Here is a 72,089-nt window from a genome sequence, read left to right as displayed (position 1 = left end):
TTCAGAATTAGTGCATTATTTTATAATTAAAAGATATGTGTTATATTTTCACTTTGTAAAAATGACAGAGTTGACATTAATGGTAAACAATCTGGATTAATTTGGTTTATAAATCAAAACCATAAGTCAAACCTGCTTTCCTTTTCAGGACTTCTGCCTCACGTCCGGACCACTGTATGTTGAATATAAATGACTCTTCCTTACAGCAGTGGGCAGGGCGCACAAAGACAGAAGCGATGACTTGTTGGTTGTGTTGGATTTGTGATCGTCTTTGATTCTAATCTAATCGTGGCAGTGCTTAAAGTCAAAACCGGCATGTCAGTAGCTGAAAGTGTACCGGAGACAATACTGAAGGTTAGTGGTTAGCTTCCACTAAAGTTTTTAGTCGTTTATCGGTTTGGAGTTATAAAAGTTAACTTTTCAGTTAGCAGATTAGTGGTTATTAAAGCTAACTTTTTGGTTAGCTGTGCCCACCACTGGCTATTTGTGCTCCTCGCACAATAGTAGACAGCAGGTGATCACATTCAAGCTGTCTGTGAAAGTGTCTAAGTGCCACACGAAAGTGGCATAACCTAGCAACACATATGTGGCATGCTAGAGTGTTGGCTCCTCCCTCAACACATGTGAAATGGACGGCATTTATATAGTGCTTTTCCATCTGCATCAGACGCACAAAGCACTTTACAATTATGCCTCACATTCACCCCGATGTCAGGGTGCTGCCATACAAGGCGCTCACTACACACCGGGAGCAATAGGCCCAAGGACCTTGCCCAAGGGCCCTTAGTGATTTTCCAGTCAGGCGGGGATTTGAACCCAGGATCTTCTGGTCTCAAGCCCAACACCTTAACCACTAGACTCCTGTTATAACTCAGCCCTTTATAACAGGAGTTAAGTATTATAAATTGTGGTGTTTTATTCATTTTTTTGTTCCACTACTGTATGCTTGACTTCCCACATGCTTACACTGTGTTCGTGCACTGGAGCACAAGCGTGCAGGAAACCGTCCTGTGGTATCATGCAAACCTGCATCCCTCCCAACAGCAGGTGGAATGTTTCGTGGTTCCCCATTTCATTTTTGTTTTGCGGATTTTCTTCCGGTTTTTGCGTCTTTTGTGTTATGTGTGAAGGGGCCCTTAATGATGTAAAGTATGCAGGGTCTCAAAATTCGTCTAGTTTTCTATAAAGGCTGTTGCTATTAATACTTACGCAAACCGTGAATTGCTATTAGCACAGAACTGCACCCATTGTTATTTGAACGACCCAACATCACAGTCCATGTGCAACCCGAACCTTAACCCTAACCCTAACCCAACTTTGAACCTTGAGTTATTCAGTTATTCAGAGTTATGTCCAATATTGTCAAACATCTTGTGCAAATGTCTTCCAGTCATTTTGCATACTCAACAAACAAAACAACAACAACAACAACAACAACAACAACAACACAATGTTCACCATTTACTGTTTCTGTACTCTGGCAAAATAATTTCCTCCAGGACAAATAAAGCTGATCTTTGTCTTTTATCTTTATTAGCAGCCACTTTGTTTCTATAATAGGTTGTACCATTAAATATAGTAGCATGAATATTTTAGAGATGGTCCCTGACGAAGAACTTGATTTGTAGAGATACAAAATTTTGCTCCAGATGCCTTGGCTTAATTCTTTAGATTATTTTCCTGCTCTTAAATGTAGGAAGGTGCTGGTTCATGATGGCGTCATCAAAAGTGATTTAATCTATTAGTTCTTGATACCATCACTAAATGGAGTAGATTTTTGTGATGGTATCATGAAAAATTTTGTGATAGTAATTTGGGGGTGGAGGGTTATGGTTAGGTTCAAAATAAGTGAGAAAAAAAACATGTGGTTCTACAGGTTGGTCGTTAAATACAGTCTAATGCTTCACAATTACTCCTTAATGAATAATTTCGAAGCTTTTACAAAAAAAGTAAGCCTTTTCTTAGGATCACCACAGCAGATACAATATGGACCTGTATGTTCATTTGGCACTTTTTCAACCCAATCTCACACCATTTTGTGATGGCATCACGGAAAGTAAATGCGGGGTGATGGGGGGGCTCTGGGGTTATAGTTGGGGTTAGGCTTAGGGAAGAGGTAGGGTTCAAAATAGTACAATAAAAATAACGTGCAACATATGCAAACATATGCGTACCTTTTAAAATAACTTTATATAGAATTAAAGTAGACATCCTAACTGTCATACTGTTTCATAAAATGAAATTTGTGAATTGAATTGAGTTTGAAAGTTTTTAGCCATGGTGTGTGTTAAGTTTTGTCCATAACTGTCAGTGTAGAATAATAAATAGAATTTGTGTATTTTGATCACTCCTGTCAGCAGAAGGACACTCTGGGCTTTGGACCACCATGCCAAGAATAGTAAAGATTGCATCCCTCAGCACTGTTTGGAACGTGGCCATCCAAACACATGGAATTGTAATCATCTAGGATTTCATGCTGACTAGTTTTTTTGAAGAAGACATGATGAGGATACATATGTGCAGTGTCAGTGACAACTGTCAGAGCTCTCACAGGGTTTCATTGGGATGTTAGACACCCAAGAAAGGATTCTTTCCGTTTACTTTAATCCAAGTCCTGGCTTTGTCCCCGTCTTCCCAGCGCCGGCTGTCGAGCATTTCAGTCATACTGTCATGATGACGCCGCTGCTCCCGCCGCCCAATAATTGCTTCTATTTAGAAACCTGAAATATCCTGTTACATCTTCAGATGTGGCTTTGCTTGTAGTTGTATTATACACTATCATTAATTTAGCTGTTGAGACATCAAGCTGCTCGCGCCTGGAGCAGGGGATCACTAAATATGGGCATTGCAGTTCGGGAGGTTTGCGTTGGTGCAGAGTTGGAGTAACAGTTGCTATAGATGGATTTCTCTAATTGCTGCAGCAACAGTTCTTATAGTGGGTTTGAGTAATGGACCTGGCTCCCCGTGGAAATCAGTCCAGTAGTCATCAGTCTGCCACTCTACGCATCTGTAGATATCCTCCTCTTTCTGCTGCCCACCACAAAACAAGACCCCGGCTGGGGTTCAGTATCAGCTGCACTCTGCAGTTCTATATTTGCTGCTTTGAAAAATGCTTGACATGTAACTCCACCCACCATCTTCATAACAGCAATTTATCATGAAAATTAAAAATATTTTTCACCGTTTCTTCAAGGTCGTGTCTCCAAACACTTTGACACTGAGGTTGTACTTTCCAAAATAACCCATTTTCAGGTCTCATAAAATGGTTGTTTATGCACCTGTTGCTTTAAATGAAGGAGCTTTTTCAAAAATATACAAAACCAAACCCCTAAAAACAGAACAATGAAAAAAAAACAAAAACAAACAAAAGCACACACACTCAGGGAAAGAAAGAACCAGCGCCTCTTGCAACCACGCAAGTGGCAAGTTGACAGATGGCAGCGCATGACCAAGAGTGAGATTATCTCATTTTCATTTCATTCAGTGATGATAGAACCTACTGGAAGAGCCTCTGAGTCTGTACTTAATTTTTCTATTTTCAAAAGAAACAAGACATCATGCAACCAGGCCTTAACTGAAGGTGGCAAAGGGAGACTTCCACAAAAGCAAAATTCTCCGGGGAGAGAACAAAAAGGCACAGGCAATTACTCTCCGTTGAACCACTGACACTTTAATATGTGGTATAGGTATTTTTGGCTATGTGAGAGGAAGGACAAATTTTCAAATCCAAAATCTTTGAAATTATATAAAAAAGGCATGGCAGTACTTTGACAGTTTTGGACACAACCAAAACATATGGGTCAAGTCACAGGGAGTCTTAGAACATGTAAAACATCCCTGATCTAGTTTGCCCAGATAAAATTGAGCAGGTCTGGCCTTACTATAGTGAATTCTGTATCATACTTTGAATTGTATTAAGCTGAGTCTGGTACAGCTGGGGGAGGAATTGACAGCATGCAGGGCCTTTTTCCAAAAGTCACCCCACAGGGTAATATGCAATTCATTCTCCCAGTTGACCCTTATTTTATTAATGATTGAGACATATCATGAAAAAAACTATTATAAAAGAATGAAATGGGTCTTTTAGGTAAAGGCTCAGCTTTCAGGATTAAATCTGGACCATATGATGTGAGTCCTCACAAGTTCATGTAGTTAAGAATATCTATAGAAACCTGAAAGGAAAGGAGCTTCTGTAGCCACACACCCCTTTTCTGGGGAGAGGGGGGCATCTCCTTTCTCTCAGATGCGCTGAGTGCAAGCAGGAGATCAGATATGGATGTTCGTGACATATGTCACGGGAGTCGCAAACAAGTTGGCTCAGGGGAACTTTTTGCATACAGCAGAAGACTTTCTCCAAATGCAGCTATAGAACTGTGAGGCTTTTGAAAAGGTTAACATGAACCCTAACTAATGTAACTCTGAAGAAAGGTTTTGCACAATAATGCCCCATTAATAAAGAATCACACAGCATTTACCAGAACTATGTTCCTACACTTAAACTGGGAATCAAGAGAAAACATATAATAAATAATTTCTTTTTGCAAACAGTGTGAAATTTACAAAGTTCTTCAGAGGTGCTGATTGGGCTGTCTAAATAACACCATTAAACTTGTAAGTCATATCTCACCTCTTTGCATTTATCTTCTGCTGACTTCTTGTCTGCCTCAGCTTGTTCTGCCCTATCCAGGGCGTTCTCCTTATCCAGCTTCAGCATCTGCATCTTCTTCTTGATGGCCTCCATGGCGACGGTTGTCTTTCTGTGTCTTGCAAGCTTCAAAAAGAGGAGTTTATAGTTTCTTTTTTTCTTTGTGAGAGCGCGTGTGTGCGCAAAAGCTGTTGCAGATGTTTAGAAGAAGTTCTTGCACCAGAGCCTGAGGCTGACAGGGAGAGAAACCAGCAGATGCAGAGAGGAGTGAGAGGGAAGGAGAGGAGGATGCAAAGTGAGCGTCAGCAGACCACGATGTGATTTAAAGTTAAGTGGAGGTTTGGAGACAGCCCCAGTCCTTAGTGACAGCCCTTTCCCACCGTTTACCCCTTCTGCCACTCCCCACTTTGGCTACCAGCACTTATTGTGGCCCCCTCCCTCATCTAAACTTCAGCTCTCAAATGCTCTAGCAGGAACAGCGTGGGGTAGATGTACCCGGAATATTCACCCTGCCTGTCTCCTTATTTGGATCATGCCTTAAAAAAAATGTTGTTTTGTTTGAATGCACCAAATCTCAGACATCAAAAGGATTTTGTTCATAATAAAAGAGAAGTAATTCAAGCTCCAGAGGATTTGGTTTTATTTTCCTCTGGGCTGCATATCTATATGCCTATGTTCTTACTTAGGAATGTTCAAATTGATGTTAATACCAGAGTTGGTTAGAAAGGACATAGTTTTCATTCTACCGCGGAATGAAAAAGCGCTGCATGGAAAATGATTCAGCCAAAGAAAATTTAGGGACAGGACTGAGTGAATGTGATCTCCACCAGGCTGCAGCCTGCACAGTGGAGCTGCAGAGAAATAAACCAAAGCTCCTCTGCAATTACTGGAAGATCCTCTTAATTATGACTACTGCTTTGACGGGCTTTTATTTTGATCTGTTTTCTGTCATTTGGGCATGCAATATGTATCACACACACACACACACACACACACACACACACACACACACACACACACACACACACACACACACACACACACACACACACAGAGTTATGTTATATTATACATGTTAGGGAGAAATCATAAACCAGGAGACAAAATTTATATATATATATATATATATATATATATATATATATATATATATATATATATATATATATATATATATATATATATATATATATATATATATATATATAAATTAATTAATTAATTAAAAATGTTCACATTAATGTTGTCACTGGTTTATTCATGTCCTGATGCATGTGAGAAAAATGTGTACCCCATTACACCCGGCTGTGACTGATTAGATACAACATAAAGATATAAATAAATATAAAAATATAATGCAATGCTAAAATACTCTCAGCCATATGAACAATCTTCTTTATAATATGAAGTTGTTTAATTATCAGTATATATATATATATATATATATATATATATACATGAATTATTAAGATGCTATTGTCTTATGTACAATTTCTACATGTTCAATAAAGCCCCTCTATCTATCAATCAATTATAAACAATATTTACATTATGGTGCGGGGAGGTGTGGTGGTCAAGTGGTTGGTGCACTTGGTTTCAGTGCTGAAGGTTCTCGGTTCAAATCCCACCCGTGCCACATTTCTCCATGTAATGTGGAGTTGCGTCAGGAAGGACATCCAGCGTAAAACCTGTGCCAAATCAACATGCAGATCCACGTCGGATTTGCTATGGCGACCCCGAGTGCAAACACGGGAGAAGCCGAAGGGACTTTTTACATTTTTACAGCGTCTACAGGAGGGCAAGCATGTGCGCATACATTAGCTTTTGACAAGAGCGGAAGTTAGCTTTGAGTAAGCAGAAGTTAGCATGCACGCTGATGTTCGCAAATATAGATAGCATTTATATAGCGCTTTTGCGCTATATAAATTTAAATATAGCGCTTTTATATAGTGCATCTGCATCAGATGCTCAAAGCGCTTTACAATAATGCCTCACATTCACCCTGATATGAGGGTGCTGCCATACAAGGTACTCACTACACACTGGGAGCAGCTTGGGGATTAAGAACCTTGCCCAAGGGCCCTGAGTGATTTGGGATTTGAACTTGATTCTGTGGTCTCAAGCCCAACACTTTAACCACTCCACCATCACCTCCCCATAGAATATGCAGAATCTTACATGAGTTACGAGGTATAATGTGTGACCAAAGGAGGAGCAAATGAGAAGAAAGTAGGGTGTGGTTCTCCATCTTTTGCATTCTGAGAAACCAACATTTCTCAAGAATGTGTGAGGTTGTGACTCACTGGGTACAATGTTGAGAAATGTTGTTTTTTCAGAATGCAAAAGATGGAGAGCCACACGCTACATTTTCTGGTTCAGGGTCAAAATGTCTCAGTCTCCCCTCTTAAGTTACACGAATGTACGTGTGCGTATTTGTGCAGGAAAGAGATGAGTCTATGTGCACAGTGTGGTAAGTGCTATGAGGTGTGTGATATTATGAATCACAAATGACTATGAGGAGTTACATCCGTGCCAGATAGCCCCCAAACTGCAGGTGTAGCCCCTGTGCAAGTAGGTGGGCTGAGAGCCACAGTAACCCTGCAGGGCACAGAGAACATGCAAAGGGATAAAACAGTATCCCGTGCTACCAGGGGTTGATAAATGACTACAGGGACTACAGAGCAGCAGCCCAGTGGAAGGGTGCACCACCCAGCCATCCTACAGATGGGTGTGAAGCAGCCCCACAAGCATGTAGAACATAGACCCCTAAACCCAAAACTAGACAGGGCACAAAAACCCACAAAGACCACTGCCACTGCTCTGACCAGGACCACCCAGCACCCCTAAACAATGCCGTGCACCCTGGGGCCAAGGTCCCCACTGCAGGCCAACAGTAGAACCACCAAATGACACCCCATCGATGGTCCATGCCTGCATCATGAACTACTACCCACAGGGTTGGACTGGGGGAGTACCTGGGTGCCACGGAGACCCCTGGACACATACCTATGATTTTCCAGCAAACCCACATGTACTCCCCCACCCCCTGGATATAGGTGGGCGTAGGACCCACTGACCAGGCCCCTTGTGTTGGCAGCTTCCCTCAGTTGACTCCTTCTTGCACGATCATACATCATTCATCAATGTTCATATATCATCCCGACTTGTCTAAAGAAAACTCGCAATGACAGTAATGTTTTGTTATAAATTCCTCAAAGTTTCCTGACAGTATTTGTCATGAATAGATTTTAGTCTTTTTTTATTTCACCACATGGAACCATTTATCGTTGAGGTTGCTGCTGTTGTTCAGCAACACTGAACTATTAAATATTCTTACTGTAAAAAAAAGTTTGTTTTCATTTATTTGTGAGTTTTAAAATCTAGCCGGTGCCAATAATTCTGACCAGGACTATACTATACAAGGACCAAGGATACTATACAAGGACTATACAAGAAAACAGATTGTGGGGCTTGTTTTTATTCCAGTGTTTGATCTCAATGCTGCTTTATTAGAAGAAAATCATGCTCATATATGTCTGTGTATAACGGTATTAATATGAAGACTTTTTAATGAGTCTCTTCTATTTTGCTCTGTGTGCCTACTTTTCTTGTCATGTGGTTCCTGGTTTATCCCACTAAAATGCAGAATAACATCATTGTCCTGAAAACCATAAAACAAGCTACCTAGGACAGTCGGGAATGATGATTAAAAAGCATCATGTGTGCATATCTTTACAAATAACAGAAAACAGATCCAAAGAAAGATGTACTGAGAATACCATACTGTTTCCACATTCAACAAAAAATATAAATGCAACACTATTTGTTTTTGTTCCCATTTTTTATACATAGAAATAAAAGATCTTCTATGCACACAAAAGGCTGATTTCTCCTCACAAATTTGTTAAAATCTGTGTTAAGCCCCATGTTCATATATCATCTTTTCTGTGCCCCAGTACCTTTGTTTTTTTCAATTGCTCTAAATGAGAACGGTGCATATGTGGATTCATGCAGCCGCCATCCAGTGTCTTTTTTTTTTCAAACCAGACTCCTTTTTTTTGTGTGTAGCCGGTCTGAGCATTTTTAAGTTGAAAATGGCTAACTTTTCATAAAGATGCTGCAATGCCTTTTCAGTAAAATGGGAGGTGTGGTCTTTTTTGCTGATTTGTCTTTCAAAATTTATCGCAATAGAGACAAAAAACTAATCTGTGAGGGCAGATTGGACAGAGACTTGGTTCATTGCTGAGGGTGAGTACTTTTTACCACCATATATTGTAACACAGTCATTAGCTGTTTATTGTTGTCATAGATACAAATCCCATTAAGAGGTTTTTAACCCCCACTGAAAATGCTGAAAGAGCTGCGATGAAACCTCAGGCCCTGTGTCCATATAGCATTTCCTTTTTCTTTTTTTTTTCCTGGCAGAAAAGCACTGAGAGGACACCCACACGTTTCATCCCAGCAGTTAGTGTTTTTAGTTTGGAAAAAAAGCCTGCACATGGGATTTGTTTCTATGACAATAAAAAACAGCTAACAACTAGCTTATAATGTACAGCGTTAAAAAGCACTCACCCATAGCAAGAACCAAGAGTCTTCATTGGTGGGGTTAAGACGCACTTATTTTCCCTTTCATATGGCTAGCATACTGGTACAGTTTTGTTTTATGCTTCTTACTCTTTTAATTCATTTATTAGTAATTGGAGCGGGCCGCAGCCTCAACTTTACCTAAATTCTGGGTCTTTTAGTGAAGTTTAGGGCTAGTGGCCAGCGATCACCTTAGCACTTCTCTGTTTTTCTTGTTTAATGCTGGCAAATTATACAGTATTTTTTTGTCTTTCTGATGCCTGATTCTGTTTTTTCTCTCTGTTTAAGGTGCAGCTCCATCCAGAGATGGGAGTTGTGTTCGTGTTGGTGACCCTCCTGTCCTGTGCGCCAATAGCATTTCTTGTATATTCGTCCGTGAATTGTTCTGTGAATTGTTCTGTAACTTATGTTTGTAGCATGGCCCAAGAAGAGGGTCACCCCTTTGAGTCTGGTCTGCTTGAGGTTTCTTCCTCAGAGGGAGTTTTTCCTTACCACTGTTGCTCTGGGGGTTGGTAAGGTTAGACCTTACCTGTGTGAAGCTCCTTGAGGCAACTCTGTTGTGATTTGGCGCAATATAAAGGAAAATAAATTGAAATTAAAAATAAATTGTTGGGGGGGGGGGGGGGGGGTTCTTGTGGGATTTGGTTCTGTGACAGCTACAAAAAATTTTTTTAACATCAACTGCACATTTTAGATTGTTTTTTTTATTGTACAATGTCCAGGGCTCTGTGCAATAATCAAGCAGTTTAATCAGTATCTTGAACCTGCCACACCAGTCAGGTGAATGGATGATCTTGGCAATGGCGAAATGCTCATTAACACAGATTTGAACAAATATGTGAACAAAATTTGAGGGACAACAACCCATTTATATACATGGAAAATATATATATATATATATATATATATATATATATATATATATATATATATATATATATATATATATATATATATATATATATATATTTTTTTTACTTTAAGTTATGAAAAATTGGACTGAAAACAAAAATGTTACAATTATATTTTTGTTGAGTATATTTCTTTGTGATTGATTTAAATGTCGTCCAAGACATAATCAGTTACTGGGAAATGTTCAAGTATTCACTGCCTGACTCACTCAAAGAAAACTGCCTGTAAAAGTGATGATTTAATGTAAATTCATCAAAATGTGTCCATAACTGTAACCTGTACATGTCTGTATTTATTTGACTATATCAAATAGTTTTGTTTTGTTGCCTAATAACTTTGCATGTTTTGTTATATATTCTGTGAATACAAAATTGCTTCATTTGTATTCATTGATGAACATATTTTAAACCCTGTACTGTGTTAATTATCCTGGTTAGATTATGTTTTCATCTTGAGGAACTAATGCAGAATAAAATAAATGATGCAGGATATTCCACAACTTTAGCACACAGTGCCACTTTTAAGAAACAAATACAAATGTACCAAAGATAACAGGATTACAGTGTAACCTAATGATGCAGTTTGTTTGCTTGCCATATTTTTCAGTTCAGTTTTCCAACAAATTGTTATACTTTTACTGTACATTGTTAGATACTGTAGTTTCATCCATACAGTTTGTATTTTGCACCAATGCATTTTTATTTTTGGTTCAATATTATCGCATTATGATCTTTCAGACGTGATGTGTTATTAAGTGGACTATATATTCTTTTTTTTTCTTGTGTTACACTGGAAGTTTAGCACTTGCAATAGCAGAAGCTCACAGGTTCATAATAAAGTAAACTGTGTCAAATTAAACATGACAAGGGACAAATCTGCCTCACAGCCATGAACATGTAAAAACTAGATACTTGAATTTCTTAATAACCTGCCAATAAGCACACTAGAATTAAAAAAAAAGTGTGAATGCGTGCATGTGTACAGTGCATTCAGAAAGTATTCACAGTGCTTCACTTTATCCACATTTTGTTATGTTACAGCCTTATTCCAAAATGGAGTAAATTCTTTTTTTCCACTCAAAATTCTATGCACAATACCCCATAATGACATTGTGAAAAACTTATACATATATATATATATATATATATATATATATATATATATATATATATATATATATATATATATATATATATATATATATATATATATATATATATATATATATATATATATATATATATTTAGATTTTTGCAAATTTATTAATAATAAATAAATAAAAAAATCCCCTAAGAAATCACATGTACAGAAATATTCACAGCCTTTGCCATGAAGTTCAAAATTGAGCTCAGGTGCATCCTGTTTTCACTGATCATCCTTGAGATGTTTCTACAGCTTAATTGTGGTCCACCTGGGGTAAATTCAGTTGATTGGACATGATTTAGAAAGACACACCTGTCTACATGTAAGGTTTCACAGTTGTCAGTGCATGTCACAGCACAAACCAAGCATGAAGTCAAAGGAATTGTCTGTAGACCTCTCAGACAGGATTGTCTCGAGGCACAAATAGGGGACAGAAACATTTCTGCTGCTTTGAAGGTCCCAATGAGCACAGTGGCCTCCATCATCCATCAATGGAAGAAGTTCAGATCCACCAGGACTCTTCCTAGAGCTGGCCGCCCATCTAAACTGAGTGATTCCTCTGTAGAGAGAGGAGAACCTTCCAGAAGGACAGCCATCTCTGCAGCAATTCACCAATCAGGCCTGTATGGTAGAGTGGCCAGACGGAAGCCATTCCTTAGTAAAAGGCACATGGCTGCTCACCTGGAGTTTGCAAAAAGGCACCTGAAGGACTCTCAGACAATGAAAGATAACGTTCTCTGGTCTGATGAGACAAACATTGAACTCTTTGGCATGAATGCCAGGTATCATGTTTGGAGGAAACCAGGCACCATCCCTACAGTGAAGCATGGTGGTGGCATCATCATGCTGTGGGGATGTTTTTCAGCAGCAGGAAGTGGGAGACTAGTTAGGATTGAGGGAAAGATGAATGCAGCAATGTGAGACATCCTGGATGAAAACCTGCTCCAGAGCGCTCTTGACCTCAGACTGGGGTGACGGTTCATCTTTTAGCAGGACAATGACCCTAAACACACAGCCAAGATATCAAAGGAGTGGCTTTTCTGTGAACTCTTTGAATGTCCTTGAGTGGCCCAGCCAGAGCCCAGACCTGAATCCGATTGAACATCTCTGGAGAGATCTGAAAATGGCTGTGCACTGATGCTCCCCATCCATCCTGATGGAGCTTGAGAGGTGCTGCAAAGAGCAACGGGCAAAACTGCCCAAAGATAGGTGCACCAAGCTTGTGGTATCATATTCAAGAAGACTTGAGGCTGTAACTGCTGCCAAATTTGTATCAAAAAAGTATTGAAAAAAGGGTGTGAATACTTATGTACATGTGATTTCTATAAGGGTGGCATGGTGGATTAGTGGTTAGGACTGATGCCTCACAGCAAGAAGGTCGTGGGATCATCTCTCTGCCACCGAACAAGCAGCACCTCTACATCTGGAGTTGGTCCCCAGGTGCTGCACTGTGGCTGCCCACTGCTCCGAGTGGATGGATTGTGTCTAACTGTAATTTGGATGGGTTAAACGCAGAGGACAAATTTTGTTGCATGTATGTACAATGGCAATAATGTCTCCATTCTATTCTATTTCTTAGTTTTTTTATTTTTAATAAATTTGCAACAACAAAAAACAAACAAAAAACTTTTTTCATGTTGTTATTATGGGGTATTGTGAATAGAATTGTGAGGGGAAAAAATTAATTTACTCCATTTTGGAATAAGGCTGTAACATAACAAAATGTGGTAGAAGTGAAGCACTGTGAATACTTTCCAGATGCAGCATGCATGCAAGAGAAAGAGAGAGTCTTTGTTTCGCATACTGATTTCGAGGTTTTATGGCTGCTGGTGTCCTTCCTGACTCAACTCTCGAGATACGAGGACATTAGCACACAGGTGGGTGGGAGGCGTTACTAACTAACACTGAAGAGCACATTAAACATATCATGTCTGCATCACCACACTATACATATAGTACATTATTATATGGCATTATATATGAGTATGACTTTGGAGACGATGCTGTGATCTTTGAAAAATCAGTGCATAACCCGAGTGATGAGTGTTTGGGTTTGCAGTTGAACCTAGATCAAGACTGACGTCCAGGCTTTCAACAATGTCCTGAACGCATTCACCAGAAGTGTATCTTTGTGCTGTGAAAGTGTTGAATTTGTAGGGCTTTAGCTACCTCGGCACTTATGTTCTTTGGGGTTATAGAACTTATGGAGCGATGAGGTCACAGCACAGGGGTGTGTGGTGATAGCTAGACTATTGCAGGAGAACAAAGCTCTATGTCTTTAGGGGCTTCATGCTTCATGTCTTACTGTATGGTTGTGATACCTGGAGGTGAACTTGTGATCTAAGGTGACGACAGGATGTTTGAGGTAATCATTCTCTTCTGAGGATCCTTGTGTGGAGATGGAATGACTTAGGGAGGCTCAGGAGTATCACTTCCATTGGGAATGTTGGCTACAACATTTTGGCCATGTGGCAGGTTTTTGTGGGCATGATCCACCACGTATAGGTTCCTCAGTGCTGAGGACCCCTGCAACTAGAGAAGGCCAAGTGGCTGCCCATAAATCAGCTGGCTGCAACAGTTAGCTGGCTACTTTGAGGATATGGAGACGGACTGGTTGGCTTGCCTGGGTGCTCCCCATGCTCCCAGACTTGACCTGACTTGAATATGAAATCTCTTATCAAGTATTTTTGAGTTATTTCTGTTGAAATGATGATATAGTCTATATAGGGCTAATTTGTAATCTAATTAGTCTATATAGGGCGGCACAGTGGCTTAGTGGTTAGGACTGTTGCCTCACAGGAAGAAGGTCGTGGGATCGCTTCCCACCCTTTCAGTGTGGAGTTTGCATGTTCTCCCTGTGTCTTCGTGGGTTTCCTCCGGGCACTCCAGTTTCCTCCCACAATCAAAACATGCTTATATAGGCTCTGCTCCTTTCTCTGCCCCTGACCAAGGCTGAGTCTCTACATCTGTAGTTGGTCCCCGGGTGCCAGACTGTGGCTGCCCTCTGCTCCTAGTGTGGATTGTGTCTAACTGTAATTAGGATGGGTTAAATGCAGAGGACAAGTTTGTTATATATATGTATATATGTATCATGACAATAAAGGCTCTATTCTATTCTATTAGTGTCTTCAGAATACCCACACAATCTGAATATAAATCATCTGTCAGAAAGCATGATCAAAAATCAAATAGTTATGCACGGCAGATCGGCCATATATATATATATATATATATATATATATATATATATATATATATATATATATATATATATATATATATATATATATATATATATATACACTCAACAAAAATATAAAATATTGTTCACAAACCAGTCTAAATCTGTGATAGTGAGCACTTCTCCTTTGCTGAGATAATCCATCCCACCTCACAGGTGTGCCATATCAAGATGCTGATTAGACACCATGATTAGTGCACAGGTGTGCCTTAGACTGCCCACAATAAAAGGCCACTCTGAAAGGTGCAGTTTTATCACACAGCACAATGCCACAGATGTCGCAAGATTTGGGGGAGCGTACAGTTGGCATGCTGACAGCAGGAATGTCAACCAGAGCTGTTGCTCGTGTATTGAATGTTCATTTCTCTACCATAAGCCATCTCCAAAGGTGTTTCAGAGAATTTGGCAGTACATCCAACCAGCCTCACAACCGCAGACCACGTGTAACCACACCAGCCCAGGACCTCCACATCCAGCATGTTCACCTCCAAGATCGTCTGAGACCAGCCACTCGAACAGCTGCTGAAACAATCGGTTTGCATAACCAAAGAATTTCTGCACAAACTGTCAGAAACCGTCTCAGGGAACCTCATCTGCATGCTCGTCGTCCTCATCGGGGTCTCGACCTGACTCCAGTTCGTCGTCGTAACCGACTTGAGTGGGCAAATGCTCACATTCGCTGGCGTTTGGCACGTTGGAGAGGTGTTCTCAACACAGATGAATCCCGGTTCACACTGTTCAGGGCAGATGGCAGACAGCGTGTGTGGCATCGTGTGGGTGAGCGGTTTTCTGATGTCAATGTTGTGGATCGAGTGGCCCATGGTGGCGGTGGGGTTATGGTATGGGCAGGTGTCTGTTATGGACGAAGAACACAGGTGCATTTTATTGATGGCATTTTGAATGTACAGAGATACCGTGACGAGATCCTGAGGCCCATTGTTGTGCCATAAATCCAAGAACATCACCTCATGTTGCACCAGGATCATGCACGGCCCCATGTTGCAAGGATCTGTACACAATTCTTGGAAGCTGAAAATGTCCCAGTTCTTGCATGGCCGGCATACTCACCGGACATGTCACCCATTGAGCATGTTTGGGATGCTCTGGACCGGCGTATACGACAGCATGTACCAGTTCCTGCCAATATCCAGCAACTTCGCACAGCCATTGAAGAGGAGTGGACCAACATTCCACCGGCCACAATTGACAACCTGATCAACTCTATGCGAAGGAGATGTGTTGCACTGCATGAGGCAAATGGTGGTCACACCAGATACTGACTGGTATCCCCCCCCCAATAAAACAAAACTGCACCTTTCAGAGTGGCCTTTTATTGTGGGCAGTCTAAGGCACACCTGTGCACTAATCATGGTGTCTAATCAGCATCTTGATATGGCACACCTGTGAGGTGGGATGGATTATCTCAGCAAAGGAGAAGTGCTCACTATCACAGATTTAGACTGGTTTGTGAACAATATTTGAGGGAAATGGTGATATTGCGTATGTGGAAAAAGTTTTAGATCTTTGAGTTCATCTCATACAAAATGGGAACAAAACCAAAAGTGTTGCATTTATATTTTTGTTGAGTATATATAGATATATATATATATATATATATAGTATATATATATATATATATAGTATTATATATATAGATATATATATATATATATATATATATATATATATGTGTGTGTGTGTGTGTGTGTGTGTGTGTGTGTGTGTGTGTAATTCCAACTGCTATGTGTTAAAAAAGTTCAACTTTGATTTCTGACTTGAAACAAAGGTATTCTTCAAGTTGAGTCACTTGCAATTTCATGACTTGATAATATGCAAATATACCCCTAGGGCCTAGGGGGTATCTATGGTGTAAATATCAAGTGCATACTTGCCCACACACAGAGATACCCATTAGCATGATGGAATAAAATGCCAGTTAGAACAAGAAAACTGTTTAATTTCATACACTCATTAAGAATATTACACTGCTCAACTTTAAAAAAGGAAAATAACAATTTGCGTGGATCTTTTTAAAAGTAATTCCAACTCAGCCATTGCTGACTAAATGCCATGAAAGTTTTATAGTTTTATAGTCAGACTAACTCAAGTTTTGCAAAGCAATTCGTTAAGTGGTTTAGTGAACTTGATTTGCTTTGCCCATTATAAAGTTAAGTTGAACCAACATAATTAAAAGGTTTTCATGTTATTAGGTAGTCAATTTATTTAATTTAAGTTATTCTAACATCGTTATTTTACCACCATTCTTCTCAGAAAGGTCCATGCAAATTGTTATTCGAATTCTGTAGGTTTTTATTACATCTGCCAAAGACGTAATAAAATCATCAGCCTTTATTTGTTTGTTTGTCTGTCTATTTTGACAGACTGTTTTGACAGTTTTGACGTAATCCTGCTAGGATTACGTCAAAACTACTGCACAGATTTAAATGAAATCTTCATCACAGATACATATTAGGACATTTTGGAGGTCATCCAGGTCTGGATTCTGGATCAAGATTTCAATTTGGACATTTCACTTTGTCTGATTTTGAGGATTACATCAAACTCCTTAACGGATTTTCACCACACACTGGTGTTGGGCCTTGGAAGGCTGCATTAAATTTTGAAGGTGATCTGGACCAGATCCGGACTCTGGATCAAGATTTCACTTTGTAGACTTTTAAGGATTACATCAAACTACTTCATGGATACAACATCGTGATGTAAAACCAAGATCAGGCAGACACTATTTTGTTTCAGCTCGTGAATTAAATATCAGATTGCAACATCTTGATCAGTCGGACCATTCTGGATCAGTATGCAGTTATTACATTGTGTTGTGGAATCCAGATCGAGGTAAAGTCTGGGTCACGGTGTGAATCACATATCTTATTTTGAGTCCTCGAAAACTCTTGGCAGATGTCAGAAATCTTAGATTGCTCTTGTTTCACTTATTTCACTTAAGACAAAATAAATTATGTGCTGCAATTCTAGTATTACAATCAAACTTTATTTTAAAACAAATGTCAATATGTATCCAACTTTTTTTAACCAAATAATCTTGTAGGTTATCAACATGAACATGCAAAATCCTTGTTTTTTCAGGCTGAAAATACTCAATAATTTAAGTTGTACAAACTGACACTATGAAACATTTTTAGAGTGTCTAACCTAAATGGACTGCATTTATAGCGCTTTTCCATCTGAATCAGAAGCTCAAAGAGCTTTACAATTATGCCTCACATTCACCCTGATGTCAGGGTGCTGCCATACAAGGCGCTCACTACACACCGGGAGCAATAGGGGATTAAAGGCCTTGCCCAAGGACCCTTAGTGATTTTCCAGTCAGGACTCAAGCCCAACACCTTAACCACTAGACCATCACCTCCCACCTAACCTGTGTTGTAAATCTTGTGTTTAGTTGCTTCAGAGATATGAGGTCTTGCAGACTCCCTGTATATGTAGAACCATAGACTGTGTCCACATGAGAACATATCAGACCACTCACATGGCAATAAAACTTTAACAAATGTGGGTACAGATATTTGTTAGTTTTAAATCCTGTGGTAAACACAAGGACATGCAATAATAAGGCCAACTCCACACCTTATTTGGTGTGTCAGCACACAGGCTCCGTGCACTGTTATGGCAACAGATTGCTCAGATACCATTCAGACAATCGAATGCAACAAATGTTTATTTTGTGTGTATATAGTTTGTTTTTTAATTTAAAAGGCATGAATATATTGTTTGGCTTCATCTTACATGTAGAGTGGGCAGAAACTGATCTGAGGAATAAGTAAGGCAAGAGAACGGGGAGAGAGAGGGGGGAGATGTGGTAAAGGAGAGAAATAGAGACAGAGTGAATCAGATGGTGAGTGAGAGAAATCAGAACCCTCCCACAGGAAACCGAGCTGAACTCTTCTCCTTGTATGGTAAAAATTCCCCAAAAGCACCAGGATCGCCCAGGGAGTAGAGTCAAAGTCCTGCTAAGTATAAATCATAAAACCATGGGAATGGTGCAACAGAATAAATGCTGCCATGTGGAATACAAACATTTTCAGTCATACATGAAAATTCAGTATATCTTCTATTATACATTCCAAATCTAAGGTGGAACTCTACTAGTGCAAAAAACCAAAAACAAACATGTTTGTCACGGTGTACCAGTCAGCAAAACCTGCTGGAACAGTGAGGCAATAGGGAGGTTCTGGCAACATCTGCATATCTGACAAATCAGGTGTGGAACGCTTGCATAACGGTGTTATTATGCAGAGACAAGCCTGTCCATGGCCTGAACAAGTCGGTCCTGTTCAACTCTGAGACCTCTGTGCAAACATGTTTGTCAGTGCAAACTACCGGGGAAGTGGCACTCTGTTATATTTGTCCTTGTAGCTCAGTCCACTTGCATTTATGACTTTTAACGATGTCTAAACTCTGTCTTGCCAGCCAAGAGATCCGAGGCGAGATCTGGCATTTTGTTAAAGTCACCCACAAACTCCGGTGCTGAAGGGTTTCTCACAAGTAGTCTGGGTTGTCCAAGAGAAGATATCAACTTGGATACCAAAACATATTAGGAGTGTTATTGCTTATCTGTTATTAACTTTAGTGACATATTGATTGTGCAGCAATTTAGAACTTTGGTCCTGTGTTCATGTAGCAGTTTCAGTGGTTTCAATGCTGGGGGGGTACTCAGTTCAGGTCATTGGGCCTGTGCATGGGATTTCTTTCTTTGACAACAATAAACAACTAACGGCTAGCTCATAGTGTACAACGATAACAAGTACTCACCCTCAGCATGAACATAGCATCTGTTCAATCTGCTATCACAGTTGAGGTTTTTTGTCACGATTGTGACAGATTTTGAGTGACAAATCAGCTGACTGTAGACAGAAACAGCAAAAGTAAACCTCTCCTCACGGTTATCTGAAAAGGTGCTGCAGTGATGTTACGGAGTCTTTCAGAAAAGTTTATGTATTTTGAATATAAAAGCACTTGGAGCAGCCGCACAAATAAAATGGAGCACCCTGAGGTAGTGGCATGAGAATGCATAAGCTATGTTTTAAATTAAGAGTGCCCAGAAAAAACAACAACAACAACAAAAAAAAAAACCTCTAACTCTAACACAGTGTGATTTAGAAGTGGGTAACACATACATTGATAAACAGTGAAAATTGTGAAACTGTTTGCCTTTACTTAATTTAATGCTACAAGTGTGTTTGTGAAATGTAAGATCATATTGCTTATCACAAGAGAAAACAAGCGATGAAGAATCTTTGCCTCCAAAGAAGCAAAAATTTGAAGGGAAACAAAAACTTAACCCTTGAGAGCACAATGCAACCTGCAACCTTGCCACTAGATGACACTAAAACTTAAATGCTGTAGCTTTAAGCACAATAATAACTTCAACTATGGTTGGATCCACTTATAGTGATATGCCAAGCTTTACCAACTTGAAAATTTTCATTCTCAAGTTCAGTGGAACATCAGTATTTTTCAACCAGGGCTCTTTTTTATGTTTTTCTCCTCAGCATTTTACTCGGGACAATATAACAACAATAAAATAATTGATGGAAAGGTTCCCCATGCATGTTTACCTCACAAAATGTAAAGAAACTTTTTAAAGCTACAGTGTGGCATTCCTGTTCCCTTGCCTTCTCTTGTGAAAACCAATATGTTTTAGCCTACGTGTCATAAAAGGGTTCTCAAACTTGTAGCCTGCACTAGCAATCAGTAGACAGTACAGGAGAGCAACCAATGATTCCTGTTCTTTGCTCCTCTGTCTTCTGGCTATGCTTCAAACTGCAAAATGCACAGTAATTTTGTCCTTTTTGGGTTACTGTATTAACATGTTGGTACAACATGGCCACCTCAATGAGGAGGCCTGCTCCAATGTAGATATGAAGAGCTCATTATTTCTATGACTAATGAAAACACATTGACTTGTTGTTGTAGGATTATATACTATTGAGCAGATGGTTATAAATGTTATATTCAATTTCTGCTAATAAACATCCCTAAATTCTACACACTGCTGCTTTAAAACAGCTGTGACAGTTAGCTGCTTATCTTAGCCTCCCAGTTGATTTGGCAGCACTGCTCTCTGCTGACTCACAACTAGAGGTGGGTGATACTGGGAATTTTGGTATTGATTAAGTCCCTTCAGTTGCTCCCTTGTTTGCACTCGGAGTCGCCACAGCAAATCCAAGGTGGATCTGCATGTTGAATTGGCACAGGTTTTATGCCGGGTGCCCTTCCTGACACAACTCCACATTATATGGAGAAATGTTGCAGGGGTGGGATTTGAACCCGGAGCCTTAGCGCATTAACCACTTGGCCACCACCCCTGCACTAGGGAATTTTAGTATTGATCTGATACCAAGTAAATACAGGCTCAGTATCGCAGATATCGATACCGATACAGATACTTTTTCATATTTAAGCTTCATAAATCCAAAGGATCCAAAAGACCAAGGATAGAATTTCGCCAGACATTGTACGTGACAACAAAATACTTTATTATCACAATCAACATTTTTATTTAAAAAAATATCACTCAACACAACTTAAAACAAAATCTCCTGAGGTAGAGGGCTGACAAACCACAGCACAGCGCTGCTCTTACAGACAGAGAGTAGACTTTGATGAATCTGCATGCGCAGCAGTCAGTGCATGCGGGAGAGAAAAAAAGCTTGAGTATCAATCTTTTTACACGAGGATCGTTCAGCATCAATACCAGCGTTGGTATCGGTATTATCGATATTAGGATCGATCTGCCCACTTCTACTCACAACAAGTCGGAGGCTGATGGTTATAGCCTGTTTGTAATTCAGAGAGGTTCAGTGCCTTGCTCAAGGACACTTTGACATAAGTACTTGGGGTTTGATCCATCATCCTATTTGGTTTGTCATTGATTAAAGCTAACATTTACAGTCAAACTAACCATGGTTTGCATATACGAGGTCTGTCAATAAAGTAACGGTCCTTTTTATTTTTTTCAAAATCTATATGGATTTCATTCATATGTTTTTACGTCAGACAAGCTTGAACCCTTGTGCGCATGCGTGAGTTTTTCCACGCCTGTCGGTTACGTCATTCGCCTGTGAGCACGCCTTGGGAAGGAGTGGTCCCGCCCCCTTGTCGGATTTTCATTGTCTGGAAATGGCGGAATGAAAAGGACTTGTTTTTCCATCAGAATTTTTTCAGAAGCTGTTAGAGACTGGCACCTGGAAACCATTCAAAAATTTATCTGGCTTTCGGTGAAATTTTACGGGCTTCACAGAGAATAAGGACTGTTACTACAGCTTTAAGGACGGCTTTTAAGGACGCTCGGCTCGCCACGCTCCGAGCTGCGACGACGCAGCACAAGCCACCGGACCATTTCTAAACGGATGGCTCTGTGGATACGAGACCGTCATGTGCTCTTTCTCTGGTTATCACAAGAGCTGGACATCAGCCATTTTCTGGCAGATTTCACTTTTAACAAGAGATTTTGTCATGGAAAGCCGCGCGGAGGCTTCGCGCGTAAAGACCGATTCGCTTTGGAAGCGAGACAACGGAACACCTCCGTTTCGGCGTGTTAGAGGACAAGTTGGGACATGTCCAGCTCTCCACAATTTCTCTGATACTTACTGGACTGGTAAGCATTGAAATCCGAGATAGACATGTCCAAACTTGTCCCTCTAACACGCCGAAACGGAGGTGGTTCCTTTGTCTCGCTTCCAAAGCGAATCGGTCTTTACGCACGAAGCCTCCACGCGGCTTTCCATGACAAAATCCTCTTGTTAAAAGTGAAATCTGCCGGAAAATGGCTGATGTCCAGCTCTTGTGATAACCAGAGAAAGAGCACACGACGGTCTCGTATCCACAGAGCCATCCGTTTAGAAATGGTCCGGTGGCTTGTCCCGCGTCATCGCAGCTCGGAGCGCGGGGCGCCGAGCGTCCTTAAAGGGGTCCTTAAAGCTGTAGTAACAGACCTTATTCTCTGTGAAGCCCGTAAAATTTTCACAGAAAGCCAGATAAATTTTTCAAATGGTTTCCAGGTGCCAGTTTCTAACAGCTTCTGAAAAAATTCTGATGGAAAAAAAAGTCCTTTTCATTCCGCCATTTCCAGACAATGAAAATCCGACGAGGGGGCGGGACCACTCCTTCCCAAGGCGTGCTCACAGGCGAATGACGTCACCGACAGGCGTGAAAAAACTCACGCATGCGCACGAGGGTTCAAGCTTGTCTGACGTAAAAACATATGAATGAAATCCATATAGTTTTTGAAAAAAATAAAAAGGACCGTTACTTTATTGATAGACCTCGTATGTGTTTAGTGCATCTGCAGATGTGCTTACTGTGACCATATACTTGTGCTAATGGTCATGCTAACCACAGTCAGCATGGCTAGCATAAGCATGGTTAGAATTGTTAGCATGACTGCAGGCTTAGCCTGCAGTCATGCAGGCTTAGCACATGTTGCCTTAATGAAAACGCTACCACACTTAGCATTTTCATTAAGGCAGCCCATGTTGGATGTAATAACGCAAAAACAGTTCACCCAAACCCAAAAATTCACTCATTACCAGGTTTCTGGACAACAAATTCTGTCTCTGGAGCTATCAAATTGCTCCCATTCCTAACCAGATAACAACCAGCAAACACTGGTGCATCTGCACAGGTCTGAATTTAAAACTACCCTTTGTGGGGATGAAACTAGCTGCTAAGAGGGGATATAAAGGATAAAACATATCAAAAGCAAGGCGTCACATGTTTTTGTTCCACGAAGTGTATCAAACCACAGGTTTTTGTGCTCCTGGCAATCCAGATCTTGATGAAATATGCTTTTCTCCACCAGGTGTGAGATCACATTAGTTTGGTAAATATGATAATAAAGACAGTTTGTGTACATCTCAAGTATCCAATACATTCCCATCTTCTGCTGCTCTTCTCCAAAATGACACATATGTGGATGTGTGACATCAGCTGACAAAAATCCAGAGGTTCAGACTTTTTTTTAAAAGGCCTAATGAATTTGAAAACCAGAGTTATCATATTGATCGAGTGCAGGAAGGATTGGTTTATAACACACAAAAGAAAAAATAGCATGAAATAACCCAGCTCAATCGTTCTGTTCAAAACAACCAGTTGAAGATTAAAAACTAAAGCTAGAAACAAATGTGCTGAGTGACACAATGAATGAAAGGCGAGGATGTTCAGTTGTCTTTAATCTATAAGTCTGATACTTGGTGTGTGAAATGCATTGAAGTTTCTTTTTTTCTTGCGCCCTCTGGTGTCGACTTAACGTGACACAAGCAACAAGAAACAACCCACCCAGATCCTCGTTGAAGCCGTGACGTCCTCCGTTTCGCCAGGGGGCGCTCGTTCGAAGGGTGCCTGCTGCGACAATAGGGGAAGGGTTTCTTCTTCCCAGTTGCAGTATTATGAATGAAAGTCTTTTTTGGAATTTAGCCTCATAAGTAGTTATTATATAACAATATCAATAACGTATTGGAAAGTAGTCCATCTGAAGTAGTTTAGTTCAAGATGTCAGCGAGTGCTGTTTATGTGTTGGATTTAAAAGGAAAGGTAAGCTGACGGAACCGCTAAGTTATCGTTAGCCTAGTTGGCTAGCATGATGTTGCCCAGAGAGAGCAGCTTTACGTCTGTTACTTTTACGTTTCAGGATTTTATTTGTAATATAACGGCGGAATTTTGCTGTTAGCAGCCATGGCAATTTTTACCCATAATAGTTCTCGTGAATAAATATTAATTCCAGGAAAGACAAGATATCAGCAGCCATGCTAACTAACTTACAGGTGTTTTTTTTTTTAATTGAAAAATTACATTAACAAAGATGTAAGTTAAAAAATCATCACAATTATAAATCATATTTCACATTTACTGAACTTTTTATGTCTTTGGAAATAAAAGGTTTTTAATGCTGTTAATATACTTTTGTTGAGTAAATTTGCTGACATCAGTGTTGTTTTTGAGGCCCAAACTTCCAAGACCAAGTGATCCATTGACAAATTCAGGAAAAAAATGCACTTTAAGGGCAAGCATCATGGAACCGCAACACTGCCTTACATGTTTGTTTGTTTTTTTTTTTTTTAAGAAAATGAGCATGTTTATATAATCAACAAGCAAAGTATGTGTGAGGGCATGTACATACCCTACACTGACTTTAGTCTTTTAATGTTAAATTCTTAATTTGATATGGACACACATTCCTGAGCTCTTCAGCATTTGCCAGTGATGGAAATGTTAAGTATCAGCACAGCGTGCAGAGGTTTCAGGAGCTGCAGTTGGCCCTCACCAGTTTTGGGTGACTTTTAGAACTTAACTTTTAGTGGCATGCATATGAGTTGCGTATTAATCCCTGTTTTACATAATAGTGGGAAATACATTTTCTTGCCATTGTGAATTATTTTTGAAGTAACAGTTATAAATCTCAATGCAATATTAAAGCAATTGTGAGTGGAGAAAAAGGAGCTGCACCTTCACATTGATGGTGCAGACAGTCTCTGCAGCTTTGTGCTTCACTTAAAGAAGCCTGGGACTCAGTCTGGTTCTAAGCATGGAAATATTTACTCTGAAATATCAGTGTTGACAAGGGAATGTGTGCACTGATATCATTCAGACTAGTGTGTGCTCCATGTCTTCTTCATGCCGTCTGTCTACAGGCTGGGAAGTGGCTGGAAGCCCACTAAGCTCCATTTAAAAAAAAATGGCTGATACAACTTGATGATTACACAGCAATCACTAATGTATCCTGAAGGTGGTATATAAATAAGTTATTATTCAGTCTTCCCGCAGCACCTCTGTAGAAACACACATAAAGAGGAAACTATCTGACATCAGAATGATTTCAAGTCAAAGTGCAGCTTTAAAATTAGTATCAACAATAATAAACTAGATTCAAATTCACCAAACTTACATGTTAAGCACTTTAAAACAACCACAGTGGACCAAAGTGCTGTACAGTTTCACTCAGTCTATATGCTGATGTTCATGTCACTGGGCAGATTTAAGGATGACTGTGACGTGGCTCACACTTTGGTCACCATAGTCCCTCTTTGGGAAAGTGGTGGCTGTTCCCTCTGGGTCAGGGGAGACTTATTGCCCCAAGTAGAGAAGTTCAAGTATCTTAGGGCCTTGATCGGTAGAGGGGGTAAGATGGAGTGTTAGATGGACGGATGGATTGGGGCTGCATCTGAGATTCTGCAAATGCTGTACAGGACCGTTGTGGTGAAGAAAGGGCTGAGTTGGAAGGTGAGACTCTCGATGTACCAGTCCAGTTACACTCTTATCTTCACTTAAATACATCCTTACTTTTCAGCTATAGTAGAAGCATTCCACCTTACATGACTGGCTTGTGCGAGGCAATAGGTGAGTCCAGTGCTCTAGCTGCCACCTTATCGTGGTGGGGGAGTTTGCGTACCCGGATGATTCTAGGAGCTATGTTGTCGGGGACTTTGTGCTCCCTGTAGGGTTTCGCAAGGCAAACAGGTCCTAGGTGACGGGTCAGACTAAGGGCAGCTCAGAACCTCCATGACCAGTAAAAGATCAAGGACCGAGACGTCGCCCGGTGTGGCGGAGCCGGGGTCCCACCCTGGAGCCAGGCCCGGGGTTGGGGCTCGCGCGCGAGTGCCTGGTGGTCGGGCCTTAGCCCATGGGGCCCGGCCGGGCTCAGCCCGAAGGAGCAGCATGGGCCCGCCCTCCTATGGGTACACCACCTGCAGAGGGGGCCATGGGGGTCGGGTGCAGAGAGGATTGGGTGGCGGTCGAGGGCGGGTGGCCCTGCGGCCCGGTCCATGCTCACAGCCCCTGGCTGTTGGGACGTGGAATGTCACCTCGCTGGGGAGCAAGGAGCCTGAGCTTGTGCGGGAGGTTGAGAGATACCGACTAGAGATAGTCGGGCTCACCTCCACGCACAGCATGGGCTCTGGTACCCAACTGCTGGAGAGGGGCTGGACGCTTCATTTTCTGGCGTTGCACACGGGGAGAGGCGGAGAGCTGGGGTTGCATTGCTGATTGCTCCCCAGCTCAGTCGCCATGTGTTGGAGTTCACTCCGGTGAACGAGAGGGTCGCGTCCGTACGCCTTCGGGTCGGGGACAGGTCTCTCACCATTGTCTCGGCCTACGGGCCGAACGGCAGTGCAGAGTACCCGACCTTCCTGGAGTCCCTGGGAGGGGTACTAGATAGCGCTCCGACTGGGGACTCCATTGTTCTCCTGGGGGATTTCAACGCCCACCGTGGGCGGCGACAGTGAGACCTGGAGGGGGGTGATCGGAAGCACGCCTCCCCGATCTGAACCCAAGTGGTGTTCAGTTGTTGGACTTCTGTGCTATTCACAGTTTGTCCATCACGAACACCATGTTCGAGCACAAGGGTGTCCATAAGTGCACGTGGCACCAGGACACCCTGAGCCGGTGGTCGATGATCGACTTTGTAGTCGTATCATCTGACCTTCGGCCACGTGTCTCGGACACTCGAGTAAAGAGAGGGGCAGAGCTGTCGACCGATCACCACCTGGTGGTGAGTTGGATCCGCTGGGAGGGGAGGAAGCCGGTCAGACCTGGCAGGCCCAAACGTATCGTTGGGTCTGCTGGGAACGACTGGCGGAACCCTCTGTCAGGGAGGTCTTCAACTCCCACCTCCGGGAGAGCTTCTCCCAGATCCCGGGGGAGGTTTGAGACATGGAGTCTGAGTGGACCATGTTCTCCACCTCCATTGTTGATGCGGCCGCTCGTAGCTGTGGTCGCAAGGTCTCTGGTGCCTGTTGCGGCGGCAATCCCCGAACCCGGTGGTAGACACCGGAAGTAAGGGATGCCGTCAAGCTGAAGAAGGAGTCCTACTTATCTTTTGTTGGTAGGTGGGACCCCAGAGGCAGCTGACAGGTACGGGCAGGCCAAGCGTGCCGCAGCCCATGCGGTCGCAGAGGCAAAAATTCGGGTCTGGGAGGAGTTCGGGGAGGCTATGGAGGAGGACTATCGGTCGGCCTCGAAGAGATTCTGGCAAACCGCCCGACGCCTCAGGAGGCGGAAGCAGCTCTCCACCGGCACTGTTTACGGTGCGGGTGGGGAGCTGTTGACCCTGACTGGGGATGTTGTTGGGCGGTGGAAGGAGTACTTCGAGGATCTCCTCAATCCCATCGTCACGTCTTCCGAAGAGGAAGCAGAGACTGGGGACCCAGAGGCGGACTCATCCATTACCCAGGCAGAAGTCACCGAGGTGGTTAGAAAGCTCCTCGGTGGCAAGGCTCCTGGGGTGGCTGAAATCCGTCCTGAGTACCTTAAGTCTCTGGATGTTGTGGGACTGTCTTGGCTGACACGCCTCTGCAACATCGCGTGGTGATCGGGGAGAAGTCCCTCTGGATTGGCAGATCGGGGTGGTGGTCCCTCTGTTTAAGAAGGGGACCGGAGGGTGTGTTCCAACTATAGGGGGATCACACTCCTCAGCCTCCCCGGTAAGGTCTATTCCAGAGTACTGGAGAGGGAGAGTTCGACCGATGGTCGAACCTCGGATTCAGGAGGAGCAGTGGTGGTTTTCGTCCTGGTCGCAGCACACTGGACCAGCTCTACACGCTCCATCGGGTGCTCGAGGGTTCATGGGAGTTCGCCCAACCAGTCCACATGTGTTTTGTGTATCTGGAGAAGGTGTTCGACCGTGTCCCTCGGGGCACCCTGTGGGGAGTGCTCCGGGAGTACGGGGTCCGGGGTCCTTTGCTAAGGGCTATCCTGTCCCTGTACGACCGCAGCAGGAGCTTGGTTCGCATTGCCGGTAGTAAGTCAAACCTGTTTCCAGTGCACGTTGGCCTCTGCCAGGGCTGCCCTTTGTCACCGGTTCTGTTCATTATTTTTATAGACAGAATTTCTAGGCGCAGCCAGGGTGTAGAGGGGGTCTGGTTTGGGAACCACAGAATCTCGTCTCTGCTGTTTGCGGACGATGTGGTTCTGTTGGCTTCGTCAAATCAGGACCTTCAGCGTGCACTGGGGCAGTTTGCAGCCGAGTGTGAGGCGTCCGGGGTGAAAATCGGCACCTCCAAATCCGAGGCCATGGTTCTCGACCGGAAAAAGGTGCTTTGCCCTCTTCAGGTCGGTGGAGTGTCCTTGCCTTAAGTGGAGGAGTTTAAGTATCTCGGGGTCTTGTTCACGAGTGAGGGACAGATGGAGCGTGAGATTGATAGACGGATCAGTGCAGCGTCTGCAGTGATGCGGTCGCTGTATCGGACCGTCGTGGTAAAGAGAGAGCTGAGTAGGGGGGCAAAGCTCTCGATTTACCGATCGATCTACGTTCCGATCCTCACCTATGGTCATGAGATTTGGCTCATGACCGAAAGAACGAGATTGCAGGTACAAGCGGCCGAGATGAGTTTCCTCCACAGGGTGGCTGGGCGCTCCCTTAGAGATAGGGTGAGGAGCTCGGTCACTCGGGAGGAGCTCGGAGTCGAGCCGCTGCTCCTCCACGTCGAAAGGAGTCAGTTGAGGTGGCTCTGGCATCTTTTCCGGATGCCCCCTGGATACCTCGCTGGAGAGGTGTTCCCGGCATGTCCCATTGGGAGGAGGCCCCGGGGAAGACCCAGGACACGCTGGAAGGATTACATCTCTCGGCTGGCTTGGGAACGCCTTGGGGTTCCCCCGGAGGAGCTGGGGGAGGTGTGTGTGGATCGGGAGGTCTGGGCGACTTTGCTTGAGCTGCTGCCCCGCGACCCGACTCCGGATAAAGCGGAAGAAAATGGATGGATGGATGGGATAAGTCTTAAAATGTTTATCTGAATGATTTTTCAAGGCGCTGACATTGTCTGCTGTCACAGCTTCTTCATTCCACCAGGCTGTGACTCGCTGAGTGAAGAAATAGTGGCATGCAGCATCTGTCAGAAACAGTGCATGTAAAGACTGGGCCTGTTCAGTCATCTTCACATCTGTCTGAGAATCGATCAAGAGACAGTCATCTTCACTGATGAGAGATTGCCGTGACTGTGTCCATATAAACATCTTTACTTTCCTGCTCTGGCCTCTGGTCCTATTGTTTTCATGCTTATGGAAAGAGGCTGGTGCTGATGTTGATAATGCCACTCACATATTGGAAAGCATCAATTGGGTCACCCCATAGCCTTTATATACAAATGTTAGGAAGTTAAAAAAAATTTTTTTTCATACTTACAAGTGATGGTATTCTTTTTGTAGCCCGTCTTCGCACCTTTCCAATTCATCTGCAAGGTTCCATGTGTGAGGGGGCCAAATTGGGGCTGGATGTTCCAAGTGAGATCTCACCATTGCTTTATAAAGCGATGGAAACTTTTCATCAACATAGTGTGTTCACCAAGCTAGGCATCAAAAGTCTTCAAAACATGTGGAACATGTATTTGTTTTTAAGTATGGACCACTAGGGTCTTGAGAATGTTGTTTTTTTTTTTTTTAACAATCTTTATTCTCTGAATAAAATCCTGGTTGCTCTTTTGCATGAAAAGGCCCCAAAACTGGAATATTTTGCCGAAATAATGATCCCTGCCTCACAAAAGTGTCTTTATTCACAGATTATCAAAAGACATTTCCAAATAGATATGGAACTATGCTAACTTCCTGCACAGTTTCATTGATGCCAGTTGTTGCACCATGCAGCAGTGTGGGAAACAACGTGTTTGATTTTTTTAACAGGTCCATTATTTCACTTGCTATAAAAACAAACCCAGAAGAAAGAAGAAAACTAACTGTGTTTGAAACATGCCTTCTGTAGTGCCCAAGCCTCATGCAAGAGATTTTGCTGGAAGGGGTATAGTTTTATGTTGAGAATGTGTTGGAATATCTGTGATGGACGGACAATGGGGGACAATGTGCGTGTGATGGACAGACACTGTGGGATATACAGACCATCAAAATGATCAGTGAAATTATAGACCACAATAATTCATAATAAAATCCATAATTCAGAATGCGCATGTCACTGAAACAGGGTTGGAAAACATACATGTACTTGTAATACATTTGTGAGGCATTTCTGAGTTACTGGGCAGAAAAAGAAATCAAGATGTCTGCTGTAATCAAAACTGCTTAAAGACCAAATAAATGGCACTTTCTGGAGTGGCTTATGTGACCTTAACAGAAACATTACCTAACAAGGATTTACATATGTTTTCTATGCATTAGAGCACTGAAATGCAAACCATATTAAAGCTGTTGTCCATTTGAATTAAGCATGCCACAATTAATTTCCTTTTTTGTTTACTTTTCGAAGACAACACTTGCATTTTGTAAGGTGGTCTGCCGATATTGCGAATCCTATTTAGCCAAGCTGCCGATACAACATCAAATTAAAGAGCAAGGTTTTGTAGGGGTAATTTACTAAAAGTAATCAAAAGCCTGATTTTACACAGAATGGACCATGGCTTTAAGGATTTACATGCACTTGAAAAGGCCGTATTAAAGAGACACTCCACTTGTATTAAAATAGCAGTTTCTAAAAGATAAAGATCATATTAACCTTGAAATACAGTTTCTGATAATTATTGGAATTTATTTTTTTTTTTGAGAATTTTTAAAATGACGTTTCCTCTAGTTTGCCTGTGCTATGAAATCACAAGTTCTCTTAACACACTGTTGAATGTAAACACATGTATAGAGATATCAGTAAAACTCCTTACAAAATCTCAAAAATAGGCTAATGTTTTGACTAATATTCATAAATAAGAGCAAGAAATATAATTTGCTACTTTCTGATGTCACATTATAATTTAAATGTAAGATTTTCAGGTGTTTTACTGCAGTATCTATACATGTATGTACACCAGGCTGTGAAAAATCAGCACTTGTGACTACATACATGTAGCACATGGAAGGCTGGTCAGTTTTTAAAAAAAATCATAAAAATTAAGGGAATCTATTGCAAATCTTGTTTTTATTTAAGATTTCACTATTTCAATATATAATATCTTATTTTAGGGGTTAACGTTGATGAGTAAAGTGTCCCTTTAAGCACCCAAACATACCTTGAAATGAAAACAAATTGACAAGATATTAACGAGTTATATAGTGGAAACCAAAATCAAGATGGCTGCCATGGGGGCATCTTTATTATTGGAGCATGTTACAAATCTACATGAAACATCCTTACCACCCTAACATACTTTTAGTACCCTGAGAAAATGAAAACAAGAGGACCAGGCATTTTTAAGATCATAAGGCAGAAAATAAATCAATATGGCCGCCATGCATGTAGTAGCTGTCTTAATTTATCAGAGTGGGATATGAATTTAAAGGGAATGATAGCAGGATGTGCAATAAAAAGGAATCATCCTAAAAACCACCTCAGCACACCCTAGAATAATTGACACATGCATTTTTTTACTTATCATTTTTACTTATTACTTTTTTACTTTTCTGCTCTGGGTGTGAAATGTTTAGTTATTCCTCGGCCTCCTTTAGCAGTAACGGTACTTGTAATAAGTGTAGCTTATTCATAGCTTTGGAGGCCAGGCTGGGCGAATTGGAGACTCGTCTCCGCACCGTAGAAATGCTACAGCTAGACAGGCCCTGTAGTCGGTGCGGACCAAGGTAGCCTTAGCCGCCGTTTAGTTCCCCTCTGGCAGATCCCGAGCAGCCGGGAAAGCAGGCCGACTGGGTGACTGTGAGGAGGAAGCGTAGTTCTAAACAGAAGCCCGTGTACACCGCCAACCCGTTCACATTTCTAACCGTTTTTCCCCACTCGATGACACACCCGCCGAGGATCAACTCTGGTTATTGGCAACTCTGTTTTGAGAAATGTGAAGTTAGTGACACAGCAACCATAGTCAATTGTCTTCCGGGGGCCAGAGCAGGCGCATTGAAGGAAATTTGAAACTGCTGGCTAAGGCTAAGCGTAATTTGGTAAGATTGTAATTCACGTTGGCAGTAATGACACCCGGTTACGCCAATCGGAGGTCACTAAAATTAACATTGAATCGTGTGTAACTTTGCAAAAAACAATGTCGGACTCTGTAGTTTTCTTCTGGCCCCTCCCCAATCGGACCGGGAGTGACATGTTTAGCCGCATGTTCTCCTGAATTGCTGGCTGTCTGAGTGGTGTCCCAAAAAAATGAGGTGGGCTTCATAGATAATTGGCAAAGCTTCTGGGGAAAACCTGGTCTTGTTAGGAGAGACGGCATCCATCCCACTTTGGATGGAGCAGCTCTCATTTCTAGAAATCTGGCCAATTTTCTTAAATCCTCCAAACCGTGACTATCCAGGGTTGGGACCAGGAAGCAGAGTTGTAGTCTTACACACCTCTCTGCAGCTTCTCTCCCCCTGCCATCCCCTCATTACCCCATCCCCGTAGAGAAGTGTCTGCTCCCAGACCACCAATAACCAGCAAAAATCTATTTAAGCATAAAAATTCAAAAAGAAAAAATAATATAGCACCTTCAACTGCACCACAGACTAAAACAGTTAAATGTGGTCTATTAAACATTAGGTCTCTCTCTTCTAAGTCCCTGTTGGTAAATGATATAATAATTGATCAACATATTGATTTATTCTGCCTTACAGAAACCTGGTTACAGCAGGATGAATATGTTAGTTTAAATGAGTCAACACCCCCGACTCACACTAACTGTCAGAATGCTTGTAGCACAGGCCGGGGCGGAGGATTAGCAGCAATCTTCCATTCCAGCTTATTAATTAATCAAAAACCCAGACAGAGCTTTAATTAATTTGAAAGCTTGACTCTTAGTCTTGTCCATCCAAATTGGAAGTCCCAAAAACCAGTTTTATTTATTATTATCTATCGTCCACCTGGTCGTTACTGTGAGTTTCTCTGTGAATTTTCAGACCTTTTGTCTGACTTGGTGCTTAGCTCAGATAAGATAATTATAGTGGGCGATTTTAACATCCACACAGATGCTGAGAATGACAGCCTCAACACTGCATTTAATTTATTATTAGACTCTATTGGCTTTGCTCAAAATGTAAATGAGTCCATCCACCACTTTAGTCATATCTTAGATCTTGTTCTGACTTATGGTATGGAAATAGAAGACTTAACAGTATTCCCTGAAAACTCCCTTCTGTCTGATCATTTCTTAATAACATTTACATTTACTCTGATGGTGAAGTGAGATAGAGTATCTCGTCAATAGTTTTACATCCTCATTGAAGACAACTTTGGATGCTGTAGCTCCTCTAAAAAAGAGAGCTTTAAATCAGAAGTGCCTGACTCCGTGGTATAACTCACAAACTCGTAGCTTAAAGCAGATAACCCGTAAGTTGGAGAGGAAATGGCGTCTCACTAATTTAGAAGATCTTCACTTAGCCTGGAAAAAGAGTCTGTTGCTCCTATAAAAAAGCCCTCCGTAAAGCTAGGACATCTTTCTACTCATCACTAATTGAAGAAAATAAGAACAACCCCAGGTTTCTTTTCAGCACTGTAGCCAGGCTGACAAAGAGTCAGAGCTCTATTGAGCTGAGTATTCCATTAACTTCATGACTTTCTTTGCTAACAAAATTTTAACTATTAGAGAAAAAATTACTCATAACCATCCCAAAGACGTATCGTTATCTTTGGCTGCTTTCAGTGATGCCGGTATTTGGTTAGACTTTTTCTCTCCGATTGTTCTGTCTGAGTTATTTTCATTAGTTACTTCATCCAAAGCATCAACATGTTTATTAGACCCCATTCCTACCAGGCTGCTCAAGGAAGCCCTACCATTATTTAATGCTTCGATCTTAAATATGATCAATCTATCTTTGTTAGTTGGCTGTGTACCACAGGCTTTTAAGGTGGCAGTAATTAAACCATTACTTAAAAAGCCATCACTTGACCCAGCTATCTTAGCTAATTATAGGCCAATCTCCAACCTTCCTTTTCTCTCAAAAATTCTTGAAAGGGTAGTTGTAAACAGCTAACTGATCATCTGCAGAGGAATGGTCTATTTGAAGAGTTTCAGTCAGGTTTTAGAATTCATCATAGTACAGAAACAGCATTAGTGAAGGTTACAAATGATCTTCTTATGGCCTCGGACAGTGGACTCATCTCTGTGCTTGTTCTGTTAGACCTCAGTGCTGCTTTTGATACTGTTGACCATAAAATTTTATTACAGAGATTAGAGCATGCCATAGGTATTAAAGGCAGTGCGCTGCGGTGGTTTGAATCATATTTGTCTAATAGATTACAATTTGTTCATGTAAATGGGGAATCTTCTTCACAGACTAAAGTTAATTATGGAGTTCCACAAGGTTCTGTGCTAGGACCAATTTTATTTACTTTATACATGCTTCCCTTAGGCAGTATTATAGACGGTATTGCTTAAATTTTCATTGTTACGCAGATGATACCCAGCTTATCTATCCATGAAGCCAGAGGACACACACCAATTAGCTAAACTGCAGGATTGTCTTACACACATAAAGACCAGGATGACCTCTAATTTCCTGCTTTTAAACTCAGATAAAACTGAAGTTATTGTACTTGGCCCCACAAATCTTAGAAACATGGTGTCTAACCAGATCCTTACTCTGGATGGCATTACCCTGACCTCTAGTAATACTGTGAGAAATTTGGAGTCATTTTTGATCAGGATATGTCATTCAAAGCGCATATTAAACAAATATGTAGGACTGCTTTTTTGCATTTACGCAATATCTCTAAAATTAGAAAGGTCTTGTCTCAGAGTGATGCTGAAAAACTAATTCATGCATTTATTTCCTCTAGGCTGGACTATTGTAATTCATTATTATCAGGTTGTCCTAAAAGTTCCCTGAAAAGCCTTCAGTTAATTCAAAATGCTGCAGCTAGAGTACTAACGGGGACTAGAAGGAGAGAGCATATCTCACCCATATTGGCCTCTCTTCATTGGCTTCTTGTTAATTCTAGAATAGAATTTAAAATTCTTCTTCTTACTTATAAGGTTTTGAATAATCAGGTCCCATCTTATCTTAGGGACCTCGTAGTACATATCACCCCAATAGAGCGCTTTGCTCTCAGACTGCAGGCTTACTTGTAGTTCCTAGGGTTTGTAAGAGTAGAATGGGAGGCAGAGCCTTCAGCTTTCAGGCTCCTCTCCTGTGGAACCAGCTCCCAATTCAGATCAGGGAGACAGACACCCTCTCTACTTCTAAGATTAGGCTTAAAACTTTCCTTTTTGCTAAAGCTTATAGTTAGGGCTGGATCAGGTGACCCTGAACCATCCCTTAGTTATGCTGCTATAGACGTAGACTGCTGGGGGGTTCCCATGATGCACTGTTTCTTTCTCTTTTTGCTCTGTATGCACCACTCTGCATTTAATCATTAGTGATCGATCTCTGCTCCCCTCCACAGCATGTCTTTTTCCTGGTTCTCTCCCTCAGCCCCAACCAGTCCCAGCAGAAGACTGCCCCTCCCTGAGCCTGGTTGTGCTGGAGGTTTTCTTCCTGTTAAAAGGAGTTTTTCCTTCCCACTGTAGCCAAGTGCTTGCTCACAGGGGGTCGTTTTGACCGTTGGGGTTTTACATAATTATTGTATGGCCTTGCCTTACAATATAAAGCGCCTTGGGGCAACTGTTTGTTGTGATTTGGCGCTATATAAAAAAAAAATTGATTGATTGATTGATCAAAAATCGAATTTGACAAACAGCTTTTGAAAGAATGTGAATTGACAGAAAATCAGGAAACTCATGGTGACTCACCTTCAGAAAGTTTTATAGAGTAGGGCTATATCTGTACTGTTCAAGATTTCGTTTTATAGAGTAGGGCTATATCTGTACTGTTCAAGATTTCCAGTCCAAATGAGGATTCTGAAGCCACCAATCAAAATAAACATGTTGTTTACAACTTGCACCCTGTGACACTGATTGCACTTAGCATGCACTCATTGAACTGCACTTGGTGCTTCTGCACTTGCATTGCTGCTTCATTCTAAAGTGATATACAACCCCTGGCAAAAATTATGGAATCACCGGCCTCGGAGGGTGTTCATTCAGTTGTTTAATTTTGTAGAAAAAAAGCAGATCACAGACATGACACAAAACTACGAGGTCTATTAGAAAAGTATCCGACCTTATTTTTTTTCAAAAACCATATGGATTTGACTCACGTGTGATTACATCAGACATGCTTGAACCCTCGTGGGCATGCGAGAGTTTTTTCACGCCTGTGGGTTACGTCATTCTTTCATTACAAAATGACCTTTAACAGTGGAATGTCCGCATAAACTCCTCATGCCGGCCTCTTCTGAATCTTATCTGTTCTCTGACGACGTCCTGGGCCAACAGAGCCTTAAATTAGGATGTTTTCAGGTTGAAACAGCCAGACGACGTCGCCTGGGAGCGCTGCGCGACGTCCCGCTCTGTGTGAAGTCCTTAAAGTGACAGAAACACCCCATAATCTCTCATCAGCTGTTAAACTTTTCACAGAAAACCAGCTGAATTTCTCGAATAGTGTCCACTCGGATATCCCCCACAGGTCCTGAAAAAAGTTTGATAAAGCAACGCGCGCCGTCTCGAGCAGCGTCTCAGACAAAGGAATTCAGCCGAGAGGGCTGGACCAGTGCTCACTCAAAGCCTGCCCACAGGGAAATGACATCACCGACACGCGTGAAAAAACTCACGCATGATTGGTGTAATTGCATGTCATTCAAATCCATATAGTTTTTTTTTTTTTTTTTTATAAAACTGCCAGTTAGTTTTATAAGATACCTCGTACAGTCATTTCAAATGGCAACTTTCTGGCTTTAAGAAACACTATAAGAAATCAAGAAAAATAATTGTGGCAGTCAGTAACAGTTACTTTTTTAGACCAAGCAGAGGGAAAAAATATGGACTCACTCAATTCTGAGGAATAAATTATGTACCCTGTAAATTTTCATCCCCAAAACTAACACCTGCATCAAATCAGATCTGCTCGTTAGTCTGCATCTAAAAAGGAGTGATCACACCTTGGAGAGCTGTTGCACCAAGTGGACTGACATGAATCATGGCTCCAACACGAGAGATGTCAATTGAAACAAAGGAGAGGATTATCAAACTCTTAAAAGAGGGTAAATCATCACGCAATGTTGCAAAAGATGTTGGTTGTTCACAGTCAGCTGTGTCTAAACTCTGGACCAAATACAAACAACATGGGAAGGTTGTTAAAGGCAAACATACTGGTAGACCAAGGAAGACATCAAAGCGTCAAGACAGAAAACTTAAAGCAGTATGTCTCAAAAATCGAAAATGCACAACTAAACAAATGAGGAACGAATGGGAAGAAACTGGAGTCAACGTCTGTGACCGAACTGTAAGAAACGAAATGGGAGCTACATACAGAAAAGCTAAACGAAAGCTATCATTAACACCTATACAGAAAAAAACAAGGTTACAATGGGCTAAGGAAAAGCAATCGTGGACTGTGGATGACTGGATGAAAGTCATATTCAGTGATGAATCTCAAATCTGCATTGGGCAAGGTGATGATGCTGGAACTTTTGTTTGGTGCCGTTCCAATGAGATTTATAAAGATGACTGCCTGAAGAGAACATGTAAATTTCCACAGTCATTGATGATATGGGGCTGTATGTCTGGTAAAGGCACTGGGGAGATGGCTGTCATTACATCATCAATAAATGCACAAGTTTACATTGATATTTTGGACACTTTTCTTATTCCATCAATTGAAAGGATGTTTGGGGATGATGAAATCATTTTTCAAGATGATAATGCATCTTGCCATAGAGCAAAAACTGTGAAAACATTCCTTGCAAAAAGACACATAGGGTCAATGTCATGGCCTGCTAATAGTCCGGATCTTAATCCAGTTGAAATCTTTGGTGGAAGCTGAAGAAAATGGTCCATGACAAGGCTCCAACCTGCAAAGCTGATCTGGCAACAGCAATCAGAGAAAGTTGGAGCCAGATTGATGAAGAGTACTGTTTGTCACTCATTAAGTCCATGCCTCAGAGACTGCAAGCTGTTATGAAAGCCATAGGTGGTGCAACAAAATACTAGTGATGTGTTGGAGCGTTCTTTTGTTTTTCATGATTCCATAATTTTTTCCACAGAATTGAGTGATTCCATATTTTTTTCCCTCTGCTTGGTCTAAAAATGTAACCGTTACTGACTGCCACAATTTTTTTTTCCTGATTTCTTATAGTGTTTCTTAAAGCCAGAAAGTTGCCATTTGAAATTACTTTAGTTTTGTGTCATGTCTGTGATCTGCTTTTTTTTTTTTTTTTTTTTTTTTTTTTTTTTTTTTTACAAAATTAAACAACTGAATGAACATCCTCCGAGGCCAGTGATTCCATAATTTTTGCCAGGGGTTGTATTGCAAGTAATTAATCTGAGGGGCCCTAAATTCAGTGAAGCATAAACATGTAATCAGTACTTGACCAATTTCATCTTTAAAAGACAGGTTACTTATAATGACTAATAATATTAGACTGAGCTCCCGACTGTACATGTGACCGATGGACACTGTGTGACCAAAATGATGATTTCCATCTCTGAAACCTTCAATATCCCAAAGTTAAATATGTGTGAATAATAAATCTTTGCAAATTCTGATTTGAGTAAAAAATGTCACCTTCATCTCTGTAAATTGGCAATGAATGAATATCATAAAAAGAACAAAATCAATGAGCCTTAAGAGATCTGTCATCATGCAAAAGTAAATGCAATTTGTGAAAAATGCACAAATATCTGTTGTAAACACTGTGACTATGCAAAAATTATACATACAAATAATACCTTTTCCATACAAATAATGTACTGGTTTTTGCTTTCAGGTCCTTGTGTGTCGAAATTACAGAGGAGATGTGGACATGTCAGAAATTGAGCACTTCATGACCCTTCTGATGGACAAGGAGGAAGAGGGGACGCTCTCTCCAATCCTGGCCCATGGGGGAGTCCGCTTCATGTGGATCAAGCACAATAACCTCTACTGTATCCTTATTGTTTCTCAATGATACATGTACCAGAAAAATATTTTAAAACTTACAGTTATAGTAGTTCTGTGCTTCATGGATTTTCAACTTTTGTTCCCAAAATGCTTAACACACTTCACCTCAGTGGTTGCAACATCCAAGAAAAATGCCAGTGTCTCCCTGGTTTTCTCTTTCTTGTACAAAATTGTGCAGGTACCTGCTTTATCGGCAGTCTTACATAAGTCAGCATTAACAAAGCTATACATACTGACTCTTGTGTCCTTCAGGTGTTTTCTGAATACTTCAAGGAATTGGAAGAAGAGAGTATTCGAGACAACTTTGTCATCATATATGAGCTGATGGATGAGCTGATGGACTTTGGTTACCCTCAGACCACCGACAGCAAAATTCTACAAGAGTGAGTATAAATCTTTGGCAGCAAACCTATGGGAATCCACCAAAAGTGCATGTTCCCAGACTGACTTGATCTGCAAAAATCACTTTCTGTAAAATATAATAATAATCAGGGGTTAAAGTGAACTGATACTTTCCCTAACTTTTTGCGCAATTGCCACTAAACTCCAAGTGAAAAGTAATGATTAATTTCCAAAAGCCTTTCGCAAACACCCCATTGTGCATTTCAGACCAAAGGAAATGTCAAATTTCTTGAAGCACCTAAAAGATAGATCCTTTTTTTTTTTTTTTTGCTGCTGTTTGTTTTTTGAAGACGAGTAAGTTTCATTTTGTGTTAACACTGTGTTATACTGTTAGCTGTGGAGGCTAAGACAATCTAACCACAGCTTATATTAATGCTCTGACCACTTGTGTCCCATAATCAAATTATAATTTCACTTTAAATAAGTTTGTCCAGTTTGCAGTTGCACATGAAAGTTGAACACATCTGGCAGCCCAACATCGACCTGAAACGTTTGAATCTTGCATTTGCTGAGTCCAGCTGTGTCATGATGAACCTGTGCATAATCGCACCTCACTAGGACATACAATGACAATGGATTCAGAGACAGCTAGCTGCGATGCAGCATTATTGATGGTCCACAAAGAAGTTCATTGGTGCTCTCTGTACAAATCAATGTCGGAGCTATTTTGATGTTTGTCAGTTTTTCCCAACTGCATTGCCACACTGAATTTTAGTGTTCCCCCACTTGCAAAATCCCACTTGAACTCCTAAAAATAAAACAATTCATTAGCACCCACTGGAACTTATCGCATGAGGTGGAGGATTGGGGTATCGATATGTCAGTTAAACCAAAGTTTTAAAAATGGTGTGACTTTGCCATTATCAAGTTAATATTTTAAAGCTGTTCTAAGTAGTTGGCAAGCTATTAGTTGACGACCCCCTATATGTTTTGAGCTGTAATACGGACAAGACCCCTTGTCTAAATATGAAGTAGGAGTCTTATAGAGGCCCGTTGGTCCTGGTGCTTCTCTCCATATTCCGTAATGTCAAACTGATGGCAGTCTGCAACTCCCCCTGGATGGGACACCAGTCTGATGCAGGTTATGGCTGGTACCCATTTACAGCTTGGTGGAGAGGGACAATGTTGATTAAGTGTCTTGGACAAGGACACAGATGGGTAGCATGAGAGGGATTTGAACCCACGTCTACATATTGGCAGGCCGATCCTGTCTAAATATGAGCCTTACTTTTTTGATTTACCATATTTTCCAGAGTCCAAGTCATATCCGAGTATGTCAAAAATGCCTCTTAGAGGTAAAGACTTGTATAAGTAGCACTGGAGTATAAGTCCCATTTTACTTCTGTATGTGGAAATCAGTTACTTAATTTAAGGACTTTTAAATTACAAAAAATTAGCAAGCTCTTAAATAAAAGTGTTAGACAAATTATTGTATGTTATTGTACAAAAAAGATAAATTGTCAGATGCACACAGATTGCTGGTCAGCAGCAACATGGAGAAAAAAATAGTGGCTTTATGCACAATCAGTGGCTTTGTGTTGCGTACCATAAGGACTGTTAAATTCCCGAAATATGCAAGATGGACAAACAAATATGCGATGGACAGTTTGGACAAAAGAAATGATCAGATGAACAGGGATTAGTGGCTTAAAGCCTTAGAAACAGTACAATAAAATATATATATATATATATATATACTCAACAAAAATATAAACGCAACACTTTTGGTTTTGCTCCCATTTTGTATGAGATGAACTCAAACATCTAAAACTTTTTCCACATACATAATATCACCATTTCCCTCAAATATTGTTCACAAACCAGTCTAAATCTGTGATAGTGAGCACTTCTCCTTTGCTGAGATAATCCATCCCACCTCACAGGTGTGCCATATCAAGATGCTGATTAGACACCATGATTAGTGCACAGGTGTGCCTTAGACTGCCCACAATAAAAGGCCACTCTGAAAGGTGCAGTTTTGTTTTATTGGGGGGGGGGGGGGATACCAGTCAGTATCTGGTGTGACCACCATTTGCCTCATGCAGTGCAACACATCTCCTTTGCATAGAGTTGATCAGGTTGTCAGTTGTGGCCTGTGGAATGTTGGTCCACTCCTCTTCAATGGCTGTGCGAAGTTGCTGGATATTGGCAGGAACTGGTACACGCTGTTGTATACGCTGGTCCAGAGCATCCCAGAAATGCTCAATGGGTGACATGTCCGGTGAGTATGCAAGAACTGGGACATTTTCAGTTTCCAAGAATTGTGTACAGATCCTTGCAACATGGGGCCGTGCATTATCCTGCTGCAACATGAGGTGATGTTCTTGGATGTATGGCACAACAATGGGCCTCAGGATCTTGTCACGGTATCGCTGTGCATTCAAATTGCCATCAATAAAATGCACCTGTTCTTTGTCCATAACAGATGCCTGCCCATACCATAAGCCCACCGCCACCATGGGCCACTCGATCCACAACATTGACATCAGAAAACCGCTCACCCACACGACGCCACACACGCTGTCTGCCATCTGCCCTGAACAGTGTGAACCGGGATTCATCCATGAAGAGAACACCTCTCCAACGTGCCAAACGCCAGCAAATGTGAGCATTTGCCCACTCAAGTCGGTTACGACGACGAACTGGAGCCAGGTCGAGACCCCGATGAGGACGACGAGCATGCAGATGAGCTTGCCTGAGACGGTTTCTGACAGTTTGTGCAGAAATTCTTTGGTTATGCAAACCGATTGTTTCAGCAGCTGTCTGAGTGGCTGGTCTCAGACAATCTTGGAGCTGAACATGCTGGATGTGGAGGTCCTGGTCTGGTGTGGTTACACGTGGTCTGCGGTTGTGAGGCTGGTTGGATGTACTGCCAAATTCTCTGAAACACCTTTGGATACGGCTTATGGTAGAGAAATGAACATTCAATACACGAGCAACAGCTCTGGTTGACATTCCTGCTGTCAGCATGCCAATTGCACGCTCCCTCAAATCTTGCGACATCTGTGGCATTGTGCTGTGTGATAAAACTGCACCTTTCAGAGTGGCCTTTTATTGTGGGCAGTCTAAGGCACACCTGTGCACTAATCATGGTGTCTAATCAGCATCTTGATATGGCACAGCTGTGAGGTGGGATGGATTATCTCAGCAAAGGAGAAGTGCTCACTATCACAGATTTAGACTGGTTTGTGAACAATATTTGAGGGAAATGGTGATATTGTGTATGTGGAAAAAGTTTTAGATCTTTGAGTTCATCTCATACAAAATGGGAGCAAAACCAAAGGTGTTGCGTTTATATTTTTGTTGAGTGTATATATATATATACACGTGTGTGTGTGTGTATATATATATATATATATATATATATATATATATATATATATATATATATACGTGTGTATATATATATATATATATATAATCTCAATCTGCTCTTTAATTTGCGGGTTTTGTGCATGATTGTAGTGTACTGTAATATTACTTTTTAATTATCAGAATTTGTTTATTGCTGTGATTCCTAGGAAAGCCCTATATAAATAGTTATGATAATCATTAACAATAACAAGGAATGCAAGATTTTTTTTTTTTTTTTTTTTTGGTATAGAAGTTGCGCTGGAGTGCAAGTTGCAGGATCTCCCAAACCAGTAAAACAAAAAAAAAAAAACCCCTTTGTGACTTGCGCTCCGGAAAATACAATTGCAGTCGGTTCATTTAAGTTAGTCTGTTTTGCCTTCATGCATCATGGCTGTTCATATTTGCTTTTGTCAGATACATAACCCAGGAGGGACACAAGCTGGATACTGGTGCCCCCCGGCCCCCTGCCACTGTCACCAACGCTGTCTCCTGGAGATCAGAGGGCATTAAGTATAGGAAAAACGAGGTCTTCTTGGATGTCATTGAGTCAGTTAACCTCCTGGTAAGAATGTGAGGGCCTGTGTTCAGTCTTAGGGTTCATTTGTTCATAAACATCCAGCCTGTGTGTGTCACAAAAGGCTAAGAGTATTTATTTTTGCTTTGTTTAGAAATAATTTAATTAAAAGACAGATACTGTAGGGTTAAGCCTGGGTCCCACCGAATAATGAAAGATGAAGGAGCCACGCAACATGTTTTCTTTGCTATGAGAGGGTTTCTTCAACTATCGTGGGAGTTTCATGGCTCTGAATGGCTCTTAGACACATTATCTTCAGTTAACGAGGCTCCTCTTTGAGCGTGGCGCTAATTTCAAGAAGTTCAAAATTTAGCAACAACAGCGTGGCGCAGTTTGTGTTCGAGTTACTGCGATGGCTTAGAGGCATTTGCGTGGTGCTTACGAGTCTGCTAAAAGTCCATTATCCGTGCGCCTGGCACCTTCGCAGGACCTGAGAGGCTATTTTTGGAGCGGCTCTCCTCTTGAGCACACAATTCCACCTGCTCTGTGCGCTGGACTTTATATAAAATAATTATTTTGTAGCAGATGAATCATTTTCTCTCAAACCTTGGATGCTGAAAACACCTCTAATCACTTCTGGAATCACAGAGGACTGTTTCATCTGGATGCTTTTTTCCCTCTCTTTCCTGCTCCATGTGGAATGTATTTTGAACAGCTTAAGGTAATTATTTTTAATGTTTTTTTTTATAGCTTGATAAAACAGTTCCTAGCTGTAAAAGTATGTCTGTATGTTGATGTCTGTTGTATGTAAAAGTATGTTGATTTAATATGTTGTTAATGGATCACATGATCTCCGCTGTGTGCGCGCACTGAGGCAGGACCTGAGAGGCTATTTTTGGAGCGGCTCTCCTCTTGCGCACATAATTCCACCTGCTCTGTGCGCTGGACTCTATATAAAATAGTTATTTTGTAACGGATTAATCATTTTCTGTCAAACCTTGGATGCTGAAAACACCTCTAATCACTTCTGGAATTAATGGATCACATGAGCTCCGCTGTGTGTGCGCACTGAGGCAGTGACTCATCATCACGCTTCAAATGAGCATTTAGGCAGAACGTCAGCTCACAAAAGAGCGATTTTTCAGTCAATATTGGATGAACACAAAGTTAAAATTTGGGTGACTGCTTGAAAGTGGATGTGTGTTTAAAGCCATGGAAGATAACTCCAGTGGAGCAGCTAAGAGCAGAAGCTGTGCGGCAACACAGATGGAGAGCGCACAAAAGACCGATTTTGAAGACATAACACAAAGTTAAAAGTTGTATCATGGTGACTTGTAAGCTGCGGAAGAAATATATATATATATATGCCGAGGCCCTCAACAGAGCAAGGAAAACAAACGCCTAAGGGAGATTGCGAAGCTCAGAGGTGATCTGAGAAGACTTAAGAAGGCCTTCCTGCAAGCTCGTGAGGAGGAGAAAGCGTCACTTACAGAAATGCGAGGCATCCTGAGGGAGCGCATTAAGACCTTGCGCAGAGCAGAGTGCCAGCGGAGGGTTAGGAGGCGTGAGAAGGAGAGGGTGAAATTTACAACAAACCCCTTCAAGTACCTGTCGAAGCTCCTTGGAGTAAAAAGGTCAAGAGTGCTTAAGGCTTTTAGGGAGGAGGTTGAAGAATACCTCCGTAAGGTGCACAGTGACCCGAGGCGTGAGGAGGAGCTAAACCTGGAAGGAAAGCTTAGCTGTCCCGGAGAGCCAGCCATTTCGTTTGATGTCGGGGAGCTCAGATGGCAGGAGGTTAACGACTTCATCCGGAAGGCTAGGGGAGCATCAGCACCGGGCCCAAACGGGATTCCGTACAGGGTATATAAGAACTGCGAGCGGCTGAGAAGGCGACTGTAGAGATTACTTAAGGTGGTGTGGAGGAAGAACCAGCTGCCGGACAGTTTTCTCTTAGCCGAAGGATGCTTCATTCCCAAACAGGAGGACTCGGCCAGCCTGAAAGATTTCCGCACAATATCACTGTTGAACGTGGAGGGCAAAGTGTTTTTTGGAGTAGTGGCAAAGAGGCTAACACAGTTTCTGATAAGCAACAGGTACATTGATACATCAGTACAAAAAGGTGGAGTCCCAGGAGTACCGGGTTGTCTCGAGCACAACAGCATTATATCCAGGATTATTGAGGATGCTAAGAAGAACAATGGGGATCTAGCAGTCCTGTGGCTTGATCTAACAAACGCCTATGGTACAGTGCCCCATAAGTTGGTCCATTATACACTCAAAGCCTACCATGTCCCTGATAAAGTCCAGCTACTCCTCCAGGACTACTTTGGGAAATTTAAGATGCGCTTCTCTTCGGGTGACTTCACGACCAACTGGCAGAGGCTGGAGGTTGGAATCGCAACTGGGTGTACCTTCTCAGTGATACTTTTTGCTGCAGCGATGAAGTGTAACTGAACTTACACACTTACACACGTTTAAAAAAAAAAAAAAAAAAAAAGGGACATCTTTAAATGCTGCTGTGAATCTGTGAATTGCAAAGCCACACTTTAAAGGGACCAGGTGTGGGAGGGCTGGAGGTTTGGACCAAACGCATGCCTAAACGTGCGCCAACATGGCGTTATCATGGCGCTGTCATGGCACTACGTGGCTTAGTGTGGCTGATGCGAGCCATTTGAGGCTGTAATGACAGGTCGGTCGTGGCTCACTAGAGGCTGCTACATGGCACATGCGGGGCACAGAGAGGCACATAGAGGCACCTTCATAGCGGATACGTGATAGATGAAAACGTGTCATTCTTCGAATAATCGGGACGCACCCATGCGTGGCTCCTTCTTCATCCTTCATTATTCGGTGGGACCCAGGCTTTACTGTGAACCACTGACACATGTACTCTGTATTTTGTCAGGTTAGTGCCAATGGGAATGTTCTGCGTAGTGAAATTGTGGGCTCCATTAAGATGCGTGTGTTCCTGTCTGGAATGCCAGAGTTGCGTCTGGGCCTTAATGACAAGGTTCTGTTTGAAAACACTGGACGTGAGTTCTTTCTTGACTAATTTATGCAAGAAACTGATGACAGTTTTGATAATTTAAAATGTAAAAAGAGGAGGGGAAAAAAGTTCCTCTTAGATGTCTGTGGACTAGAGAATAAAAACTCAGAGTATATTTCAAATTTAATTCAGAATACTGTACAAAGACATGAACATTGTTTGAAATGCTCAGTTTTGTTGCTTTATACAGGAGGGAAGAGTAAATCAGTGGAGTTGGAAGATGTGAAATTTCATCAGTGTGTCCGTTTGTCTCGTTTTGAAAACGATCGCACCATCTCCTTCATCCCCCCCGATGGAGAGTTTGAGCTCATGTCTTACCGCCTCAACACTCACGTGAGTAATATTAAAAGTTCCACTGTGGATTACAGTACTGTGTTCTAGTACTTGGAGCAGCTGAACCTCCGGATGTGTTTTTACTGCCTACAAAAGTTAGTCTATGGATCAGTCAAAGGGGAGGTGATGGTCTGATGGTTAAGCAGTGGGCGTGAGACCAGAGGATTCTCTGTTCAAACCCCTGTCTGGCTGGAAAATTAGTAAGGGCCCTTGGACAAGGTCCTTAATCCCCATGTTGCTCCCGGTGTGTAGTGAACGCTTTGCATGACAACACATTGGTGACATTGGTGTGTGAGTGTATGTGTGACTGGGTGAATGAAAGGCATTAATGAAAAGTGCTTTGAGCTTCTGATATAGATGGAAAAGCGCTATATAAATGCAGTCCATTTACAAAGAGGTTTTCCCAGAGTACTTATTATTATTATTTTATTTTTTACCTTTTCTTACAGTGCTGTTTGTGCTGCTTCATCAGCGGCCACAGCTATATGAAAATGAAACATGGTTTATGGCGCCTTCACACATAACACGAATGAGGCCAAATGGTGCACAAAGGAGGATTTGAAAGGCACTCGTGAAAAATCGGAGCCGCACTTGGAATGCCTCATACAGCAGTTGCCACATCCATTTGGGCACAGCACATGCACTCTACATTCGCGTGTTGCTCATGCCCAAACTCATTCGAAGGGCGGGCAAGATGAGGTTGCACTGCCATCTAATTGTGCTCACAACAGTTGCACGGCATGTCGAACGCAGGCCGGACATAATGTGCTGCGGCTGAGGAGCTGCACGAAATCATTGGCCACATCGAACCCTGGCTGAATGGCACGATCAAGGCAACCTTCACACCAGAGGCCGAATGGCGTGCAAGCACCCATTTGACCCACTCTCGGCCGGAGGCCAGGTGCCACTTACGAACGTCCAACACCACTCATGAGGCACTTAGAAAAGGCGGGGCCATTCACGCAGCCAGCACGAAAGTAGAGCGCAGGCGACCACTTTTGAGATGGCTGTGCGAATGGCCCTGCATTTTCTAAGTGTCCCACGAGTGTGCCGTTTCCCCCAAAGCAATACCAAAGGCGTGCGAGTGTGTGGTGCACCCCCCCCAGCAACACAAATGGTTTGTAAGTGTGTTGTATCTCTTCCCCCCTCGCACCACAAGCCTACATTGTCCAGGTGCGGCTGAGGTGGCGAAGGCTCGAATGGAGGCCACAGTGCAGTGTGATCGTTGTCAGCGCAGTGCACATGTCTGGATGCCTGTCATGTCCATAATGGAACAGCTGACAGCTATAGAACACCCAGCATTTCCCGCTGGAGGTGGAATCACCCTGCCAGCAGCATTGCCACACAACCACAACAGAGATAAAAATAAAAACCCAGCCACTCTGGCAGTGTGTCACAGCACCAGTGTGTCATCTGACCGGACAGGAACGTGACACGCGATTGCAGCGTCCACACGGTCCATAGGACATGTGACAGCCTGACTGACAGATAAGCGTGGGCAGCTCAATTGCCCCACATTCTGGAGCCGTGAGCCCATTCATGTGAGTGCGTTCCTGCTCCGGACAGCTGGGTGTATCGCTCGACGGTGATGTGATCATGTCCATATAGACATAATCACACGCGCACACACCCACTGCAATTATGTTTGTCAGGGGCTGTGGCTGACATGTAATCACGTCACGGGTTGGATGTCATTCGAAATCAAGCAGGGAGGGAGTTGCCCACGACCAGTGACTGCATTCCTGCAGCTTGCGCCACTCCACATCTCAGCCACCGCATTGCAAACCTGGGGAACACATATTGTCACGTGCTCAAATCACCTATGTGCAAGGCACAGTGGTGCACCCGTGTTTGCAAATGATGACGACATGGTGAAAAGTAAAAAACATATTAGATTACCTCTGGATCGCCCCCAACCATGTCTCAGTGCACACGGCGATGACCATGCAGCCAGAGCTGTACCTGACCGCTGTGTCATTGATACTCACAGCTGGAGAACACATATCATGCCATGAAGAACATCACCTCTCAACATGCCACCATGATGCACATGTGTCAGTGGGCTCTCTTGACATGGTACAAAAAAAAACACATATCACCTTTTGGACCGTGTTCAGCTGCACCTCAGTGCACACTGCTGATACCATCAGCCAGGCTGCCCCGTGTGAAATTATCCGTCTGATCCTGTGAACGGCCGGTGAGCCAAATGTCACATCTACCACATGAGTTATAATCCACATGACATGGTGTCCATCGGCACACTGCGCGCTGGATGCACAGAGCTGGCTGATGTGTTCGTGATATGACCGCATCAATTCATTCATGTTAGTTCATTACTTCCTTTTACTTACGTCCATGGCCATGGTTCATGAACATGAAGGAACAGAAGGACGATATTTTATTTTTTCAGTTGTGTATTTATTTATTCCTTCTTTCAGCAAATACAGAAGTAACATCCATCATTATATGCAAATAAAACATAATAATCTGTACATCAGAGTCGTCCCACTTAGGATCTGCCTCAGCCACCAGTGTTGTGCAGTTCGGTTCCCAAATTCTTTCATATGTGTCCAGTTGTCCATTTATTTTACAGATGAGTTGTTCAAATGAAGCAGTTTCTGACAAGACAGTGAACCACTCTGAAAACGTGTGGCCATTCTGTCCTTTCCAATGTCTTAAGCTGATCCTTTTGGCTGTATTCAGGGCAGTCTTCAGCCAAAGTGCCTTTTCCCCTGTTATACCAGTGCTAGAATCCAGTACATTCAGAAGGCATAACTGAGGTGTCGGAACAATTTTAACATTACGACAGTTACATAATTTTTCCATAATGTTTCCCAAGTAGCCATCAAGATTGGGACAAGTCAGAAACATATGAAGCATATCCCCAGGGGCGGAGTGACATCTCCAGCAAATATCGGATAGACTGATCTTAGCCCTTTGTAACTTCACAGGTGTCCAATATAGTCTATTCAGTATTTTAAATTGTATAAGCTTAGAATGTGCATCCCTTATCGTCTTCATCATATGTTTAACCAGGGTGTTTCATTCATCTCTATTAAAATTTGCCTCCAGATCTTTTTCCCAAACATCCTTCAATCCTTTATTAGCATCACTAGTATCTTCATTTAAATATTTATACATATTGCTGACTAGATGAGGTAGACTACGCAATTTTTGAAATTTAGATTGCACCAGTGATTTGGAAGGAATAATAGAGAAAGATGTCGGTAGTTTCGTCAGGCAGTCCTTCAGCTGGATATACTGCCAGAATTCTTTGTTGCAGAGGCCGTAAGTTAATTGAAGATCTTCAAAAGTTTTAAATTTATTATCTTGAAAAACATGTTCTATCTGACAAATTCCTTTACTAAACCACTGTCCCCAGAATACAGTCCTCCCTCCTATCATAAGCATAGGATTTTTCCAAATTGACGCTGAGCCAATGAGGAAAGGGGACTTTTTTTTCTTTTATTAAGCTGCAACCACACTTTCCGCGTATGCATTATAATTGGGTTGGATTTAATGGTGACACTGGGGACTTGAGACAAATAATGTTCAGCCATTGGGCATTGAGTTCATCTTCCAGCTGTACCCATAATGGTTTATCATCCTTATTTGATAAAAGTGAGGCTATTTGGGCAGCTGTGAATGCGTCATGATATAGTTTAAATTAGGCAAATTTAGTCCTTCATGGGTTGTACTTGCCTGGAGTTTTTTTAAGTCATTCTGGGTCGTTTGCCTGCCCACACAAATGTATTTATTAGTTTGTCTATTGTTTTAAATATTGATTGTGGAACTGTGAGATGCAGTAAACTGAAGAGAGAATTCAATTTAGGAGCAATAACCATTTTGATTTCCTGTATTCTGTACCATAATGAAATCTGGAGTTTATCCCATCCTTTTAGAAGCAGGTCAGTTTTCTGAATCAGAGGCTCATAATTATCTACCACAATTACCTACCACCTCTCTTAGTTTTTGAGAGAAGATGGCAGAGTTGAATACTTTAAAGGGTAGTTGTAAAACAGCTAACTGATCATCTGCAGAGGAATGGTCTATTTGAAGAGTTTCAGTCAGGTTTTAGAATTCATCATAGTACAGAAACAGCATTAGTGAAGGTTACAAATGATCTTCTTATGGCCTCGGACAGTGGACTCATCTCTGTGCTTGTTCTGTTAGACCTCAGTGCTGCTTTTGATACTGTTGACCATAAAATTTTATTACAGAGATTAGAGCATGCCATAGGTATTAAAGGCACTGCGCTGCGGTGGTTTGAATCATATTTGTCTAATAGATTACAATTTGTTCATGTAAATGGGGAATCTTCTTCACAGACTAAAGTTAATTATGGAGTTCCTCAAGGTTCTGTGCTAGGACCAATTTTATTCACTTTATACATGCTTCCCTTAGGCAGTATTATTAGACGGTATTGCTTAAATTTTCATTGTTATGCAGATGATACCCAGCTTTATCTATCCATGAAGCCAGAGGACACACACACCAATTAGCTAAACTGCAGGATTGTCTTACAGACATAAAGACATGGATGACCTCTAATTTCCTGCTTTTAAACTCAGATAAAACTGAAGTTATTGTACTTGGCCCCACAAATCTTAGAAACATGGTGTCTAACCAGATCCTTACTCTGGATGGCATTACCCTGACCTCTAGTAATACTGTGAGAAATCTTGGAGTCATTTTTGATCAGGATATGTCATTCAAAGCGCATATTAAACAAATATGTAGGACTGCTTTTTTGCATTTACGCAATATCTCTAAAATCAGAAAGGTCTTGTCTCAGAGTGATGCTGAAAAACTAATTCATGCATTTATTTCCTCTAGGCTGGACTATTGTAATTCATTATTATCAGGTTGTCCTAAAAGGTCCCTAAAAAGCCTTCAGTTAATTCAAAATGCTGCAGCTAGAGTACTGACGGGGACTAGAAGGAGAGAGCATATCTCACCCATATTGGCCTCTCTTCATTGGCTTCCTGTTAATTCTAGAATAGAATTTAAAATTCTTCTTCTTACTTATAAGGTTTTGAATAATCAGGTCCCATCTTATCTTAGGGACCTCGTAGTACCATATCACCCCAATAGAGCGCTTCGCTCTCAGACTGCAGGCTTACTTGTAGTTCCTAGGGTTTGTAAGAGTAGAATGGGAGGCAGAGCCTTCAGCTTTCAGGCTCCTCTCCTGTGGAACCAGCTCCCAATTCAGATCAGGGAGACAGACACCCTCTCTACTTTTAAGATTAGGCTTAAAACTTTCCTTTTTGCTAAAGCTTATAGTTAGGGCTGGATCAGGTGACCCTGAACCATCCCTTAGTTATGCTGCTATAGACGTAGACTGCTGGGGGGTTCCCATGATGCACTGTTTCTTTCTCTTTTTGCTCTGTATGCACCACTCTGCATTTAATCATTAGTGATCGATCTCTGCTCCCCTCCACAGCATGTCTTTTTCCTGGTTCTCTCCCTCAGCCCCAACCAGTCCCAGCAGAAGACTGCCCCTCCCTGAGCCTGGTTCTGCTGGTGGTTTCTTCCTGTTAAAAGGGAGTTTTTCCTTCCCACTGTAGCCAAGTGCTTGCTCACAGAGGGTCGTTTTGACCGTTGGGGTTTTACATAATTATTGTATGGCCTTGCCTTACAATATAAAGCGCCTTGGGGCAACTGTTTGTTGTGATTTGGCGCTATATAAAAAAATTGATTGATTGATTGATTAAAGTTGCGGACAAAGTTCTGATTCGTATTTTGTATAAAATTCATTTGGTATCCCGTCAATACCAGTGGTCTTTCCGTTGGGAGAACTATTTCGAGTTTTCTTTAATTCTTCCAGAGTTGTGGGTTGTTCCAGATTTTTAGCCAGCTCTCAGAAATTTTGGGGAGATGAAGTTGACCGAAGAATTCCTCTGCTTCATGTAGAGGTTTTTATAGAAATATTAATTTCTTTGTGATTTGTGATTATTTTGCCTTGCTTATTTTTGACAGCACTAATTTGGCATGAAGCTTGTCGTGCTTTAAGTTGGCTGGCCAGTAGTTTGCTTGCTTTTTCGCCAGATTTATACCATTTTTGTTTCATTCTGTAAAGAGAGTATTCAACTTTTTTGATATAATCGTATTCAGCTTGTATTTAGCTTTTACCAGCGCAGCTAGTGTAGGCGAGCTAGGGTTGTCTCTATAATCTTTTTCAAACTTTAAGTCAGCTTCTAACTTTGAAACTTTAATTTGGTCTTGCTTTTTAAGCAGAGATGATTGTTGTATTAATATGCCACTGACATAGGCTTTGAATGCGTCCCACACTGAGCTCTGTTTTGCTGTTCCATTATTCGCTTCAGAAAAATTGTATGTCATTTTTGAGCTTTGAGCAAAAAAAGTTCATTGTGGAGAATACTAGTATTCATTCTCCATCCCATAGATTTACCTTTTGGGGCTCCCCATTGAAAAGCAAGATCAGTTGGCGCATGATCAGTTAATGCAATTGTGCCAATATTACAATTCACTACTTTTCCTACCAATGAATGAGAAATCAAAAGGTAATCTATGCGAGTGAAAACATTATGCCTACTAGAAAAAAAGGCATAATCTCGGGCGGAGGGATTTAACAGTCTCCATACATCATGGAGGCCTCCATCTTTGCACAAAGCCTTTATAGATGCCTGTGTTTTATTAGCTTTAGGAACATATTTTTCCAGATCTATCCAAAAAGACATCTAGAACTTGATTACAGTCCCTACCTAGAATAACAGGGAAATCACCAAACTTCAAATAATATTCTTTAAATGCAGAAAAAATTAGGGTCCCCAATATTTGGAGCATATATATTACCCAAAATTATATTGTGCCCTTCTACATTTACCAGCAGAATTAATATTCGCCCATCTTTGTCTTTATATTCTCATTGAATCTATATTTTATTTATTTTTTATTTTTTTCCACATAAGATTGATACACCCTGCTTTTTCTGGTAGTATGTGTTATGAAAGGCTGTAACATACCACCTGCCTTTTATTTTGCCAATATCTGCCTCTAGCATGTGTGTTTCTTGTAACATGATTACATCAGAGCCCTTTTGTTTTAAATAATTGAGCAATTTCCGCCTTTTGACGAAAGAACCTAAGACCATTTACATTCCAGGAAGATACTTTGACTGTTGACTCCATCTCACATCTATAGTTATATTCTTCTTAGATTTTAACAGTTGGTTTATCAGTGTATTTATGCCTAAATAAAAACAAAAATTGACTGGCTCCCATCTCTTGAACATGAACGAGTTAGTAAGACTCCCCTTGCCCCCAACCACCAACTCAAAACCACAATCCGTGTGGAAAGCACAGAGGTCTTCCAAGCCGGACGTTAGGCAATTATTCATTGTTAAATTTGAGTGCCAACGTAATACAAATTCTGAATCTCTATCAAGAAATAACTCCAGAATTAAGACTGTAAAGCAAACGGTTACAACCGCAACATTTCACTATAAGAAAATTAGTTGCGTAAATGATTCTCCAGTAGTTTGCGTGACACACACAATAAAATAACAGAACCCATATTATTAGTGACAACACACTTGTATCCACTCTCTTAGGCATAATAGTGGCATTTGTGGTGATTTACTGTATACCTTGTGAGGTTTATTTAATCATCCTTATCCTGTGTTTGGTAGTCACTTATGATCCTCTACGCAGCAGCGGGACCCTCAAATCGCTGACACACACCGCTCTGTGTGACCCAGAACACCGCCGGATATTGTAGTGTGTACCGTAGTCCTTTCCTCATGCACAAATGCCTCACTTCTGTAAACTTGCTCCGCTTATCCTGTACCTCTTTAGTGAAGTCGGGGAAAAATTCCACCTTTTTCCCATTCCAGCGGAAATCCCTGGCTCTGAGATGAACTTTTTCCTCTGTCTCCATACCTCAAAAATCTCACCAAGATGTGCCTGAGGGCTGCTCTGTCCTGTCGGTCTCGCTGTCTCATTGTGGGCACGTGATGGGCTCGCTCAATCACCATATTGTTAGCCTCCTCGGTGTCTGGCATTAAACAGCGCAGCAGGTCCATCATGCATTCAACCACTTTTCCCCCTTGTTCAGTATCCTCAGGAATTCCTTTAATCCGCAGGTTGTTTTGTCTGCTGTATTTCTCCATATATTGGAGTCGAGTCTCGAGCCGAGCAACTTTGTCATTTAGGTCGGACGTAATGCTGGCTGGGCTTGTCTGGCCGTCTTCTAAAGTGGACACTCTCTCCTTGGTCTCACTGATTCTGTTCCCCAAGTCAGACATCTCTGTTCTTAGGGAGTTCATGCTGTCTTTGATGCTTATCACATCAGCCCCAACCTTTTGTAGATCCACTTGATACATGTTCCTAATTTACCCACTGGCATTTCTGTCACATTTCCCGTGTCCCTTTCGGAAGCATCATCTCTTGTTGTAGATGCATTTCTAACTGGACTGTGGCCGGGGATATTAGCTTGGCTATCATTAGCCTCCATACGCGTGGGGTTAGCTGAGTTGGCTTGCTCTGTGTTAGCTTTGTTAGCCCGAGGCTGCGCAGAAGTTAGCATTTTGTCAATTTTGAGTGTATTTGATGGTTTGGAGCGTTTGGAGATGGATTTACTCATGAGTTCTGAGGTTCTGATAGTTGTTGTATTAGAAATTAATAAAGTAGGCGGTCTATAATTGGTTAAATTAAGCCAAAACGCCCCCCCGCTCTTCAGCACGCAGCTGCTCCTAGCCACATCACCACCCGGACGTCAGGACGATAATTCTTGAATTGTCTGCTCTTTATAACAGGAATTGAATATTTTAGCAGACAAAACAAAATCCATTTGTTTCTTCATTTCTAACACAGACCGTCAAGTCATCAGGTATCAGTTAGACATCATAACCAGTGTGTGTTGATGGTACAAACACACACACACAAAAAAACCATGGTTCCCATACTGTGGTTTGTCACAGTTCGGTAAGTTTTCAGTACAATGGAACAAGAAACAGCATTAAACGGCTTTATTTATCTAGAATATTATTATTAAAAACTGGGGGGACTTAACAGGACTGTATTATTCTCAACATGCTTTTAAAATCTGTGTTCTTAAAACAGTTTATGGTTGCATATCCACTGCTGTAAAGGCTTTCATTATTGCTTTCGTTTTGTTAGCTGGAGGCATGTTCACTTCAGGTGGTGTTCAACATGCAATCAGCTCCATATCAGACCACAGATAAACAATGCCAGCATTTTCATTTGGCATAAATTCTACCCTGGATTCCTCTTCCCGACATAACTCCACATTACATAGAGAAAGGGTATGGGTGGTTTCAAATCAAGCACACCGACCACTTTGCCACCACACTGCTGCAGGGTTGGCAGATGGTGAGAATTCACCAGAATAATTTTATGTTGCACAAACTGATACAGCATCTTTACAGGTAAACACCACAATCAAAGAAATAGGTTTTTACAGCAAATACATAGTTAATTTACAACCCCAATTCCACTGAAGTTGGAACGTTGTGTAAAATGTAAATAAAAACAGAATACAATAATTTGCAAATCCTCTTCAACCTATATTCAATTGAATACACCACAAACACAAGATATTTCATGTTCAAACTGATAAACTTCATTGTTTTTGTGCAAATATTTGCTCATTGTGAAATGGATGCCTGCAACACGTTTCAAAAAAGCTGGGACAGTGGTATGTTTACCACTGTGTTACATCACCTTTCCTTCTAACAACACTCAATAAGTGTTTGTGAACTGAGGACACTAATTGTTGAAGCTTTGTAGGTGGAATTCTTTCCCATTCTTGCTTGATGTACGACTTCAGTTGTTCAGCAGTCCGGGGTCTCCGTTGTCGTATTTTGTGCTTCATAATGCGCCACACATTTTCAATGGGTGACAGGTCTGGTCTGGACTGCAGGCAGGCCAGTCTAGTACCCGCACTTTTACTATGAAGCCACGCTGTTGTAACACGTGCAGAATGTGGCTTGGCATTGTCTTGCTGAAATAAGCAGGGATGTCCCTGAAAAAGACGTTGCTTGGATGGCAGCATGTGTTGCTCCAAAACCTGGATGTACCTTTCAGCATTGATGGCGCCATCACAGATGTGTAACTAACACACCCTCATACCATCACAGATGCTGGCTTTTGAACTTTGCACTGGTAACAATCTGGATGGTCTCTTTCCTCTTTTGTCCAGAGGACACGACGTCCATGATTTCCAAAAACAATTTGAAATGTGGACTCATCAGACCACAGCACACTTTTCCACTTTGCGTTTGTCCATTTCAAATGAGCTCGGGCTCGGTGGCGTTTCTGGATGTTGTTGATGTTTGGCTTTCACTTTGCATGGTAGAGTTTTAACTTGCACTTGTAGATGTAGTGATGAACTGTGTTAATTGACAATGGCTTTCTCACGAGTTCCTGAGCCCACGCGGTAAGATCCTTTACACAGTGATGTCAGTTTTTAATGCAGTGCCGCCTGAGGAATCAAAGGTCACAGGTATTCAATGTTGGTTTTCGGCCCACTTACATGTAGAAAGTTCTCCAGATTCTCTGAATCTTCTGATTATGAATCCCTAAATTCCTTGTAATTGAACATTGAGAAACATTGTTCTTAAACTGTTGGCCTATTTTTTGACGCAGTTCTTCACAAAGTGGTGATCCACGCCCCATCTTTGCTTGTGAACAGCTGCAACTTTTGGGGATGCTCCTTTTATACCCAATCATGGCACTCACCTGTTTCCAATTAGGTGTTCTTTGAGCATTCATCAACGTTCCCAGTCTTTTGTTTCCCCGTCCCAACTTTTTGGAAACGTGTTGCAGGCATCCATTTCAAAATGAGCAAATATTTGCACAAAACAAAAATGTCTATCAGTTTGAACATTAAATATCTTGCCTTTGTGGTGTATTCAGTTGAATATAGGTTGAAAAGGATTTGCAAATCATTGCATTCTGTTTTTATTTTCATTTCACACAACATCCCAACTTCTTTGGAATTGGGGTTGTATTTGGCACCAAAGTCCATTTCCATCCTGCCTTACATTCATCAAAGAATGAAATTTTTCATGAACAAACTGAACAATTTTCTGCCTACAACTCAGTACAGAAGGGAAACTGTTGGTAATATTTAAGTCTGTTTTTAAGAAAACATTAACGTTAGCTTAGCTCCATTAACCTGGTAATGTTGGGCAGAGGTCTGCAGCGGGGTCACGTTTCACAATAAAAGACGTTGCTCTTCTCTCTCCACTGTTGTGAGGTTAAAACACTTTATACTGTGAAGCATAATACGGAAAATATGTTATCAGTAGTACCTCAACATAATTAGATAATTTTTACTAACAGCAGGAAAAGACCGTTTTAAGTTTGAAAGTTTAAGTTAATAGCTGATCATCATTGCAGTTGGAGTGTCAAATACTGGAGATGTAAAACACATATTAGGTGGCATTATCAAAAATATTTTAAATTTTATTGACAAAGGAATGCTTTCAAGAATTTAATACTCTTTGTTTTATGCCTTGGTAACTGTATTGTAAATATATGTAAGGTGGTAAAAATTTTTTTTTTTTGGTATTGACAACTTGATTTGCATATAATAATATTCTCATCAGAATTTAACAAAAACATTAATCTTGAACACACACACCAGAGCCATAGCTGATGTTCCCTTGATATCCATTTTGAAGTATTTCTGACTGTATAGAGTTGTTAATTGTTCTGTTTGAACAATAATTCCACAGTGTGTGTATTTCCTCCCAAATAATCTCTAGTCCTATTTTATTAATTCAAACATGGCTGTCAGAATTGGAGCAGTGTGGGTGCATTTTATTTTATAGTAATGGCTGCTGTCCACTAGGTGGTGACTGTGTTTTGTTATTTAAACTGGCATGTTGTTGAACGTGATAAAAACTGTTTCAAACTGAATTTTCTTGTAGTTAATTATAGATATATGTGTTTGTCAGGTGAAGCCCCTGATCTGGATTGAGTCTGTTATTGAGAAACACTCCCACAGTCGGATTGAGTACATGATCAAGGTTGGTTTCGTCTTCAAGTTGTTGTGTTGTTTTCATGCTTGGAAGGATATTCATTGTAAAAAGAATAATAAAATTCAGAATGGGTTTGTTAACACAAATAAAGATGCACTGTAATGATTTCCAGGGACCTTCTTATCTCTTGTGGTGTGTTTCACTTCAGCTAACAGTAGAGGAGACTGAAACGGTCATTAAGGTTTGGCTTCATGTCTGTTTTAAGCAAGTCATCATGTTAAACTTGAAGTGCTTGTTTCTTGTCTCAGGCGAAGAGTCAATTCAAAAGGCGTTCCACAGCCAACAACGTGGAGATCCACATTCCTGTGCCAACAGACGCCGACTCACCTAAATTCAAGACGACAGTGGGCAGCGTGAAATGGGTGCCAGAAAACAGTGAGATCGTGTGGTCAATCAAGTCCTTCCCTGTGAGCTTAAATCATAAATGACTCATGACAATCATAAAAAGTTATTACAACTGACTGTTTTTTTTTTTTTTTAAGTAACACTTTCTTGGTTGTCATTTTCTCCATATGCTTTTTATTATAATTGCTTTTATTATAGTAAGGTCCATGCATAATGCATACATTTAGGATTTTAACAAGCGATGGAATGAATATGATGTTCCAGTTTTAATGATTTGTGTGTTTGTGAATGCTGGCAAATTTTCTGGTTACCTGTAAGCTGTTGTACACAGCACAGAGGTGCCTTTAAAAAATACTCCAATTACATGCTAGAAGGTGAAGATATATCTATTATTTTATGTTTTAAAAAAAAGCCAGAGGTCTACTTATGCATGTGACTACCATCTCACTTCTTGACACTTAAAATATTTATTTAGCTACAAGTTACAACACCATCTACAAACAGAAACACCCAAAAGTTATGCTTATTTTGAGTTGGCTGACATGCTGACACGAGGGAAAATGGAATTGTACATATTTTAAAATTGTATATCTGTAACAAAAATGTGCAGGTTTGCTGGTCACCCAAAAATATCCTAACAGAAATACAGAAACCTGACTAGTACTCTTTGAATACAATTAAAATGGAACTTAATGTGGTTAAAAAATAAAGAGGCAGCTATTGATTTAAAATTTAAAATGTTGTGCCTTTAGAAGTTTAAGACTTTTATAATAATTTCATGCTGACTCATTCCAGGGGGGAAAGGAGTATTTGATGCGGGCCCACTTTGGTCTGCCCAGTGTTGAAGCCGAGGACAAAGAGGGTAAACCACCAATCAGTGTCAAGTTTGAAATTCCATACTTCACCACCTCTGGAATCCAGGTACAACTTACACACACGCACACACACCCACACATGTGACAGTATTTGCAGGTAATACCATGGTTCATGTAGACAACCGGCTGCTTTGTGAAAGTAATTGTACACAAATTGCCTGTGTACTGTTCATGTCACTGGAGGATTCCACCAGTGGGCACACCAGGGTGCTCAGTCTGTGTAGAACTTCTGGATTTGTGTTGACTTCTAAAATTTGGTTGATCTCTTGCAAGCTGTTCTGACAAGTATATTTGCTGTTCTGCAACAGCAATAACACATCATACACATGGGTAATTGTGAATGTGATCACACAACTTCTCTTCAAATCTGTGTCATTTTTCTTGCTGTTTATCATCCATTTCATGTGTACATTGCATCTTGGTGAAACGTAGCATTAATTTCTAGGTATATGCACAATCGATGGGCCAAAAGCAAGTACATTTCTGCTCTAAGATGGCAAGCAATTTGTTAAATGTACGCACAACAATGTATGTTGTCTTTAAAAATATTGAAACTTGATCCACATGGTCAAGTTTGACTTTTAATAAAAAATGAAGCCTTAACTGGAAAGTGGGCAAAATTGGTTTATGAAATCTCAAATGATCATTTCCATATGGCAAATGGTACCATCTGGGAACAGATTCAAACAGTTGCTGCCACTTATTTACAGCTGCTGTTTCAACAAAGTCCAGTGCACACACTTGTAGACTATAATTGAGAATTTATGGAAGCACAGTTTCCACAGCAGACAGTTGTTGTTGGCCACAAGGGGCAGTAGTGCAGCACTGGCAGCTGTAGTAAGTGTAGACTGGGTTAAAAACATGGATTACTAAAACTACTTTTATGTGGGAGAGAAAATTTCTGCTGTTGAGAAATCCTGAACGTATCTCGTCAACATAGAATTTGGTCCACTGCTTAGTGTTAATCACAGGAATAGACCTAGACATTCTTGGTTTCAGGTAGGCCTTGATTTTGATGTCCATAAAGACCATTCTGCATGTCCATAATGTTTTTTATTTTTGAATGAATGGACTTGTGCTGACTACAAACTGTGCAGGCAACACAGACTTTGTAATCACAGTGGGGCAGTGATTATATGTGTAAGATAAATGCACATCATTAGCACAAAATAATGTTTTCCCAAAGTCTTGATGCATGCCATCTTGACAAAACACAGCTTAAAGCAAGGAACAGTGTCTTCATCAGAGACAGAGGCAAAATTCTCTTAAATTTTCATATCCTGGAAGTAGCTTTTTCAATTAGAAGTTGAAAATCAAGCAGCAATGGTCTTGGTGGCCACCAGAGTGGGGTACCCGACAAATAAGCTCAATTCAATCTACATACAACTTGAACCATACCTGCTCCATCATGCTGGTGATTATACAATTATTCCTTGTCAAAATCCCAGAAATGTCCAGCAGATGGCAGACAGGCCTATGGTATTATACACAAGCCAAACAGTTTTTGTGTTGATCTAGTGCACCAAATTTAACCATAGTCTTATCACTTTATCCTCATTTTGTACCGTTTTAATTTAGTTATAAGCTGTCAGATGATATTATTTAGTGTTTTTGAATGATTGTGGTAACAAACTGCAGGGATGGACTCATGTATCTGTTTATTCACTCGCTGTGTTTTACAAGTCAGTGGTATTAGTTTGCTACACGTTAAAGTACAAAAATGTGTTTCTGCAGTTAATTTGATGTTTCTGAAAATGTTGTTTTATTATCATCCATCATTTTCTTGAGGAGGCATAGGACAGTAACCACACTGCACCAACGCATATCCTGTTCAAGTCACTTGACACCAGGTGTGTTAAAATTTAAATATCTTCAGTAAAGGAATAGGCTTCAGTACTGATTAATACTAATGGTGAGAGAGGCTTGTCTGTTTCAACCTGAAAGAAGCTTGACTGCATACTGTGTACCTAAGATTCATCCATTGTTCATCTGAACTGCAATGATCTTACTGAAAATAGAAGCTGAACCTTGGTTTACAAGTTGTTTTTCACCTGGAAAATGTTCAAAATACAGCAGAATTTCACATTATTTGTGAACCATTTGTTTATTTGGATATGGCAGCAGCCATTTTTGTTGATTTGTTTGACTGAGCGATGGACGACCTGACAGGAAATTCAGCCAGTTTGATGGAAAGTGTTGTTGGGTCTGTAGTATTTGATATCTGTGTGTGGAATAAAATTCTCCCTGATGTGATATCAGGGCATTTGTGTTCCTTCATGTAATATTGAGCATGCTTACAACCCTCGGTAATTGTGTCATATCGGCTAAGCTAATCTTGTAGCGGCTGCATTCAACATCAGCACTTCAAACGGTTGTGAGAATATTGTTTTAAGCAGTACTAACAAATATTACAGTATCCACTGTAGGTAGTCACTAGTCCCATATTTTTTTTTTTATCATAATCAATATACAGAGGTGGGACAAAGTCACCATCAAGTCACTCTCAAGTCATGAATCAGCAAGTCTCAAGTCATAATGACCACCAATTGTTTGCAAGCGGACTTGAAACTTGACTTGGGACTTGCAGATTGATGACTTGAGAATGACTTGACAGTGATTTCATCCCACCTCTGGGGCTGCAACAAACGATTATTTGGATCATCGATGAATCTGATGGGGTTTCGACAGGATTAATCGGATTAGCGGGGAATTTTTTTTTAAATGTGCCAGGGAAACCATTTTCAAATAATTATTTCAAATGACATTGCTTTATCAAATTGCTGAGTTGCCATGAAACAACATTGAAACATATAAATGTTATAAAATATATGGTGAAAAAAAGAGGTATTTTTGTTGCTGCAATTAGCATAACCTGTTAACCATAAAACCTAAATCAAAAACTGTAGCCTGACTCATTATATGTGCAACATTCTCTGTATAACTTGTAAACTGTGGTCATTTCACAATGACACATGTGACTCATGTCTCTTTCTATAAAACTGTATTGTAGCATTATTAGTTATTATTACTGTTATTGTTGCTATTATTATTAATATATAAATAAAAATAGATTTAAAAATACTATAATTTGTAATACATTTGACTCTTTTACGACAACAAATGCTGAACCATTAATTATTATACAGAAAACAAATGCACAAACATGCTGAAATGCCAGCAGCTTAATACTAACTTTAACATTGAAAACGCCGTAGACATGCTAATGCGTTAGCATCTGCGTTAGTATAAAATACATCTATCAACTGTTTCAGAAGACCATAACAGGTCAGTTTAACATAAAAAAGGTAAATATTCCTCACAGACATATGCTCTTTAGGGTTTTAGTGGGGAAAAATTAAGATAAAGCGAAATAAAACAAATGAAACCAACGAAGCAGCAGCTCGAAGCACTCCATCATTGGTTCAAGATTCAAAGCAAAGCTCGGTTTATTATATGGAAAAAACAAAACATTTGCGGTAAAACAAAGTTATTTAGCAACTAATCGATGACTAAATTAGTTAACTTTTTTAATAATCGATTTTAATCGATTAACTCGATTAGTTGTTTCAGCTCTACCCACCTCTGTCAATATATGACAGGAAACAGGTAAACTAGGCCGGAATTTAGCTTGATAACATGGCTAAGTTAGCATGACGTTAGCATTGTCTTCTTGAAATTTAAATTATGGTGCAACCAGTTGGTGTATTACTGCCACTAGCTGGACAGGAGTGTAGCAGTAACAGAGTAAAAGTCCTGCATTTAAAATTCTATTTAAGTAAAACTAACAAAAAGTAAAAGTACTCATTATGCAGACTAGCCCCCTTCAGAATAATATATATTATGTTTCTGATTGTAGCACTTTATCTTCATATGATGTTATTGCATATTTAGATTTTGTTGTGTCCATTGATGCTATGTGATAATATCAGTCTAACATTGTTTCATATTCATCACTTGTGGTATAATTTCTCACTTTATGATGTGAAACTAGGCAGGTTTTGACTGTTAGAGTGAACCAGAATCTAAAGAGAGCACAGACAATTTCAAAAATTTCATGGGGGATGCCCCCCAGATGCCCCTTTGGGTACTTTGGGCTTTTGATCTTTTGCATATATCCTCTTTCAGTCATCCCTCCAGTCCTGCATACTCACTGCAATTTTTTAAAATTATTTTTAAGTTTTAATTTACTTCAGTTTCATCGATATAGAGCATTTGTTTCAGCCTATACATCTGTAGATACAGCCACCCACCTGCACCACCTGAAATTGTCTGAAACGTAGAATAATTAACTGCAGATACTAATTTGCTGTGAGAATGCGGTAGATTCCTTCTGTTAAAGAAACAACTGGCATCCTGTCTTTCTTTCCACAGTTACAGAAAACTTGTCCTGGTGCATGCAGTCAGCATGACTTAAAATTGTAAATAAACATCCAAATCAAATGTTAACCTTCTTTTTAAACAGTAAGCTCTTTGATCACCTTGTATTTGATTCAGTGGTGGGCACATAAATCCATCCAGCAAACACACTGTTATTTAATTCTTAACTTTTAATGCCAAATTTCAGTCTGACTTTCATTAGAAAAGCTCAGAGGTCATATTTTCCATGTTCTCCACATTTCCTATGATAGTCAATAAAACATTATTAAGTTGTACGGACATTATGCAGCCCACTCGGAAACACAAAGCTCAAACCCAGAGGTAATTGAAATATATGATACTTCTAATTGGGGCGGTTTTGGCAGTATGAGAATATTTGCCATTTTCCAGGGTAATTTGGCAGCTGAAAGAAATAATCTGTTTTTCCTTCCTACCCTTTGCATCTTTGCCAATACTTCAATGAACAGATGCAAAATAAGAGCAAGTGCAGAATGTCACAGTCTATTGACAAAGGCAGGTGTGGAGTCTCTCTGTGTATCCATGGAGTGTAAAGACTTATCCTGTGTTATAGACCTCAGTGCTTTCTACAGATGTCGATCCAGAGTCGTTTTGACTTTTAATGATCTTGCCAAAAAATAATTAAGCTATGTTTTGTTAGATTACAGGGATGTATTTTGTTTTAAATCATTTCTAAACATATAAAGTATATTTGCCTAATTTGAGATTGTAAAAGATGCAGTGGACTGATTTTCCACTGGCTGTGGTACATGCAAATAAATATTGACAGTTATTGGCCTGAAGTGCAACGTTTGCAGCAGATTACTCATCCACAATATAAATACAACGCTTTCATTTTCAGCCCATTTTTCATGAGCTGAAGTGAAACACCTAAGACCTCTGTGTACACAAAAGGTTTATTTCACGCAAATGTCCCCCTGACATCTGAGGCATTGAGTTGTGTGATAAAATAACACATTTTAGAGTGATATTTTATTGTGACCAGACCAAGACACATATATGCAGTAATCATGCTGTTTAATCTGGCTCTAGAAATACTGTACCAGCCAGGTGAACAGATTATCTTTGCAAAGGTGAAGTGCTCATGAACATCGATTTCAGTAAAGTCTCTTGTATGTACAAAAGAAATCTTAGATCATGAAAAATAGAAGTAAAAACAAAGGTGATAATTAGTTGCCAAGTTGGTGTAACGGTTAGCATTCTTACTAAGTGTTGCAGTCAATTGGTCTATCGCATCCATCACATCAAGTGACCTTTATTGCCATCAGAAATGTGTGCCATGCTTTTGGACTTGTCTTTATTACAGGCCAGCAGTAGACTGGGTGTCAGACACTAATGCTGCCAGTAACACCACTCTTTACGTATGAGAAGAGGCTGAGCCGTTTAATTAGATGCATGCAAATATCAAAGTATGAGAAAGTTCTTCTTAGCTGCACCACTAAGTGTAGGGGTGCACACATGTGAAGTGTGTATGATGCACGTAACTACACCTTATAAAGTTAACTAGAAATGGAGTAACCTCAAACTCAGGCTGTGTGGCAATACGGGACAAGCTGCACTTGAATTTTCAGTTCTCTCTTTCGGTCATGAAGTGAGGGGACCCAAAGAAATCTGCAAATGCTTGTTTTTTTTTTTTTTGTTTTTTTTTTTACTTAAAAGTCTGATAAACCCAGACCTCACATGTAGTCTGCCCTTACCAACAGGCTACAATAAACATCCAGCTCTTCCCTTCTCATCTTACAAGCCATAATGATATTTTGTGGACGATGGCGTTTGATGCTGTTTTGCTGACTGCGTACCCACGGTCAGGCCGACTGCATGTTTGGTCGCTGCGTTCGGGAAGAAGTGCTGCGCCGGCAGACTCGGTGATCCCGTGTCTATGTGTTTGTCATGTGTCTGGTGGCCACGGCGCTCTCTCGCTCTGACCCCACTGCGTAGTAGAAGGTAATAACAAGGCGGCCCGTGCCGAGGCCTTACCAGAGGCTCGCCACCAGTCGACCCACAAATTCCTGCCGTCTGTCCCATTTCAGCTGGGAATCGATGTTACAGAGCCGGGGCATGGCTTTATCACTCCACAACAGTGGGTGTATCAATGAAAACATGGCTGCGTTCTCATCCATGCTGTCTGAGAGAGCACAGATCCACATGTTTGAAAATATAAAGCAAAGGTCTTGATAATACAGAAGCACACTAAAGAATGAGACTGTAACATATATGTAACCATTTTCTGCAGTATCCTTTTCAGGCCCCATGTTACTATAACCCCAAACCAGAAAAGGTTGGGGCAGTATGAAAAATGCAAATAAAAACACCCCCAGTGTTTCTGTGTATGAACCAAAGATATTTGTTTTGTGTAGTCAGCTTCTTGACACTTGTTCTTATACATCCGTTCCTTTTCTGACTTTTGAGGTATGTTGTTACCTGGTCTGTTACAGTAAATGAATTCATGTGTACACATTATAAAGACTTGTAAAATAAAGCTCTGATTTTATCATGCACTGCAAATGTTTTGCTGCAGACAATTGAATAAACATTGTCCACAAACTTTGAAACCTCCTGTGTAGCATTTTTTCCTTTATGAAATGTGGACATGGCATCGCTGTGCTGTCTGACCACTTTTCATCTAGTTTATATGGAGAGGCATTGAATAAGATACGTAAGTTGAGTGATGCTGCGATTGGATTAATCATTCAAATAGATGAACAGGTCAGTACATATGTTGAGAAGGTGAGTTGAGATTTAATTTTGTAATCGGCTGACTAAATTCTCCAACCTGAGTATAAGAATAAATGCTCAACATGGTCAGCATTACTGTGAATTTTTAGTGTTCTCAAAATTCAGCTGTGTGGTAACACTAATCTGGTAAAAATATTGCTTAATGGCTTGTGAAAGTTGTATTTTTTTATGCTGATATGCGACTTTTTTCTGACTTCGGAAAATTCTGTTATGTAAATGATCTTTCTGTGTCCCTTGAAAGCTGTGCTGTAGCCGCTTCCTTCTTCTCAGTGTGAGTCATACTACCATTTCCTCATCAGCATTACTACTCTTACTACGACTTACAACTACCAGCTTCGAGCTCCCGTCACCTGTAATGAACAGCTGCATAAACTTGGTAATGGTTTGTGTGTTTTACTGTCCACGTGATGCAGGTTATACTTACCTTCTACACTGCAGCATCAACATTTATCATTGCTGACTGAACATGTAAAAATTTCAAGTTGATCAGAGTCCTTGCATCATGTGATTTTGATAGATAGATGACTACTTTTAGGAGGTGGGGATGGACCGGTGATCTGCCCGGGTGGCTGCCAGTCAGGATCCTGGATGGTTCTGTAGGGTGGCGGAAGCAGTGAAACCAGCGCATGTTCCCTAAATTAAAGCAGTCTATATAATATATCCTGTGAAAACAAAACCATTTGACCCTTTCCATCCATCTATCTATGAATCTTATAAGCACAACCCCTCTGAAGCCATTTGTTGGATTTCAGTGAGTCGTCATATATTGGTAGCACACAATATGCAGATATGCAGGAAGTAAAATAATTCTGGTGCGATCTCTTTAAGGGGAAATAACTGAACTTTTGTCGTTAATGGATGCATCTTACTGGATGATATTGCCCTCATACAGTACAGCTTTTCCTACACGGCTTTGTAGATTTCAGTGAAACCTTACACAGTGGTGTAGATGTAAGAATGTGCATGAAGGAAAGTTATTTTCTGACATATTCAGTGTATTTGTCACTTACATTTCCAGGGGCTGACCAGTTTCTTATTTCAGGTGCTTTGTAACAAAAGCTTTATTATTATCATCGTCATTTATATATAATACATGTAAGCAAATAGTATGGCTGCATAGACGGTATAATTTCATGATACAGTAGTGTTCAGAATAATGGTAGTGCTATGTGACTAAAAAAAATAATCCAGGTTTTGAGTATATTTCTTACTGTTACATGGGAAACAAGGTACCAGTAGATTCAGTAGATTCTCACAAATCCAACAAGACCAAGTATTCATGATATGCACACTCTTAAGGCTATGAAATTGGGCTATTAGTAAAAAAAAAAAAAAGTAGAAAAGGGGGTGTTCACAATAATAGTAGTGTGGCATTCAGTCAGTGAGTTCATCAGTTTTGTGGAACAAACAGGTGTGAATCAGGTGTCCCCTATTTAAGGATGAAGCAGCACCTGTTGAACATGCTTTTCTCTTTGAAAGCCTGAAGAAAATGGGACGTTCAAGACATTGTTCAGAAGAACAGCGTAGTTTGATTAAAAAGTTGATTGGAGAGGGGAAAACTTATACGCAGGTGCAAAAATTATAGGCTGTTCATCTACAATGATCTCTAATGCTTTAAAATGGCCAAAAAAAAAAAAAACAGATGCATGGAAGAAAATGGAAAACAACCATCAAAATGGATGGAAGAATAACCAGAATGGCAAAGGCTCACCCATTGATCAGCTCCAGGATGATCAAAGACAGTCTGGAGTTACCTGTAAGTGCTGTGACAGTTAGAAGACGCCTGTGTGAAGCTAATTTATTTGCAAGAATCCCCCGCAAAGGCCCTCTGTTAAATACAAGACGTGCAGAAGAGATTACAATTTGACAAAGAACACATCAACTGGCCTAAAGAGAAATGGAGGAATATTTTGTGGACTGATGAGAGTAAAATTGTTCTTTTTGGGTGCAAGGGCCACAGACAGTTTGTGAGACGACCCCCAAACTCTGAATTCAAGCCACAGTTCACAGTCAAGACAGTGAAGCATGGTGGTGCAAGCATCATGATATAGGCATGTTTCTCCTACTATGGTGTTGGGCCTATATATCGCATACCAGGTATCATGGATGAGTTTGGATATGTCATAATACTTGAAGAGGTCATGTTGCTTTATGCTGAAGAGGACATGCCCTTGAAATGGGTGTTTCAACAAGACAATGACCCCAAACACACTAGTAAATGAGCAAAAGCTTGGTTCCAAACCAACAAAATTAATGCCTCGCAGATGTGAAGAAATCATGAAAAACTGTGGTTATACAACTAAATACTAGTTTAGTGATTCACAGGATTGCTAAAAAAAAGCAGTTTGAACATAATAGTTTTGAGTTTGTAGCGTCAACAGCAGATGCTACTATTATTGTGAACACCCCCTTTTCTACTTTTTTTTTTTTTTTTTTTTTTTTTACTAATAGCCCAACTTCATAGCCTTAAGAGTGTGCATATCATGAATGCTTTGTCTTGTTGGATTTGTGAGAATCTACTGAATGTACTGGTACCTTGTTTCCCATGTAACAATAAGAAATATACTCAAAACCTGGATTAATCTTTTTAGTCACATTACTATTACTATTACTATTATTCTGAACACTACGTTATGCAGAGAAACACACAGACAAAAGAGAACCAAGATCTAGGTTTCATTTGTTTTGTTTTTTTTAAACATCCTCTTGTATGTAATTTTTTTGCTCACATTAACGCCTGTCATCCGTCTTTGTTTACCTTGGCAGGTGCGCTACCTGAAGATCATCGAGAAGAGTGGATACCAGGCCCTGCCATGGGTGCGCTACATCACCCAGAATGGAGGTATGTCAAGTTCGCTGAGAGTTGTGCAGAGTGAGTGCCCTGATGGGCAGGGATTGGGCAACAGTTGAGCAATGCAGTGCAATGTGGTGAGAACTAAAGTTGAACTGATGCATTTCTTTGAAAATGGGATGCACAGTGAACATAACGCAATGTGGCAACGTCCTGTGAAATGTGAGAAAGTCAACTTTTTCTCGAGCTTCCCTGATCTTTGCACTGTGATTACAAAGGTTGCACATGTTGGTTTTTTTTCTTTTTTTTTTTTCTTTTTTTTTTTTGCTAATGTTACCACTAATTGCCAAACATCCTCAGCTCATTTCCTTTGTGTTTCATTCATTCTGTCAGGAAAACATTAGCTGCCTCCAGTCAATTTTTCTCTGATTCTGTCTCTTCTTCATCCATTTGATTAAGTCTTGTTCATTTCCTCCTCAGATTACCAGCTCCGGACCCAGTAGGCGGGGCATCGACCAGTAGTAGGCAGGTGGAAATCAGAGGGGGGCGGAGTCAAGTCTCTAATGAGTTTTCAATAGCAGGTGTCGGTCATGGCACCCAGCGGCTGTCAGTATCTACATGTTTTGGTTGTTTTGTTTTAGTTTTTTTTTTTTAGTATTTGTTAAGTGTTTATATTCATTTCTGATCAATGCAAGTGTGAGATCGGGCCTTCAGTGTGACTTCAAAGTGAGAGAGGCCAAATGGAGTTAAGTTTACATCCAGCTGACACAGCAGAGATGTACGTACAGAAATGTGCTACAAATCTTCCATTATGGGTCAAATGATTATTTTTTTAAGCTTTTGTTAGTTTTTCCACACAGTCTGGTTTTTGTTGTTTTGTTTTTTTTTTTTTACACGAAGCTGCTCTGTTCTGCTACATTTCCTATTTGTTGATTATTTGTATATATAGTTCTATGTTAAAGAACGTAAATCAAGTGTTATTGTCTGTCTAGCTGTAATCGATACCTCCTCTGTTTGTATGATCACCTACATGTGAAGCCATTTAGAAAAAGTTGAAAAAGTGTCATTTGGAATCTTTGGACGTTTGTCTTTGCAACAAAATGAAATCTGTTTAAACAGCATAATTATCCATAACAGCATTGGAAAATGTCTTTTTTTAAATTATTTTTGTTTGTTTTTTTCTCTCCACCGCAGCACCTGTTTCCGTCTGTAAAGGCGGCAGTTAAAATCATTAAATGTCTATTTAGAGAAAACTGTTCCATCGTCTGCTTGCATCATTTAAGAGGTGATGTCACACCACTCGCTCAGACCCGTGTCGTCATCATAACGCGCTGCCAGTGTCGTGCAAGCACCTGTTCCAAAGGGGGGTGGGGGGTCAGTATCAGGCCTGCAGTTGTTGCTAACCCTGGATGGTTTTTTCCACAGTGTGACTCTAAATAGTTAGAGCCTGTGATATCATAGGCAACTGAGCGCCTGTTCTCCGTAAACATGCAGCAGCTTTGGGAAGGATGTGACTCAAGCTGTGGTCAACAGTCGCCGACATTCTAGAAATGGACGGATGGCCCAGCACAGACTAGCTATTGTTCATGCCAAGCCAAGCAGCAGTGGCCCTGCATGAGGTCATTCCTCATGTTTGTCTTGTAAGGCAACTGTGTTGGTTCCTGTGACTCACTTGAAGCAGGTACTGAAGGTTGTGACTCTTTTCACTGTGACCCGAAATGCTATATTTTTGTCCCTTTGACTTACCAGTGAATCCTCCCTCCTGAATCTACAGTACCCCCACGAAAGGTTCTGATTGTTTTGTTAAAACGTGTTCACAGCAGGTGTTCTGTTGCCGTAAGAAAAGTTTCAGTTCAACAAAAACACTGCAGTGTCAC

At 40.9% G+C, this 72,089-nt stretch overlaps 2 protein-coding genes across 3 annotated transcripts in view; one reads left to right on the top strand and one right to left on the bottom strand.

The window, feature by feature from the left end:
* LOC117521703 (tropomyosin alpha-1 chain-like) overlaps window positions 1–5,018 on the bottom strand; it is a 22,154-nt gene extending 17,136 nt beyond the window's left edge. The window contains exon 1 of one of the 2 annotated variants that reach the window (XM_034183043.1): window positions 4,628–5,018. In XM_034183043.1, coding sequence (XP_034038934.1) covers window positions 4,628–4,741 — 114 coding nt within the window. In that variant the 5' untranslated portion in view covers window positions 4,742–5,018. The remainder of the gene's footprint in view (window positions 1–4,627) is intronic. The other variant, XM_034183042.1, reaches the window with a different exon arrangement.
* An 18,872-nt stretch (window positions 5,019–23,890) lies between these two features.
* ap1m1 (adaptor related protein complex 1 subunit mu 1) lies at window positions 23,891–71,468 on the top strand. Its single transcript, XM_034183040.1, has 12 exons — window positions 23,891–24,096; window positions 39,221–39,377; window positions 39,504–39,571; window positions 39,646–39,776; window positions 43,564–43,711; window positions 46,569–46,695; window positions 46,900–47,042; window positions 58,987–59,058; window positions 59,319–59,477; window positions 60,211–60,336; window positions 70,188–70,263; window positions 70,693–71,468. Exons 1-12 carry the CDS (start codon window positions 24,055–24,057, stop codon window positions 70,713–70,715), a joined length of 1,272 nt encoding a protein of 423 aa, XP_034038931.1. The 5' UTR covers window positions 23,891–24,054; the 3' UTR covers window positions 70,716–71,468.
* The last annotated feature ends 621 nt before the right edge of the window (window positions 71,469–72,089 follow it).

The sequence above is a fragment of the Thalassophryne amazonica genome, chromosome 12, assembly GCF_902500255.1.
Source record: "Thalassophryne amazonica chromosome 12, fThaAma1.1, whole genome shotgun sequence".
Classification (NCBI taxonomy): Eukaryota; Metazoa; Chordata; class Actinopteri; order Batrachoidiformes; family Batrachoididae; genus Thalassophryne; species Thalassophryne amazonica.
Note: the sequence above shows the minus strand (reverse complement) of the source record. Positions and strands in the feature narration are given on the sequence as shown.

Bases quoted from the DNA above. Each gene is read 5' to 3' on its own strand.
- ap1m1 (XM_034183040.1), top strand. From the start codon at position 24,055: ATGTCAGCGAGTGCTGTTTATGTGTTGGATTTAAAAGGAAAG. The intron at 24,097-39,220 runs GTAAGCTGACGG...TTTTGCTTTCAG, and splicing joins TGTTGGATTTAAAAGGAAAG to GTCCTTGTGTGTCGAAATTA. The intron at 39,572-39,645 runs GTACCTGCTTTA...TGTGTCCTTCAG, and splicing joins TCTTGTACAAAATTGTGCAG to GTGTTTTCTGAATACTTCAA.